The 72089-nt window shown below is 37.4% G+C and overlaps 1 protein-coding gene and 3 long non-coding RNA genes across 6 annotated transcripts; 2 read left to right on the forward strand and 2 right to left on the reverse strand.

The window, feature by feature from the left end:
* The first annotated feature begins 35365 nt into the window (after nucleotides 1–35365).
* Nucleotides 35366–37086, forward strand: LOC145125346 (protein TILLER ANGLE CONTROL 1-like). The gene is made up of 5 exons (XM_079060809.1): nucleotides 35366–35488; nucleotides 35609–35642; nucleotides 35719–36362; nucleotides 36460–36570; nucleotides 36853–37086. The coding sequence occupies exons 1-4, from the start codon at nucleotides 35483–35485 to the stop codon at nucleotides 36565–36567; spliced, it is 792 nt and encodes a 263-aa protein (XP_078916935.1). The 5' UTR covers nucleotides 35366–35482; the 3' UTR covers nucleotides 36568–36570; nucleotides 36853–37086.
* Nucleotides 37087–41233: 4147 nt separating this feature from the next.
* Nucleotides 41234–43911, reverse strand: LOC145125449 (uncharacterized). 2 transcript variants are annotated; one of them, XR_013716000.1, is made up of 5 exons: nucleotides 43803–43911; nucleotides 42830–42906; nucleotides 41987–42677; nucleotides 41404–41564; nucleotides 41234–41321 (listed from the first exon to the last, which is right to left on the reverse strand). It is a non-coding gene; the product is annotated as an uncharacterized LOC145125449 (long non-coding RNA). The 2 variants fall into 2 exon arrangements; XR_013715999.1 differs by having other exon boundaries at nucleotides 41987–42906.
* LOC145125448 (uncharacterized) lies at nucleotides 43831–45475 on the forward strand. Its single transcript, XR_013715998.1, has 3 exons — nucleotides 43831–43961; nucleotides 44485–44564; nucleotides 45251–45475. It is a non-coding gene; the product is annotated as an uncharacterized LOC145125448 (long non-coding RNA).
* A 6962-nt stretch (nucleotides 45476–52437) lies between these two features.
* On the reverse strand, nucleotides 52438–54594 carry LOC145125136 (uncharacterized). Of its 2 annotated transcripts, XR_013715830.1 has the most exons (5): nucleotides 54217–54594; nucleotides 53870–53960; nucleotides 53455–53540; nucleotides 53025–53386; nucleotides 52438–52738 (listed from the first exon to the last, which is right to left on the reverse strand). It is a non-coding gene; the product is annotated as an uncharacterized LOC145125136 (long non-coding RNA). The 2 variants fall into 2 exon arrangements; XR_013715829.1 differs by having other exon boundaries at nucleotides 53025–53540.
* Nucleotides 54595–72089: the final 17495 nt, after the last annotated feature.

Here is a 72089-nt window from a genome sequence, read left to right on the forward strand (position 1 = left end):
CGGAACTACCGGAGGTATTATTGACATGAACAACTTACCTGATGGAAGAGACCACGGGAGGAACAACGAAGACATCTTGGGACAATGATAGAAGATGGAAAAGAGGTGACCATGGGAGATGGAAGCGATAACGAAGAAAAGGCTGTAAAAACTAAACGGAAAACTAGGGTTAATGGAGGTTGAAGTTGAAGTAAGAAATGACTAGTACTAGAGCTTACTGTGGAGCTTTAGTTATCGGAATCCAAGTGTATGGCGGCTCCATCATCGAAGGATTTGAGAGGAAGAGGTAAATATGAAAGATTTCTTGAAGCTAATATCATTCATACGACTTCTTGATGCTTTCGCCTCCTTCTTCGATCTCTAGATCTCGTGACGCCATTGGAAAGATGAAGGAATATCATAGGTGTTCGATTATATTAAAGGTGCTAACCTTGCCGATTGCCTTAAAAACCCTAAGAACCCTAACTTCACCTTACTTTCTGATTGGATGTCGCGAATTCAGATTGCAGCTGATCTCACTCATGGCCTCGATTACATTCACAACTCTACAGGATTGGAGAGAAGAAGGCAAGTGAGGAAGGAAGGAAGGAGGGTCGATAACTAGGGCAAGGCGGCAGTCTAGGTCAAGAGGGAAACAAAAGTGGAGGATAAAAAAGAAGGCGGGGTCTTTAATTTTTTAGGGTTTCATTTCCCCCTAAACGTGCGTGCAATTAAAATTTAAAAAGCGACATCTTTAGACGACACGCATTTTATTATAGGTGCCCTCCGTGTTTTTTTTAGACACTAATTTTAGGGCACGCAAATATACGTGTCCTAAATCCTTTAAATTTTGGTAGAGATGACATTATTTTTTGGACACACACAGTTGCGTATCATAAATCACCGGGTGTCATGGTTTGCGCGTCGTAAAAGACTGTTTTTCTAGTAGTGTTCCTTAAACACCCCTTATAGACCAACTTCGTGAATGAGGCCTACTAACAGTAAGATTGACTTATCTTGTACATATATATATATATATATATATATATATATATATATATTAATCTTTTAATATTATAATAGTATAAGGGTTGTATTTTAAACTTTTAAAACACTAGGGTTTAGAATTTATTATTTCAAAATTAAAACTTTTAATCAAATTTTAAATTCCAAAACATGAGGGAAAAATTTGAAACTTTTCAAAACTTCTAGGGAATCAACTGTCGATTTTAGGAGCCTTGGGGTTCCTTTTATAATTGAGCTGCTCCTAGGGTTTTCAACTGGAAACCCTAATTGCCTTGCTTAGGCCCTAAGCAACCTATGGACTCCCCCATGGTAAGCCTTGGATGAAAACTCTATGGGCTTCCCATAGATTTTCGTCCATCCCTTATCAATAGGGTCCATTAGCCCAAACTATAACTATTACTGATTTACATAATCAGTCCCCGTTCATTTAATTAGTCTCTTTTGATCACTAAATTAATTCCAAATTAATTTCTAATCAATACTACTTAAATAATATAATTTCTCAATTAATATATTATTCTTATAATATATTAATAAGTTATCTATCAACCTCTTTCTCATAATTCATCCTGTCAACTTGCTATGGTGAAGGATACCCAAAAGTACCATGCTATTATCGGGTCAAGTACATACTAATTATAGTTATGGGGTTTGACACCTAATCCAACACCTTCACTGTCCCAAAAATCACTGGGGTAGCGTCAAGGATGCCCCTCGTAACCTCGGCTGCAATAATCTCGCGTAGCCTCTCATTAATGGGCGTTGTACCCTCGCCCGACCCGGATCCGGATCCTGATCCTGATCCTGATCCTGATCCCGCTGCTCCACGTTGTGTTACCACCATCCTGATAAGACAGAATGATCAAGATAATCAAAAAGGAGATCCTCCCACAACGATTCTCCTTAGAGCTTGCAGATCTAACATCAGTTCGGGTACAAGTCCTGTGCTTTCAGTAGTACGGGCCCAATACTACCTTCCACACATACCTGTGCCTTCCCCGAAGCTCTACCTGATAACTCTAATCCGTTCCAGGAATAAACATATATCACGGGCTACTGCATAACTTAAATCCTAGGCTATCCTAAGATTTGCTCAATCCCATCAAATCAGAACTCAAATTAATCATAACAGGTTGCCTTATGCATGAAAATTATACACAGAACAAGATCAAATAGACTTTCGAATAATAGACTCTACCCTAGGAGCACAACCAGACAAGGAACAGGAAATAAGGCCAAATCAATAATTCTAAGGCTATAAGATCCTAACCGTATACAATTTTTAAAGCATACACATAGCAAAATCCATCGGAATATCATAATCCAATATCAGTATAACATGGCTAACATATTACGGAACTACTTACTTGAGCTCGGCCGATCACACGCATTGCACTCTCCCCTTTTTCCATTTTAAGAAGTTTTTACTTTTGATTTTTGAAAACAATATTACCATTTCCTTAGTTTGAGTCCTGACACACCCGAGAGTGTGCCCGAATCCCTCAAACCAAGGCTCTGATACCAACTTGTAACATCCCAAATTTTCAAACAAAATTTTTCTTTTTTAAATAACCAAAACATTTTCATAAATATGAAATCTCAGAGACAATTGTTTTCCAAAATTCATAACATCAACATTTGTAACAACCCGTTATTTTCAAATCCCTAAAAGACAACAAAAGTCAAGCAAGGTCAACAAAAGTCAAGCAAGGTCAACAAAAGTCAAACATGTCAAATAAAAGATCAAATTTATTGTTTTATTAATTTACAAAAGTTAAATTAATAATTTTGGTATGTATAAATCTTTTATTATTCAAGTGTAGAAAAAGTTAAATTTTTCCCACTCAAACCGAAAACCCTCGCATGAAGTCATTCCCTCGGACCGCAAACGTGTGAAGCAACTCCTTTTCAGCCAAGAAGCGTCCGACCGAAAACGAGCCTTCGTCCGCAAATGCCTAGACCGCCTTCTGACCGCAAACGTCTTCGGACAGTAAACCCTCCTCGGTGGGTTTCCTTTTTCGGCCGAGAACACTTACCTTGGTTTGAGTTCCCAACCGAAAACTCATGGGTATATATATATATATATATATATATATATATATATATATATATATATATATATATGTTAGTCCGAAAATAACCATCATTCCTCCATCTCTTGGCCGAAAACCTTCCTATTTTCTCTCAACTACCATCAAGTTCATCATCCTCTTTCCTTCAAGTATTATTTGAAGACCTTGAAAATCTTGCCAAAATCTTTTATATATTCTTCAAGTATTACGTGAATCACCCTACAATCTTCTAAAATTCCAACCAAAAACACCCAATCTCCTTAGTTTCACCAAGAACACCAAGAACACAAAGAACACACTAAGAACACCAATAACACCTACAAACTATTCGCAACCAATTCATATCTAAACAAGAACACATACACAAGGTGAGTTCATACACCTACATTTTCACGATTTTTAATTGTTTTTTTTTTGGGGGGGGGGGGGATACAAGTAAAACACAAGAAATCTTGTGTTTAAAAAATATAAATTGTTTATTATATTTTCTTACCGTAATATACCGTTAAAACATGAAAGTTACTAAATATCCAAAATATTTTTACTATTGAATTTACAAATGAGTTATCAAAATATGTTAAGACGCAACAGTTTTCACAACAACATGGAAATAAACATACAAACTATAATAGGTGTGGTTTATGGAACAGAAATACTATTTTACAAAGTTCGGGTTACAAATAGCTTTCAGATAACAGATAAACACAAAGGGTTTTCGAATAACAGATAAACACAAAGGGTTTTCAGTTAACAGATAAATACAAAGGGTTTTCAGTTATTACTCGTAAAAACGTTGAAGCAATTTGTGAGAAGTTTTCGTGTGCTTATCTAAGTACTGTTAAAAGTCCTGATTTATAACCAGAGTCTCTTGTAGGGAGAGCGAGGTATTTGTATATAAATCTATTTGAGACTGACAATCCCACATCCCGACTATTAGCTACAGTTAGGTCGGCAGGCCTGGGATGACAAATGTCGTTAATGTTCCGACGCTTGAAAAAAAAACGTCGCAATCAGGCCGACTGGGTTAGTATGGTTATAAGAACTCACAAAGAGAAAACAACGACTTATTTACGAATAATATATATTCAAATAATTTTATTTGAATATTAACTTTTCATTCGGATTTCACAGCAAACATAACTTCAGCTACTTTTATTTATGAATAAAACTAGGTATCATTAGATTAAGTATGACAATTATAGTTATATTTTTCGGTCTTGGAACATTTAAAACTACAAAACCGGTTTTATGGAAAATACAGGGTTTTTGTAACGACGTGAATTTTCAAAACAATTTTTCATTTTTAAAACATACTTTCATTCATACGATAATCATAAAAACATAATGTGTCCACTGTAACATAACAAAACATGTCCCAAGATCTCATATACATAAATCCTCTCAGTGTGTACGGATCATGCCGGCGCCTTCCCGCGATCCTCGCTAGTACCTAAAACACATATCACAACATCTGTAAGCATAAATGCTTAGTGAGTTCCCCAAAATACCACATACCACACATACGCCTTTCCAGGCCATAACTCTATAGGATCTTCCGATCCATGTGTATCAGGGGACTTCCGTCCCAAATCCTGGTAGACCTTCCGGTCCTACCCGTATAGACCTTCCGGTCCGTACGCTCTTGACCTTCCGGTCCATATCATATTGACCTTCCGGTCCATACCATATCATAACATACATAGCACATACATATCACATATTCGCATATAGCACATACATCTCATAGCATACAAGACCTTCCGGTCACACATAGGTACCCTTCCAGGTACAGTATAGTGAGAAGACTCACCTCGTATGATGTCTAGTAACTCACGTCCTCGATATCCCTGAATCTTGAAATAACGACCTAGCCCCGCCTAATCACATAAAGTAATTATTTCAAATCATTAACGGCTCTCAAGGCTAGACTAAATCCCTTTCTACAATCCCACAGAAGGGTAAAAGACCATTTTACCCCTCCCTGACTCAAAAGTCCACATGTTGACCAAAACCCTAAAAGTCAACGAAAGTCAACAGCAAGTAGTACGCGGGGCGTACCAGCTCTCGTACGCGGGGCGTACTCAAGCGATCCAGAATCGGGGAACGCGACCCCCTACGCGGCGCGTACTGGGATTACGCCCAGTGTAAATCCCAGTTTTCTTCTTTCTTCATTTTTGGTCTTAAACGGTTAAGACATAAGCTCATATTTCAAATCTGGCCATTCTAATACCTCTTAATCCATAAAGTCGAAACCTTTAAGCCTTTGCATGGCTGTAAAGGTCACCAATCCCTCCAAACACCTTTCCTCTTTTCTCATTAAGCCCTAATCTCGTGCATGACTTAATCTCAACGTCCAAGATTGGATTTTTATGAACATACAACTCATAATACTCTGAAAATATGGCAGATCTAGGCCAATGGAGACTATTTGCTCATAAAGTCTCCACCTTGGGACCAAAAACCTTAAAAGTTGGTCCATGAAACATAAATCAAAAATAACAAGGAAAGCTTTGAGCTTTATACCTCTAAGTGAAGCTCCTCCCTCTGTAGAACTCAGATCCAAGCTTGCACTCCAACTTCTAGCCTCCACAATAACCTCCTCTTCTTCTTTACTAACACACAAAGACACTTTCTAGCTCAAAACACTCACACGCAAGCTTTAGGACGAAGGAAATGCTCTCTTAGGGTTTCTCTCTATGAAATGGTGGCTGAGGATGAGGCCATAGCATTCCTTATATAGTGCACAAGTCACAAAATTAGGGTTTGCATCTGGGCCGGTTACGCCCGGCGTAACCCTGGGTACGCCCAGCGTACCCGGGCGAGTCCGCGTCCAAATTAATCGCGCGAGTACGCGCAGCGTACTCCTCAGTACGCCCAGCGTACTCACAAGCCTAACATTTTTACTTTAAGGGACTTAACTTGACAACTTGGAAAAAGGAGAAGGGTTAAATTGTTGTAGCTGAATTTCGGGATGTTACAATTCTCCCCCACTAGAACCAGACTTCGCCCTCGAAGTCTCATGCCGAAAACAACTCCGGATGCTGCTCCCGCATCTCTGACTCTGTCTCCCATGTCAGCTCAGACCCCTTCCGATGTTGCCACTGAACCTGAACCAGGGGCACCTCCTTGTTCCTCAGAACCTTGATCTTTCGATCCACAATCGCGATTGGCCTCTCAGCATAATTCAGGCTCGCATCCACCTGAATATCCTCCAGTGGTACCACCGCCGACTCGTCGGCTATACACTTCCTCAACTTAGACACGTGGAAGGTATCATGAATCTGGCTCAACTCCGCAGGTAGCTCCAATCTATATGCTACTCTGCCTACCCTCGCAGTCACCCTGAACGGACCAATGTACTGGGGCCCCAGCTTGCCCCTCTTCCTGAATCGGATCACTCCTTTCCAAGCAGATACTTTCAGGAGTACGAAGTCTCCTACCTGGAACTCAAGCTCTGATCGTCGCCGATCCGCATAACTCTTCTGACGACTCTGAGCCGTCAGTAACCTCTGTCTAACCTGTTGTATCTGCTCTGTCGTCCGCAGCACTATCTCAGTGCTACCCATCACACGCTGCCCTACCTCTCCCTAACAAATGGGAGTCCGACACCTCCTCCCGTACAACAACTCGAAGGGAGGCATACCAATACTAGAATGGTGGCTGTTGTTGTAGGAAAACTCAGCCAACGGTAAGTACGTTTCCCAACTTCCTCCGAAGTCCAACACACATGCTCGAAGCATGTCCTCGAGCTTCTGAATCGTCCGCTCACTCTATCCATCCGTCTGGGGGTGGTAAGCGGTACTGAAGTGCAACCTCGTGCCCAACTCCTCGTGGAACTTCTTCCAGAACCTGGAAGTGAAACGTACATCTCGATCTGACACAATCGAGATCGGTACTCCATGACGCGATACCACCTCCCTCACATACAACTCTGCCAACCTCTCAGCAGAAGAGCTCTCACTGATAGCAAGAAAATGCGTGCTCTTCGTCAGCCGGTCGACGATCACCCAAATTGCATCGACACCCCTCGCGGTCCTCGGCAATTTGGTGATGAAATCCATGGAAATTTGTTCCCACTTCCACTGGGGAACCTCAAGCGGCTGCAACTTGCCATGCGGACTCTGGTGCTCGGCCTTAACCTTGCGACAGGTCAAGCACCTCTCGACAAACCACGCGACATCCCTCTTCATACAGGGCCACCAATAATCTTTCTTCAGGTCCAAGTACATCTTCGTGGCCCCGGGATGGATCGAGAACCTCGATCTATGCGCCTCCTCCATCAGAATGGTACGTGCCCCTCCTGTATGCGGCACCCAAATCCGACCCTGAAAGGTCATCAGCCCTCGACTATCGGTAACGAACTCGGACATCTGCCCGATCACCCGCTCCCTCTTGCGGTTCTCCGGTACCCCGAGAATCTCTCTCAGATGCTCCTCGTGCTGCTCTCTAGATCTCGAATACACCAATATATCGTCGATGAACACGATCACCGAACGATCCAACATCGGTCTACACACCCTGTTCATGAGATCCATGAACGTTGCTGGTGTATTGGTGAGCCCAAAAGGCATCACCACCAACTCGTAATGCCCATAACGAGTCTTGAACGCCGTCTTCTGGATATCCTCATCACGTACTCTCATCTGGTGATATCCAGACCTCAGATCAATCTTGGAGAACCAAGACGCTCCCTGCAACTGATCGAACAAATCATCGATCCTCGGTAATGGGTAACGGTTCTTGACCGTCAACTTGTTCAACTCCCGGTAATCAATACACATCCGGTGTGAACCATCCTTTTTCTTGACAAAAAGGATCGGCGTTCCCCATGGCGAGCTACTCGGTCGAACAAATCCCTTCCCCAGTAGCTCCTGAAGCTGGGAGGATAACTCCTGCATCTCTGGCGGCGCAAGGCGATAAGGCGCCTTGGCGATAGGCGCTGCCCCCGGAACCAAATCAATGCGGAACTCTACCTGCCTCTCGGGAGGCACTCCCAGCAACTCCTCGAGAAAAACATTCGGGAACTCACGCACTATCGGAACGTCATCCATCGAACTTGGCCTCCCAGCGGCCTCTCGTGTATCCATCACATAAGCTACAAACCCTTTGCAACCTTGCTGCAAACTCTGTCTCGCTCTGGCGGCTGAACAAAACGCCGACCCACATCGGGTACCCTCGCCGTACACCGTAAGTACTCCCCCACTGGGGTCTCGTATCGTCACCAACTGTCGCTCACAGTCTATCACAGCCCTAAATCGGCTCAACCAATCCATGCCCACGATAACACATACGTCCCCCATCGCAATCGGGACCAGATCTATCGGAAACTCGACACCGAAGATCTCGAGTACACATCCTCGTATCACATCCGTGGCATACACCGCTCGCTCGTCCACTATGGAAACCCGCAGAGGTCGACTCAACGCCTCTCGTCTGCTACTGATGTGCCGACTAAACGCTATCGACATAAATGATCGACTCGCACCCGAGTCAAATAGCACTAAGGCAGGTACAGAACTCACAAAAAAAGTACCTACGCATATTATCATATAAGCACAATATTTCATAACTCAGCATAAATAAATGAAAGAATACATACCAGCCACGACATCAGGCGCTGCGCGGACCTCCTCCGTAGTCAACTGGAAAGCTCTCCCGCGAGCCTTCGGTGCCTCGGCCTTCGCTGGCCGAACCTCGGTAACCCTAGCAGCAGGTGCAGATCCCTGTGCTGATCCCTGATGTAGCTGCGGGCACTCGGCCTTCCAATGGCCAGTCTGGTTGCAATGAAAGCAAACCATAAATCCCTTGGGGCAATCCTTGGCGATATGCCCCTCCTTGCCACACTTGTAGCAAGCACCCGATCGACAGACCCCATCATGTCCCTTGCCGCACTTCCCACAAGTGCGGCCCTTATGGCCTCCAGATCTTGTATCGGCGGACTTGGTCCACTTGGCTGCCGGCTGAGACTGTGCCGGCTGCCGATCCATCCTCTGGGACTCGGCCTCCTCCCTGGCCTGAGTCTCCAACTCAATCTCCCTCTTCCGGGCATTTGCCTGAAGCTCAGCAAATGTCCGGTAAGTCGAGTTCGACACGAACTCCCGTATATCCCTCCTCAACACGCCCAAATACCGGCTCATGCGTGCCTGCTCAGTAGACACCTGCTCAGGGCAAAACATCGCCCTCTCATGAAACTTCCTGGTAACCACAGTAACCGAATCAGTACCCTACTTGAGGGTCAAGAACTCCTGAACCAACCGTTCCCTCTCCACAGGGGGAACATACTCATCTCTGAACATGGTGGTGAACCTCTCCCAGGTCACCGCTGAAATCTCTGCAAGAGTGAAGCTCGCCGTCACGAACTTCCACCAATCCTTCGCTCCCAAGCGAAGCTGGTTCAATGCGAACCGTACCCTCAGATGCTCCAGACATGAACATGTGTAGAAGCATCCCTCGATATCAGAAATCCATCTCATCGTAGCGATCGGATCCTGCGTCCCATCAAACTCTGGTGGCTTCGTGTTGCTGAACTCCCGAAGCAACAACGAGTCACCTCCCTGAGGTCGGGCAGCAGCCACAGCTGTAGTAGCTGCATCAGCAGCAGCCTCAGTCACCGCGGCGTACCGCTCCTCGAAAGTCTCAATCAGTGTGGTCTTGATAGACCCGAACATCTCCGGAATCTCGGCCCGAATCGCCGCTGCCACCTCCTTGTGAATCAACCTACGGATCTCCTCATCACTGATACCACTGGTACCACTGCCTCCTGGGTGGTGGCGTGTCCCAACCGTGATGTCTCTGAAATACAACACAAAAGAAATCAGAGACTCGCTCGAGTATACTCACACTCGATACTCAATCCTACTTGCTCTTTAGTACCCTAAGGATTCTTACTTAGAGTGCGCACTGCTCCGGTGTCTTCAGTAGTACGGGCCCTATACTACCGTCCACACCGCATCAGTATTCACCCTAAGTCCTCCTCCTTGGATCCCAGATCGCAAGCACTCTATATCTCACTGGCATAGGCTACCCTTCGGTAGACCTCTCATCAGCTCCTCACTGCTACCTACTCGCTCTCAAGCATCACTTAGCAGCAAAATCCTTCCTAGGCTAAGGCATCATAAATCAGGCCACTCTAGTCCTAATATGAATACCTAGCCTACTATAGCATGCATATCATATCATAACATATCTCATAACACCTAATGTAAGGGTATTTTTGGGAAATCACTGTTCGGGCGCTGGCTGATCGTACACACTGCTTCCTTCTGCCTTTTTCAAAATCTTTTACTCTTTTAGAAAAATTGTTTACTTTATGAAAACTTTCTCAATTCCTCAGTTTGAGTTCAGATTCATCCGAAGATGCACCCGAATCCCTCAAACCAAGGCTCTGATACCAACTTGTAACGACGTGAATTTTCAAAACAATTTTTCATTTTTAAAACATACTTTCATTCATACGATAATCATAAAAACATAATGTGTCCACTGTAACATAACAAAACATGTCCCAAGATCTCATATACATAAATCCTCTCCGTGTGTACGGATCATGCCGGCGCCTTCCCGCGATCCTCGCTAGTACCTGAAACACATATCACAAAATCTGTAAGCATAAATGCTTAGTGAGTTCCCCAAAATACCACATACCACACATACGCCTTTCCAGGCCATAACTTTATAGGATCTTCCGATCCATGTGTATCAGGGGACTTCCGTCCCAAATCCTGGTAGACCTTCCGGTCCTACCCGTATCGACCTTCCGGTCCGTACCCTCTTGACCTTCCGGTCCATATCATCTTGACCTTCCGGTCCATACCATATCATAACATACATAGCACATACATATCACATATTCGCATATAGCACATACATCTCATAGCATACAAGACCTTCCGGTCACACATAGGTACCCTTCTAGGTACAGTATAGTGAGAAGACTCACCTCGTATGATGTCTAGTAACTCACGTGCTCGATATCCCTGAATCTCGAAATAACGACCTAGCCCCACCTAATCACATAAAGTAATTATTTCAAATCATTAACGGATCTCAAGGCTAGACTAAATCCCTTTCTACAATCCCACAGAAGGGTAAAAGACCATTTTACCCCTCCCTGACTCAAAAGTCCACATGTTGACCAAAACCCTAAAAGTCAACGAAAGTCAACAGCAAGCAGTACGCGGGGCGTACCAACTCTCGTACGCGGGGCATACTCCAGCGATCCAGAATCGGGGAACGCGACCCCCTACGCGGCGCGTACTGGGATTACGCCCAGCGTAAATCCCAGTTTTCTTCTTTCTTCATTTTTGGTCTTAAACGGTTAAGACATAAGCTCATATTTCAGATCTGGCCATTCTAATACCTCTTAATCCATAAAGTCAAAACCTTTAAGCCTTTGCATGGCTGTAAAGGTCACCAATCCCTCCAAACACCTTTCCTCTTTTCTCATTAAGCCCTAATCTCATGCATGACTTAATCTCAACGTCCAAGATTGGATTTTTATGAACATACAACTCATAATACTCTGAAATATGGCAGATCTAGGCCAATGGAGACTATTTGCTTATAAAGTCTCCACCTTGGGACCAAAAACCCTAAAAGTTGGTCCATGAAACATAAATCAAAAATAACAAGGAAAGCTTTGAGCTTTATACCTCTAAGTGAAGCTCCTCCCTCTATAGAACTCAGATCCAAGCTTGCACTCCAACTTCTAGCCTCCACAAGAACCTCCTCTTCTTCTTTACTAACACACAAAGACACTTTCTAGCTCAAAACACTCACACACAAGCTTTAGGACGAAGGAAATGCTCTCTTAGGGTTTCTTCACTGCGAAATGGTGGCTGAGGATGAGGCCATAGCATTCCTTATATAGTGCACAAGTCACAAAATTAGGGTTTGCATCTGGGCCGGTTACGCCCGGCGTAACCCTGGGTACGCCCAGCGTACCCGGGCGAGTCCGCGTCCAAATTAAGCGCGCGAGTACGCGCAACGTACTCCTCACTACGCCCAGCGTACTCACAAGCCTAACATTTTTACTTTAAGGGACTTAACTTGACAACTTGGAAAAAGGAGAAGGGTTAAATTGTTGTACCTGAATTTCGGGATGTTATAGTTTTCTAGGATAAATATCATTATTTTGCAAGTAAACAGTTTACAATATGATTTTCTGAAAAGCAAATATGGTTACTCATCGAAAACAATGTTTTACAATAGAACGAATGGAACTAGGAGCATTTTTCAAAAGATTCAGTACTTATTTACAAACTAGTATAACATAAAGGACCTCTAATTGTTAATTCTATGATTCTTTAGCGTATACACCATAGTTATATATATATATATATATATATATATATATATATATATATATATATATATATATATATATATATATAGATATATATATATATATATATATAATATCCGTTAGGTAGTGGAATGTGTAATTCTGCCTTACTTCCTGTTCCTTGTTTGGTTGTGGGCTTAGGGCAGAATCACCCAATCGACTGTCTGTTCGATATTATTCATATATAATTAGTATACATTAAATAATCATAGGAGGTAATAGTTCGATTCATACCAATCACATGAATCAGAACTTCGAATCACATGTTATAAACATAAGAAACTTATACTTTTTGGTCTCAAAGTACTAAGATTACGATTTATTTACTAAGAAAACATTGGATTTTCTGGAAGAAAATAGTAACATTTTCAATAACGAGAACATACATTTTCAAACAAAATACTTATGAACTCACCAACTTTAATGTTGACATTTTTTCAAACTACTTGTATTCTCAGGAAAGATAGTAGACAAGTATCCTTCTCAGGCGTTACGAAGACGGAGTTTATTAGCATTTCTTCTTATCTTTTGCTATAGTTTTAATGTTAAACAAGTAATGTTTTTGAACACAATGTAAATACTATGTTATTAATATAATGGTTGTTGTTGCTTTGATTACTATTATACAATTGTTGTGATACTGTACATGACGTCCTCCGCCCCAGAACGTTTCCGCCGTTCCGGTTTGGGGGTTTGACAGATTGGTATCAGAGCATTGTTTATAGTGAACTAAGTATATCAACCTATAATAGATATACAACTATAAACACAATGGGATAAAAACACTCTGACGAAGAATTATACTTTTAAAATATATTAATAAATTTATGGAAGTATACATATATGCATATATGTATATACTAGAACAAGTATCACAAGCAGAACAAAACAAAAGTATTTAGATGTTGGACACTAAAGTCAAATCTAGACAGTTATGTAATTATATCTGGGATAATTATAGCCTGATCAACTATATTTATTTGAGATATGATCAACATGTGTTTGGGAGTGATAGTGGTGTGGCAACAAGTCTAAAATTTACCAACCCTATATACAAAGGAATACTAGATCAAAACATAAAGTTTAAAATACTATAGGAATATTTTATAATACTATACAATAACAACAAGTCTAAGAACTTATCAACTTCGTATACCAAGAAGCTCTAGAATAAAACATAATAGGAGTACTTTAGGTACTGTAACTAACTTATGTGAAAACTAAAAGACCCTTTCTGGTAGGTCTATAATTACTGAGTGTATATGCTAAGGTTATATATAATTGAGATTTTATAGACTCAGAATTTGTGATTTTCACTCTACTTCCTGTTCCTTGTTTGGTTGTGGTCTTAGAGTAGAATCAGTTATTCGAAGGTCTATTTGATCTTGGTTATATATATAATTTGTATACACTACATGATTATAGAAAGACCCAGTAAGGATTATCCTTGTAAAAATTTATTTTAATAAAAATGTTTTATTAAGCTCGTAGATTCTTTAGACACTCCCATTTTCACACGAACAACATAGGTAGATGTAACCACTCCACTATAGTAGCCAACAGAGGAGTTGAGGAAGAACCAAAAGAAGGTTCATGGGGAGAATTCCGAGAAAGGACCAAACGAAGAGAAAGACACTAGAAAGATCGTTAATAAACCTTACCCTATCAAGAACAAACTAGAGAGCACTTTATGTGTCATACTAATAATTAACAAACAAACATAACTAGTGAGTTAGTAATTATACTACTCACACTATGTGTTAGACTTATCACTTCTTTCGTAGCAACAAATACTAGTACATTAAGTCACAGGATTTCGTATAAGGTGATAACTAGTAAAATTCATAAGTCTATTTTATATAGACCTCTGTTATTAATTGATTACAAGACCCTATAAAAGTAAGAACATGATAGACACATAACCGAGATAACATAGTTCAATCGACACACGACTTATAACCACTAATAAAAACTTATCACCTTTCATTCTTTTAAACCTTATGGTAGAAAGATGCTTTCCCGTAGACTTATAGGTTGCTATCGTACCAGCACTAATGCACCGGATCACATCATAACTCCACAAGTTAAGCATGCTTGGACGAGAGTAGTACTAGGATGAGTGAACTTAACCTTTGTACAATATCCATTTCTACTAACTACCATAAATACATCATAGGGATGTAGGTTGAAACATTGAGAATCGCACAATAAAATGAGAAATTTTATATGTATATATAAATAGGTAAAATACAACTAGCAACGACCATAATTACTTACGAACTCGTTTCACATCATGCAACAGAATCATGTCTTCACATAGAAATAACCGGCCAATCGACGAAACCTCGATTCTACATATAGACTCCGCTACATTCCAAGCCGTCGTAACAGCTGCTATGACAGCTGTCATGGTGCAATTCAACGCTAACAACACAAACGAAAATGGAAACAATTTCGACAATGCCAACCGTAGTAACAACCAAGGAAACCGAAAAGTGTCTACCTACAATGATACCCCAGTCCACAAACCTAAGAACAAGAAACGAAAGTTCTGGAACAAAAAGGAGCGCAAATTATCTCAAAGACTTGCCAAAAGACAGCAACCTGTGGCAGCCCCTGCAGCCACAACATCTGTCGCCCCTATAGCCACAACATCTGCCGCTCCGATACTAGCCAGTCGATATGCTGGAACACTACCGAAGTGGAACAAGTGCAGCTTCCATCATAAAGGAGTTTGTCGGGTGATGCACTGTAAAAACTGTAACAGGAATAGACATACTGCCCGCTTCTGTAGGACTCCGACCCAACACATTACTTCAACTACCAATGTCAAAGAAGTACCGGTGTGCCATACAGGCGGTGCAACGGGACATTTCAAGAGAGATTGTCCAACAGAGAGGAATGACGAAGGAGAGGGAGGAGTTTAATGATAGGACATAAAGGAGCAGTGAGGAACCTACTGAAATTTTTGGTACGTTTTTCCAAATAACAATAATTAAGCATCGAATTTTCACAAACGTTTTTGACAATTAAAATCAAAATCATAAATTAACGCATCAATTATATAAAAACTTAGGGATCCTTACAGGTGAGCTATGATGGCTTAGTGTAAAATTAGAGTCATATATAGTTAAGGTTATGCAGGCTTAGAGTGAGTGATTCTGCCTCATTTCCTGTTTCTTGTTTGATTGTGGATTTAGGCCAGAGTTACTCAGTCGAATGTCTTCTTAATCTTAACTATATACGATTTGTATACACTAAGAGATAATAGAGGGACTTTGTGGCGATCATATTACGAGATTTCATCAGTAATTATCAAAGTACTTTTACTTCCAATATTCGCTAAATGCGGTACAAATATTCACAGTAGTAATAACAAGGATAAAACAAAGAACACTAAAGACATAAACATAGAATGTACTACCACTATAAAAAAACACTTCTTCCTAATCGAATTAACAACTGTTACGATAAATATTTATGATGACATCATTAGAAATGGATTGACTTGGTCCTCACCATATCAAATCCATGTGATATGAAAAGACCCTTCGCCTTAATCGATCGTTTAACAAAAACGTTTCAACCTATAACGATAAACCCGACACAAACCTCCGTATTGTCTTTCGCTTAAAAACTCAGAAGTACCCATGCGAGAGGTACCACGCCTTCCTAGCTTATTCCGTAGACAAGAAACTTAAAGTGAAACACACTGAAGATGTCTGGAAATCCATAATCTTCACGAAGTATCTGTTGGATATAGTGTCTAAGTCCATAACTTTATTTGGTATGAACTTGACCCGACCCTGCATGGTCCATTTGGGTTGCATGGCATTGCAATACTTGGATAGACTAGATGAGAGAATAAGGCACTTATGATTATTAATATATTATAAGTTCTAATATATTAATAATAGTATTATTTAATTAGTATTGATCAAGTATTAATCTAGTATTAATTTGGAGATTAAAGTGAGACTAATTAAATATATAGGGTTGATTATGACAATCATCAATTCTTTTATGGTGGATTAATGATCCATGGTTTATGGGTTTGGTTATAACCATATGAAGCTCCATGGATAGTCCATGGGAGTTACAAACCCATGGGTCATGAGAAATCAAGAGTCATGACAATTAAGGGCATTCATGTGTAAACCCTAATTGTGACAACACTATAAAAGGAACCCTATGGCTAGCAAAATGGTGACCTAAGAGTGTTACTAGAGAGGGCATAACCGATTTTGAGTGCAAGAAGTATTCTCTCAAGTTATTCCAAGTTTTGTGGTGTTGTGTGAAGCATTTGAGGCACAACATTTGGGGTGCTAGGCTCACAAAGTCTTGAAGGAATCCAAGCAACAACAAGGTATGTATTTCTACTAGTTTTTATGTTTCATATATTCCCCATGCCATGCTAGTTAGGAAATAACCTTGAAATAGAAATTTGCATGTATATAGAGAAAACATAGATTCAAGGTTATTAGGGTTGCATGTACACTTAGGAAGTGTTAGAATGCTCAAAACCCATCAGTGGTATCAGAGCCTAGGATTGTTTTCTGTATACTTGATGCAAAACTGCTTAAAAATCGAAAATTCTGCACTCTGACGACTGGACTCGCCGAGTCCATGGGGAGGACTCGCCGAGTCCATGAACAAATTCATCCTACTCGACGAGTAGAATAATGCACTCGCCGAGTAGGATCGTGCTGGGCAGCTTTTCGTGTTTTGTTGCTGAAATGGATTAAAATCATTATCCTAATCTGTTTTGGACTTGTAAAATCTATTTTTCAAAATGATAATGATTATGTTAACCCATTTTTGCATGACTTTTATCAATTTTCAAGTATTGTATATAGTTATATGATTTCTTGAAATTGCATGACATGAATTTGTGTTCTTATGAGTTTTTAGAAGATCATAGGAATTATGTGTAACCTCCATGTGTGTTTAATTCATGATCTTAATGGCTATGATGGTGTCCATAACTTGTCCTCAAGTTATGGATAACCAAGAGTCACTTCTTTTAATTATGATTAAAGAACTAAAGAGGTTTCATAAAATGAAGAGTCTTCATTTTTATGAACCATTAAAACTCATAAGTTACAAATTGAAGAGACTTGGAATAGTTTCAAATCTTGCCCTCAAGTTTTGGAATTTGAAAAGTCTTACACTCTAATACTTTAATTCCAAATTAAACCTTAGATTTTTAAAAAGTTTAAAAATCAACACTTATACTATTATTATAATTTTATTATATAGATATGTATAAGAATATGTCATTCTTACCGTTAGCAGGCCTCATTCACGAAGCCGGTCTATAAGGGGGGTATAAGGTTGTTGCCTATAAAATGGTGACTTAATGGGTGTCCACTCTCACCCACCGCTTCCTTGATCGGTGGAGGGTCGTTAGCTGAACGGGTAGGATACGACTTTAAATACTCGTTAAAAGTATAATGAATTATAAAGTAACTATACATTATAAATTCCCAATCTTAGTTACTTTAGGAAAATGTGAAATTGGTGCTAGCCCATAAAATTACACTTTGTACCTTACCAAGTCGTTAGTGGAGTGTGTGTGGTTAACCGGCACACTAACATGGACTAGTAAGAGTGGCAAAGGGTAACTTGACCTTATTATAGATCGGTGGAGCGTGTGTGGTTAACCGGCACATCGATTAGGTAATATTGTTGAGGGTACCAAGTCAATTTGTATGGTTATTCACACCTTGTTTGTGATCCTCGGCATCCCAGTCACAAACTTGAGAGGGCACAATCGAGATTCAAACATGCCATTGAAAGTTCAATGTATCTCAAAAGATCTAGGAGTTTCAAATCCAATTAAAACTTAATTATATTTCGTTTTTCATGGTGGAAATTGGTAAATCGTCATTTACCTACCTTTAACTATTTTATAATTTGGATTACGGCATCCCTCTTCCAGTTATAAATAGGTTATTGGGTCCTAGCCTTAATATTTCATATTGGGTGTTATATTAAGGACTTTAAATCAACTAACTTGAATTTCTCCCATTATAGATGTCTAGTTTAGACAGCTATGGTCTTCCCAAATCTTTAGGAAGAAGTTTTCTAATGAAGATGATATCCCGAATGGCAATCAAGGTGAAAGATCAATCCCTTTGTTATGCATTAGTGGGACTGAAAATCATACTTCACTTCCTCCACCTACTCCAATAAATCTCCCTATCCCACAAGTTTCAAGACATGATAAGTTCTAAGTCACTCAATCCCTATTGGCAAACAAAGTCTATATGTGCTTAGGTCTTGGAGATTAAGTCACATATTGACAAGTCGGGAGAGTCGGGTGTCGAAGTCTCAAGGTAGCTGGCTGTTGACTTGGTCACTCCCTGATAACAGATCACGACATGACCCTTAATGATCTTACCTAGTTGCTTGATGATGTTGAATCAGCAATGATTTGGAGCATTGGTAAAGCAAAATTTGATTGGAAGATCAACTTCCCAAACTTCCATGGACATTGACAATGGTAACATTGGAAGTCCAGAAAAACTTTCTCTTTCCAATTGAAAGGGATTGGTCATAGTCAACTCGGTTGACCAAATGGTAAAGAGAAAGGCTAAGTCTGTGATAGTCCCGTGTACCGTTTCCAAAGAGTCCATATGTTTCTGTTGCCAAAGGAAGGGCATTGGTTGCGAAGCTGCCAAATTTACCTAAAAGTCCATCAGGATAGTAAAGTCAAATGTTTGACTCTACTTCAGGTAAAGTCCATTGTCTAACTCTATTAAGTTTCTATTCTGAGATTCTTATTGCATGATGTGACTGGGTCACATGTTGATGTTTTAAGAATCAAAGAAAAGTGAAGAAACTTAAAGAAAGTATACGCTGATTCTGATCGCGAAGAGGGATTTTGATCGCATGGTTCGGTGATCAAAATTTTGAGCTATTACTTAAGAGTTGAGACATATTGCTTAGGAATAGATAACAACAAGGTTTTCATATGAGTTGTAAGGATAAGTTTTTCGCAAAGTTTTAAAATAAAGAAAAGTTTTGATTTTATTTATTTTAAGTATCCTTACAATGGCATTTGTGAAAAATTGTTGATTATATGTTTCCATTAATAGCAATATTTGAAAATGGATTTGATTCTTTCATTTGTGGTAGTATCATAATTTACCAAATAAGGAAAGATTCTCATCGCCCAAGTTTCAGTTAGATAGAAACTTGGAATCATGCAACTTGTATTGTATGATGAATGAGAAGTTTTCGTCTTTGGGAAATTAAGACTAATTCCTTGTTCACATGAGTCAAGTGAAGGACTAAAAGATTGGGTACACTTGGTTGTGTGCTGGTCAGGTCCACCACAAAGGTAGATAAGATTATTCGTTATTATTTACTAAAGTTTAGTAAATATGGTTATGCTTACGAGTTTAAGTGTAATTCTGAAACATTGGAAAAGTTTCAATGTATGGCAGAATGAATAAGAAGAATCAAATAAGGCAGAAAGATAAAATTTTCTCCAATCTAAAGAGATGGGAGAGTACTTGTGTATTTTGTTTTATGATTATCTTAGTGATTATGGAACCATATCACAATTGATCCTCTAAGGACACCTTAGTGTGTTTGTTGCCTGAGGAGAGGAATCGTGAATTGTTGAAATGGTTAAATCAAAAGATAATTCATACTTCGTGCCAAAAACAAATCCTGGAGTTATACTCCAAGATTGTAACTTGAGTGACATAGTCTTTAGAAAGTTCATAACACTTGTCAAATGTAGAGTAAGATGTTTCCTATTCTTGTACATTTGAGATTGGTAAGTTGTGATGTTTTGGATAAAACAAAGACCAGCTAAGACCAATAGTGAGAAGTGTTTAACTTGATAAGAATCCGCACTAGATCTTGAATATTTGTTTTGTCAAGGAATGGTTCTTGACAAAGAGAAGTCTTATATGTCAAGAGGATAGTGGGAGTCTAAATGATTCTGAAATAGTTTCAAGAACTAAATCAAGAGTTTTGTTAATCACTAGCCCACGACTTGAGGTTTGTAACCTATCGTGTTGACATATTCTTGTTTCTGTGTCTATTCCAGTTGAAAGTTGATTATGCTTGTGAGTTCTATGAGTTCTCAATTGTTTGCATAACAACCCGGAAGCAATGGTGGGCATTGTGCTACCAGGTGGCAAGAAATTAAGATTGCACAAGTTCAGTCCCTATGAATTTGGAAGTGTCACTAACCTAGTCCTGTGATTATGGTTATGACAAATTCACATGGATAGGAACACATACACCATAAAATCTAAGTGTCATAAGGTTTCTCTTCGATTCATGAAAATGATGGTGAGGAAACGCTTCCACTAAGAAGATTTTAAGTAGATAGCGGTTGTGATATTTGCATTCTCATATAGTTAGTGGAGCTTGTGTGGTTAACCGGCACACTAACTAGTGAGAATTGCAAAAGGTCTAGACAAACATGTGAGCTATCTAAGGAAAGGTGTATGTTTTTGATAAAGTCTTATCAAAGCAATCTAGTATCAGAAATATGAACTTTGGTAAGAAAGTTAGTAAAGTATTGATTTCTAGAAGTCCAGTTGATTTCTGAGTACATGTCAAAGCTAGTGGGAGCATAAAGTGATATGCTGGTAATCATTATGCTAGTGGGAGCATGACGATTATGTTAAATATTGCAGGTTAGCAATGTTAATTATAGAAAACAAAAGTTTCAATTTGCTTTGAAAAGTTGTTTGCTATAATTAAAGGAGAGGATTTTATACTTCATTCCAATTCTACCAGCTTAGATTGAGTTTTATCAACTTTAGTCAAGGATATATGTGAATGTTATGTTGGAATTGTTCAACATAAGGAATTTCTATATATGTTGCGTTCTCAAAATTCGATTATGATTACGACATCCCTCTTCATAGTTCGAATTATGAAAACATGGCAAATAAAAAATTTTATAGCATAAATCATGTCCCATATGCTTTGGGTATAAGTTTGATTACATGTGCTATAATATTCATCCATTCTAAATTTTCCAAATGCCTAGGGCATTAAGATGGAAAAAAGGAATAGAACTGGAAATGACTAAAATGATTAAGCAAAATTGTCGAGGACAGTTTGAGGTTTACCAAAGATTGGTTACTCATGGACAATTGGGAGCTACTCTTTGAATCTGTGTAAGATTAGAGAACTTAATGCAAGAAGGAATATGGAATTGTTTCCATAGGTGGAAGTTACTTTTTGAATCTGTGTAAGATTAGAGAACTTAATGCAAGAAGGATGTTCAAAGGAATGTACTTTGAATTTGAGACTTCATGGAATTGCTTTCCATTGAAATATCCTGTAATGTCTGTTGTCAAGTCTTTGTGACTTCTGTGCATAGTCATTACAAAGGGATCATTGCATATAAGTTTAGAATCTAACAGATTACAGTAAATGGCAAGAGTTTGGTATTCTTTCATTTACAACAAGGATTGGAATTGTGAAATGTGCATCATTGGAATATTGTCAATTGATCTATTTCACAAAGAGAGGACCATATGTAAACATAGTATGCATACTTGGAGTATGGCATAATTGTTGTTTGGAAAACCATAGTGTACATGCTTGGAGCATGGGACAACTAATGTTTTAATTCAAGCATAAAGTTGATTAATCGAAACATAAATAATGAGTAATCAATATGGTGCTTAAATAAAAGGTGTTTTGTTTACACTCAAAGTGTTGGGGCCATATAAGATTAGTATTATTCTTGTGTTTCACTTTGCATGTTTTGACTTCCAGAATAATTATGTTATGGTATATATCATATTATTCAAACAATCCACAGTCAGTCATATGTTGGAAGTAGATATGAATCAAGACTGTCATGAATTTGGCTTGTATGATTTGTCTAAAGTGCTTTAGACAATGCAATGGTTGCTACAACATTCATGAGTACTCATAAGGGCTGAGTATTGGATCCAACCCACGCTCACTTGCATCACTTCATGGAATTTATCTCGAGTGATCGTGAGACGGTAATATCATATAAATCTTCAAACCTAGAGATATGAGTTGTTGACTATGAGTTGGTTATTCATTGATTGCATGAAAACGCATTGGTAACTCGATGTCATAAAACGTGCCTTTGTGAATAATTCAACAAGTAGTTAGTACAAGCATATCAGTCGAAGTTTATCTGTTCCTTCTAGAAATAGAAGCGATATCTGGGCCCCTCGATGATTTGGTTTTGACCTATGTATCGGGCCCGGTCAGAACCTAATTGATGTGTTCAATTTAGTTCTATGTCGAAACAAATCAGAGATCGAGAAACAAATGCTGGACAATAAGTAAGACCATGTTCCATGTGTTTGTCCGGCTGATATCATGAGAACAGAGGATTATATGATCACTTATCTTAAATGGCGTATCATCATCATCTCAGTTCCGAGAGACTTTGAAAGAGCTACGATTGCTAGTCGGATTTTGAAGTCATATTTGCAAATATAGTTATTAGACTTATCCAAGTGGGAGACTGTTGGATATAGTGTCTAAGTCCATAACTTTATTTGGTATGAACTTAACCCGACCCGGCATGGTCCATTTGGGTTGCATGGCATTGCAATACTTGGTTAGACTAGATGAGAGAATAAGGCACTTATGATTATTAATATATTATATGTTCTAATATATTAATAATAGTATTATTTAATTAGTATTGATCAAGTACTAATCTAGTATTAATTTGGTGATCAAAGTGAGACTAATTAAATATATAGGGTTGATTATGACAATCATCAATTCTTTTATGGTGGATTAATGATCCATGGTTTATGGGTTTGGTTATAACCATATGGAGCTCCATGGATAGTCCATGGGAGTTACAAACCCATGGGTCATGAGAAATCAAGAGTCATGACAATTAAGGGCATTCATGTGTAAACCCTAATTGTGACAACACTATAAAAGGAACCCTATGGCTAGCAAAATGGTGACCTAAGAGTGTTAGAGAGGGCATAACCGATTTTGAGTGCAAGAAGTATTCTCTCAAGTTATTCCAAGTTTTGTGGTGTTGTGTGAAGCATTTGAGGCACAACATTTGGGGTGCTAGGCTCACAAAGTCTTGAAGGAATCCAAGCAACAACAAGGTATGTATTTCTACTAGTTTTTATGTTTCATATATTCCCCATGCCATGCTAGTTAGGAAATAACCTTGAAATAGAAATTTGCATGTATATAGAGAAAACATAGATTCAAGGTTATTAGGGTTGCATGTACACTTAGGAAGTGTTAGAATGCTCAAAGCCCATCAGTATCCTCATCAGAACGCCCAGAAATATCATTCGTACAGCAAGTCAAGTTCGAGAATAGAGACTAAGGACCCATGCGGTTAATCTATCACTACTAAGGGTATACGCGAGAGTGGTATATAATTAAGATTCTACAAATTTAGGATGTGTGATTCCACCCTACCTCCTGTTCCTTGTCTGGTTGTGGACTTGGGGCAGAGCCACCCATCTGAACGTCTTTTCAATCTTAATTATTTACGACTTGTATACACGAGGTGATGGTAGATGAACCAAGTATGAGTCCTACCATGAATTTTTGGGCAAAGCTGCCCAAGACTATGAGGGGACATACTATTATTCAAGTAAAAGTAGACAAGTAAACCAAACCCACACATTCTCCCATCTTAAGTACAGCTTACCATTCCAACACAGAGAGTCAGATTAAAGAAAACAAAGTCACATACTAATAATAAAAGCTCATTCGAACGCTAAGCGAGAACTTGAATTCACTAGGGAACAGAAAAGTCTAATGAAACAAAAGTACCCGTATCTTTTCCTAGTTCAAAGAATAACCACACTAGAACGAATTTCGGGACAAAATTCCCTCTAACGGTGGGTTTCCTTTTTTGACCGAAAACACTTACCTTGGTTTGAGTTCCCAACCGAAAACTCATGGGTATATATATATATATATATATATATATATATATATATATATATATATATATATATATATGTTAGTCCGAAAATAACCATCATTCCTCCATCTCTTGGCCGAAAACCTTCCTATTTTCTCTCAACTATAATCTAGTTCATCATCCTCTTTCCGTCAAGTATTATTTGAAGACCTTGAAAATCTTGCCGAAATATTTTATATATTCTTCAAGTATTACGTAAATCACCCTACCATCTTCTAAAATTCCAACCAAAAACACCCAATCTCCTTAGTTTCACCAAGAACACCTACAAACTATTCTAAGGCTTATTGTAAGTTTTCTTACAATAATTAAGTGTTGTTTAACACTTTAACTAAGTATTTAAATTATTCTTATTTGATTTAAATGTGATATAGTGTGTAAAAATTATTAGTATATGGCTATATTCACGTATTCTATCCCGAGGATTATTCGCAACCAATTCATATCTAAACAAGACCACGCACACAAGGTGAGCTCATACCTACGTTTTCACGATTTTTAATTGTTTTTTTTTGGGGGGGGGGGGGGGGGAATACAAGTAAAACACAAGAAATATTGTGTTTTAAAAATATAAATTGTTTATTATAGTTTCTTACCGTAATATACCGTTAAAACATGAAATTTACTAAATATGCAAAATATTCTTACTATTGAATTTACAAATGATTTATCAAAATATGTTAATACGCAACGGTTTTCACACCAACACGGAAATAAACATATGAACTATAATAGGTATGGTTTTTGGAACAGAAATATTATTTTACAAAGTTTAAGTTACAACACGGCAACAAACATATAAACTATAATAGGTATAGTTTATGGAACAAATGATCTATTTTACAAAGTACAACTTAACATATAAACACAAAGAGTTTTCAAATAACAGATAAAAACAAAGGGTTTTCAGATAACACATAAACACAAAGGGTTTCCAGTTAACAAATAAATACAAAGGGTTTTCAGTTATTACTCGTAAAAACGTTGAAGCAATTTGTGAGAAGTTTTTGTGTGCTTATCTAAGTACTGGTAAAAGTCATGATTTATAACCAGAGTCTCTTGTAGGGAGAGCGAGATATTTGTATATAGATCTATTTGGGACTGACAATCCCACATCCCGATTGTTAGCTACAGTTAGGTCGGCAGGCCTGGGATGACAAATGTTGTTAACGTTTCGACGTTTGAAAAAAAAACGTCGCAATCAGGCCGACTGGGTTAGTATGGTTTTAAGAACTCACAAAGAGAAAACAACGATTTATTTACGAATAATATATATTCAAATAATGTCACACCCCAAAACCGCAACGGCGGAAACGTTCTGGGGCGGAGGACGTCATGTTTAGTATCATAAGACATGCATCATAGTAAGCAAGTAATAAACAACCATTTCATTAGAAAGAAAGTGTTTACAAAGTATGTGATTCACATAATATAGAATACATAGCAAATAACAAAAAGACATGAAGCTATACGGCTCCATCTTCTGAATCCCAGTGCGGGAACCTGTCTACTGGTCTCCTAAGAATACAAGTTATTTTGAAAGCGTAGATCAGCATTTAAGCTGGTGAGTTCATAAGATTTTAGTGATGTAGTAAGTAGTAAGAAAGTTTGTAGAAAGTTGTAGTAAGTTGTAGTAAGTTCTGTTTAGAAACGTTTGCCTGTTCCTCCAGAAAATCCTATATTTCCTGCTTTGATGAAATATAAGTGAAAATGACTCTACAGTCCTTTCTATGAGTATTAAATGGATACAAGTTATATAAAACCCAGAGTAAACAAACAATCGGTTGTGTGTATCTGCCCTAAGCCCACAACCAAACAAGGAACAGGAAATGAGGCGGAAGACACACATCCCATTGTTTGTTAGATCTTCGTTGTATATAACCCCTGCGTATTCACTCGGTACTCACGGAGTTAACTGTAATAGTTCCTTTATATTTGATGAAAAGATCCTCTAAGAAAACCTTAATTTCTTATAATAAAATGATAACCACAGTAGTTCCTTCTATAATCACTTAGTTTAAACTAGCTATATATAATCTAATATCGAACAGATAGTTAATTGTGTGAATCTGCCCTAAGCCCACACCCAAACAAGGAACAGGGAATGAGGCGGAAAGCACACATCCAACTACCTATCAGATATTAATTATATATAACCCTGGTGTATAAACTAAGGTATTATAGAATTAACCACCTAAGGTCCTTTAAGTTTTACTAGTTTAATAAAATGGATTAAACCCTTTACTGGTTAAGTTTCTAGTGTTGTATTCCAAAAGTTCTTCATTTGAAAAGTATGTTTTGTACTAGAAAACTGTGCATTGAATTAGTGTCCTATGACCTGACGCATACATGGTACCCCTTATGATTACTTGGTGTATACGGAACATATATATAGCTAAGCTCGGATAGATAATAGGCTGGGTGTATCTGCTCTAAGCCCACAACCAAACAAGGAACAGGAAATGAAGCGGAAAGCACACATCTTACTACCTGTCGGACCTGATTAATATATATCCCTGAATGCATACACTAAGGAATCATAAAGTTAGCCTTATAGGTCCCTTTCTACTGAATGTACTAGACCCGACTGTTCTGTGTTTCGTTTGTAAAATGTAAGTTTTCCCTAGTTTATAACTATCTTGACTCGAAAATAGTTTGTATTAGCTTTCAAGTGGAACTGTCACTTACTGAAAGTAATGGGAATTTATAAGTACACAGTTGTCTTTTGAATTGACATTCTGTAGTACTAATTACCTTAAAACATGTATGTTTTAGTAAGGTTATAATGTGAAGGCTAGTGCCCGTACTATACGTTCTCCCTGTCAAGAGATTCTGGGGACCAAACGCGACCTCTGCAAACAATTGCAAGCCGTGTAATTCACATTAAAGTTTTCTGATCATGTATACCCAATTTAACTATCACCTTTTGTTACAAACAATGAGTTAGTGATTCATTGGTATAATTAGATCTAGTATGTTCTCATGCTATAGCATCTTAGTATGTTCGTTCTGTTATAGTGTATAGTGTATAGTATGTCTCTCTGATGTATTGTATCTACCTCCTTGTTTCTCTTTATGTTATCGTGTATTGTATCTAGTATGAACTGAACCTCTAAACTATACCCCTTATAGTTTACTAGTATTTTATTTGAAATGTTATTGTAAAGACTCATTTTTCTACTAAGTTATGATGGTACTTTAAAAATGGAGTTTTGTTAAACTATAAAGTAACATAACTTTAAAAGAGTTTTTTTTAAATGTTTTGACTACTTATAAATGACATAAGTAATCTTTTGAAAATGTTTATAACAAACAATTACACAATTATCATTGTGTTCAACTTGTATTCCCCTCCCCCCCCCCCCCCCTTAAAACATTTAAAACAGTTTAAAAGATTAATTATGGGGTATGAACTCACCTTATGTGGGTGATTCAAACGAATAAGCGCGTAAGGATGAGAAGTTCCACGAATGAAGTCCCGAGACACAACAAGTCCTAAATGACATATAATGACATATATTGGCATGAATATAGTGTTTATAAGCAACTATATGAAAGGAAACACCTTCCGGGACTAGGAAACACTTTGACCAAGTGTTGGAATCACATGTGATTCATCTAAGGGATGTTTAAGGCCAAGGGTTTGTGTTCACGGCCATGTGTTTACGGCCAAGGGAGTTTACAGCTGTAAACTCATGGTCAAACATGCACAAGAGGGTGTTTGAAGGCTAGGGAAACTTGAGGGACCATTGCTCTACACAAGGATGAGAAAGACCAGCTTAATAGAGAGTGTTGAGGTGTTTACGGCCACACAATAAACCCTATGGCCATAAACTCACCAAATGGTGTCTTATTGGGTCTCAAAGGCAAGGAGTTTCAAAGGCTCAAGTGTTCCAATGGTTAGTAAAGGTCTAGATGTGTTTAAGGTCCAAATCATGACAACTACAAGGGTTTACGGCCAAGGTGTAAACTCCTGGCCGTAAACTCTCTTTGATGATGAGTTTGGTGATGATTCAAGGTCTTACTAAGCACAAGGGAGTGTTCTAGCCTCAAATCCAAGCCTTAGGAAGAGTTTAAGGCTCAAATGGCACCTTTATAGGGGTTTACGGCCAAGGGAGATGCTCTTGGCCGTAAACTCCTTTTGTTCTTGAGAATTGGATGATTTCAAAGTGTAGATCAAGTGTTTCTAGCATACAACTTAGTTAGGGGAAGAGTACCTTCTAACACTCATTCCTTAAGTGTACTAGGCTTAAAACTCCTTACAATGACCTTTTTCAAGGCTAGAAGGCAAAAATATTTTGGGTTGTTACAAATAATTTTATTTGGATATTCACTTTTCATTCAGATTTCAGAGCAAACACAACTTCAGCTAGGTTTCTTTATGAATAAAACTAGGTATCATTAAATTAATTATGGCAATTATACTTATATTTTTCGGTCTTGGAACATTTAAGACTACAAACCGGTTTTATGGAAAATACAGGGTTTTCTAGGATAAATATCATTATTTTGCAAGTAAACAGTTTACAATATGACTTTTTGAAAACAAATACGGTTACTCATCGAAAACAATGCTTTACAATAGAACGGGTGGAACTAGGAACATTTTTACAAAAGATTGAGTACTTATTTACAAACTAGTATAACATAAATGACCTCTAATTGTTAATTCTACGATTCTTTAGCGTATACTCCAGAGTTATATATAAATAGTATCTGATAGGCAGTGGAATGTGTAATTTCTGCCTTACTTCCTGTTCCTTGTTTGGTTGTGGGCTTAGGGCAGGATCACCCAATCGATTGTCAGTTCGATATTATTCATATATAATTAGTATACATTAAATAACCATAGGAGGTAATAGTTTGAGTCATACCAATCACATGAATCAGAATTTCGAATCACATGTTATAAACATAAGAAACTTATACTTTTTGGTTTCAAAGTACTAAGATTACGATTTATTTACTAAGAAAACATTGGATTTTCTGGAAGAAAATAGTAACATTTTCAATAACGAGAACATACCTTTTCAAACAAAATACTTATGAACTCACCAACTTTAATGTTGAAACTTTTTCAAACTACTTGTATTCTCAGGAATGATAGTAGACAGATATCCTTCTCAGGCGTTACGAAGACGGATTTTATTAGCATTTCGTCTTATCTTTTGCTATTGTTTTAATGTTAAACAAGTAATGTTTTTGAACACAATGTAAATACTATGTTATTAATACAATGGTGGTTGTTGCTTTGATTACTATTATACAATTGTTGTGATAATGTACATGACGTCCTCCGCCCTCGAACGTTTCCGCCGTACCGGTTTGGGGGTGTGACAACATTTTATTTCAAATATCAGAGTGTCCCCATATAAAATGTTGGAGAGTGCACACCGCGCCATCAAGCATTGCCATTGCCCTTAGGCTTAGAAGTACCTGAACCAAATCAACAAACTGTAAGCTAATGCTTAGTGAGTTCCCCAAAGCATACCCCACACAATCCATATAATCATATAATACATATTAGCTATAAAAGCTACATAAACCACATAAGCCATGCATACAACATATAGGGATGCTCTGGAAACCCTCCATGGTCTTACTCCGGGTGCCTCGGGAAACCCCCCGAGGTCTTAGCCCAAGGATGCCCTGGAAACCCTCCAGGGTCTAACTCCGGATGCCTCGGGAACCCCCCCCCCCCCCCCCCCGATGTCTTAGCCCAAGGATGCCCTAGAAACCCTCCAAGGTCTTATACCCAAGTGCCAAGGGAACCCCCGAGGTCTTTACTAAGGATTCCTTGGAAACCCTCCAAGGTCTTATACATAAGTTCCACGGGACCCCCCCCCCCCCCCCACGAGGTCTTTCTTGCAAGTATCACAAATAACTAGCATAACACATATCACATAACCAACTAGCATATCACATAACAAAAAATGGGTCGGCCTTGGTGCCTTAGACCCATTGGTATGGTGAGAAGACTCACATATCAAGAACTGATAAGATAAGATAAGTCCCAACCCGCAGCTCCAACTCCACTGCCTACAACCATCACGTGACTAACTTTGTCAAAATCCTGAAATACCAAAAATACCCCCAAAGTCAAACTTGGTCAACCCTGGTCAAAGTCAAGGTCAACAGTCCATGTTGACCCAACTCGTCAAGTGCATCTAGCAACTTGACGAGTTCCTTCAGGGTTCACAAAGTCGGGAAAAACCCTAACTAACTCGTCGAGTTATCTTATCAACTCGCCGAGTTTACTCTGCATACCGAAAACTGGAAAACCCGATCCAACTCGTCGAGTTGCCAGGGCAACTCGTTGAGTTTTTCCCTGTCTTAACATATTCAGTCCTTCCAGTCGAATCCAAAGCCCCGAACTACAGATCCAGCCCCTTAGGACTGAAATACCACATAAAGTTGCAAACTTTACATGCATGCAAGGCCTTAAAAGGCTAAAACACTAAAACTAAGTCTCATACAAGGTTTAGGGCATGGAGGATGGCCAAAGCTTGAATCTTTATACCCAAGGAGGCCTAAGGTGTCAAGATCTGAAGTCACAACTTCAAATCATGCTCAACTCCGAAAATGGTTCCAAAATGGGCTAAAAATGCACTAAACTTCCATTGCTAAACTTCCATGGGAGAAGATCTAAGAAACAAGAGGTCAAGGTAAAGATTTTTTTACCTCCAAATGGTTGTTAACACAAGGTAGATGTCGGATCTATAGCCTCTTCCTCACTTCAATCTATTCAATCTTCAAGTTTCCTTCCAAAGAGCACAAGAATTACTCTTTAAAGCTCACACACACTCAAGAAAGCACTAAAGCACGGCTAGGTTTTCTCTCTGGACAGTAAGGACGATGAAGGAGGCCACAAATGAGCCATAAATTCTTTAAATACGGTACAAACCCATGAAAACTAAGGTTTTCCTTTACAACATCTACTCGTTGAGTTGGGGCCTTCCAACTCGTTGAGTAGACCCTAAGTCTCGCGTCCAAAATGATCTCTACTCGACGAGTTGGAGCTCCCCAACTCATCGAGTTCCAATCTAAAACCCTAAAATCTTGAGAAATAAATGATACCTGAAACGAGCGTTACATTCTCGTGACATGTGTCTGTATCATGGGTAAATTTTTTAGCCTCTAGTGGTGTTTTGGTTTATTTGAACACTTGTGATATTTCTGATTGTAGTGGTTGCAAACTGGCAAAATTCTCTGTTTTACCTTTCAGTAAAAGTATGTCTTGTTCTATTGCTCCTTTTGATATTATTCATTCTGATGTGTGGGGCCCTGCACCACTATCCACAAAGGATGGGTCGACCGATTATGTATCTTTTAAAGATGATTATACTCGATATACCTGGGTTTATCTTACGAAACACATATATGATTTTATTAGCATTTACAACTATTTTAGAGCTCTTGTTAAAACTTAACATTCTGTTGTGATAAAGTGCTTTAGGTGTGACTTAGGGGGTGAATATACCTATAATGATTTTACTCAATTACTTGCTTCTGATGGTACCATACACCGGTCATCGTGCACTGATACTCCTTAACAAAACGGTGTGGGAGAACAAAAACACCATCATATTGTTGAAACAGCCCCCTCATTCCTAGTGCCTTTTGGGGAGAATCAGTCTTAACTGCTCTTTATGTGATTAATCGTATCCCTGTTGCATTAAATTCAGGAATGTCTCTTTTTGAGAAGCTATATGGTCACCTAGAAGACTACTCTGCTCTACGAGTCTTTAGATAGTTGTTTTGTTCTTTGTCCTCATGTTAAGAGGAACAAGTTGGGACCGAAATCTGATATTTATGTATTCTTGGGGTATGTTGTTGGACATAAACAATATCATTGTTATGATCCTGTTAATCAGAAGCTATATGTTTTCCAGTATGTCACTTTTTGGAACATATTTCTTTCTACTCGATTCCTGCTACAACCCACAATGTAACGAAGTCGGATCTTCTTCATATTGATCCTTTTGATGAGGATATAGAGGCTCGAGACTCATCTATGCCGTTGAGATAGATGACCCACGTCCACCACCCCTAAGGAGATCTACTCGTCCTATCAAGTCCGCAAAGCTTCCAGATTTTGCTTAGTATACATACTCAGGACCATTTGCTTCATTTATAGCGAACATTCATCATCTGTCTGAACCTGAGTCGTATAGAGAAGTTGCATTAGATCCTTTTTGGTAGAATGTTATGGCTGAGGAACTCACTGCTCTTCATCAGACTCATACATGGGATTTGGTTCCCTTCCTCCTGGGAAACATGTGATTTGTTGTCGTTGGGTGTACACGATATAAACAAAAGTTGATGGGTCTGTAGAGCGGTACAAGGCCATACTTGTAGCAAAATGTTCCTAACGGTACGGTTTTGACTATGAGGAGACCTTTGCCCTAGTGGCAAAGATGAGGACAGTCCATACTATGATTGCGGTTGCATCCGTTCGACAGTGGAAGATCTTTCAAATGGATGTCAAGAATGATTTTTTGAATGGTGACCTCCACGAAGAGGTTTATATATCTCCTCCCCCAGGAATTTAGCACCATCCGAGTGAGGTTTGTCACCAAGCACCTCGTGCTTGGTTTGAGAAATTCTCCACAATGATTACCTCTCTTGGATTTGTCCAGAGTAATAATGATTCGACTTTGTTCAATACATGTTTGAGTGCAGGATGAATTCCTTTGTCCCTATATGTGGATGACATGATTATTACTGGTGATGACCATCGTGGTATTGAGTCTTTGAAGCATGATCTAGCTCATTGATTTGCTGTGAAGGATTTGGGCTTGTTGTATTATTTATTGGGTATTGAAGTAGCTCAGTCTAAGAAAGAGTATCTTTATTTTCAGACTAAATATGACTTGTTTACATGGACGGGCCTCTCTAACAATCGGACTGTTGATACTCCTCTTGAAACCAATGCACGGTACTCTCCTACTGATGGTGTTCCTTTTTTCGATCCGAATCTTTATCGTACCATTGTGGGAAGTTTGGTTTATCTCACAGTTACTCTTCCAGATATTGCTCATGTTGTTCATGTTGTCAGTCAATTTGTTACGGCTCCTACCTCTGTTCATTGGGGAGCTATACTCTGTATTCTGAGATATCTTCGTGGCACTCAGTTTCAAACCCTTTTGTTTCCCTCGACGTCTTCTCTTGAGTTACGTGCCTATAGTGACGCTAATTGGGATGGCGATCGTCATGATCGTAAATCCACCACCAGATTTTGCGTATTTCTTGAAGAGTCTCTCATATCCAGGAAGAGCAAAAAACAGGACGTTGTCTCTAGATCTTCCACGGAGGCTGAGTATCGTGTTATGGCTGTAACTACATGTGAGATTATCTGGTCACGGTGGCTTCTTGCGGATATAGGAGTTCACATTTCTTCACCTACTCCCCTGCATTGTGATAGCAAAAGTGTGATACAAATTGCGAAGAATCTTGTTTTCCATGAGCGGACGAAACACATTGAGATTGATTGTCACTTCACCCGTCATCACTTACAGCTCGGAACCATATCACTTCCGTTTGTTTCATCAAAACCTTCCAACTTGCCGATATTTTTTATGAAATCTCTATCGGCATCTCGATTTTGTTTCTTGTGTGACAAATTCTCAATGCTTATTGGTGTGACATTGTGAGTTTGAGGGTGGATGTTAGCCTATATGTTGTTAGCCCACATGTTTATGGGCCTTTAGGATTTAGCCCATTAGGGTTTGGTCTTAGCTAATATTTATTCTTCAATTTCTTCTTTGAAGTCTTTATGTTTTTTATCGACAACCTTGAAATTTCTCTTTTCAATAATTATAGGGCAATATTATCAATAAAAACTAAATTTAAGAGCGTGAATTGTTACACGAAAAACAAAAGTAAATAAATTAAAAAGGTACATATGGAAATCTATAAAAGTTTAGTAATAAAGTAAACGTTGTAAAGGGGGGTTGACTGTGAAATATGTGCTATCTATAAAAGTTTAGTAATAAAGTAAACGTTGTAAAGGGGGGTTGACTGTGAAATATGTGCATAAAGTGATGGCTAAAACCATAACATGAATGAAAAACATAAATCTGAGCTAGTCAACTTATATGTTCAATTGAGCTACGTACTCAACTTATATATATGTACAATTTTGAATAAACTCATATATATATATATATATATATATATATATATATATATATATATATATATATATATCAACTATATAACTTGATTAAAACTCTAGCCTATGCACCCCTTAATTAGGGCCGGCTGTTCGATTAATAAGTCGTTGGGACGTAGCTAATTTCAGTTGCTAAAGGCTAATTGTTGCAGGGAATGCTACTTAGCTTAAAGATATACCACGGTTGTATACAGTCAATCGTATCTTATCTTTGTTGCATCATGACTTTCATTTTTCTATAATAAAAGACATGGCACTAGCAGTCAAATGTACAGCACAAGTATATGCATGTAATGGTCCACAAAGGTCAAGGATCAAGAGGGGTCTTTCCCTATCTTTCTCTTCAGCCTGAACAACTCTTTCTGTTTGTTGATGCATGCATAATGTCGCTTCTTATTCTATCCTATATATCAAAACAATTATAAATCTCCAACATGCATGTCCATAGTTTATATGGCAGGTAACATGTGTGCTTCATTTTATAATCTAATTCAACTCTTCTTTTTCAAGGGTTAATTTGCATTAGATCCACATTTTGAGATGGGAAATCATTGAGTGTCACTCTATTAATCCATTTGCTTTGTGCATGATGATTACCCAGTTTCGAACAAAGTTTGACCGGATAATTAAATAGTCAAAGATATTGATTTAACATGAAGCGTTCTAGTTGCAACTAAGATCCAAATTGAACATCAAATAATGTTTTGTATTATGAAGGGAGAAAAAGAAAAGGCAAACATACCTTATGTTGACGGGCCCTTTGGATTGTGATACGTGTTGCCATATGAACCCCCCGCAATGTTAGCCCCCCCTCCTGCCCTCTCACTTTCGTCTATATTTTCCTCTTCTATACTCATTGACTATAATCTTTACGTTCACCCTCATATGCATAAAACTAGTTGTGTGCGCTATTTATCAACTCCATCCACTTGAGAAACAAGGAAATGAAGGTATATATTTTGATGGTTAGATACCATGGAGTTTTTAAAAAAAAAAAATAAAACGTCATGAATATCTTATATATCTCTGTCACCTTTTAAATAACATGATTTTGTCAATATTTTACACAGATCTTCAACTGGGTTCGTCGGTTTAATCACAAAGGTGACATTCCTGCTTCAATTATGCGTTTTTTTCTATAATATATTTCTAAATGTTGTTCATAATTATATTTTGATAGATGAAGCTGGCCATGGTGCCACAAATGAGGTTACTCAAAATGGGAAGGACGGCAAGCCCGTGCTGCTTGAACATGTAGCCTTTGATAGTGTGTTTGATGGTTGGAAAGAAGGCATACTTGCTATTGGAACATTAGGATTTGATCCTGCATTATTGAAAGGTTCAGAGCCCAAAGAAGACACGTATTTGTGTGAAATCAGTCGTAAAGAGTTATTTGTTGCTGACAATGGTGATGAGGACGACAACGGAGAGCAGGAACTAGAAATGGAATTTCCATTGGTGTTAAAAGCTTGTAAGCATGGGTTCTTTCATGATCAGAAAGATGATCACCTACAATGTGATGAAGTTTCTAAAACAGATGATCGTAAAGATGTGGAGGATCCGGAAGGTGTAGATGTTGATGAGGTTAAAAGGGTAAGGAAGACTGGACAAAGAACCACTCTAGCCGATCTATTTTCGGCTGATTCAGAAACGAACTTGTTGAAAAACAAGAGGTTGGCTAATGAAGATCATGTCAAAGGTCACTTCCATACTACTGAATCCAACAAAAAGCATGCTTCAAATGATGATAGGGTGGCCTTAATCTCTAATACGAAGCTCACTACTAAAGACAATACAACTCACATCATCAAGAAAATAAACAGAGTGAGCCTCTATCTCTATCCCGGTGTATCTAATTATCTATGTACCTACCCATCTATCTATCTATCTATGTCTCTAATTTATCCCAATGTTGTGAAAGATGATGAAAAAGATTTTAAAGAAGAAGATACATCCAGACGTTGAGAATCAAAATGTGGTTGCATGTGTGAAGCCTATGCGCCTACCTGGATCAGTAAAGACCGCATAGTAGGTATGTATTGATGTATTCATATCTCTCGGTCTTTTACCAAATCTTAATCTCTTCTAGTAGAAAAAAACATAACTAATTTTCTAAAAGATAAGAACTCAAACATCAATGCTGAGAGATTGACCATTTTTTTTTGGTTCTTGGCTCCATCAAACTTGCGTTCACAATATGCCACATCCAGAAAACCGGCAATGAAATATCTAAAATAAGTTTAAATCTACTAGTGGTTAGCTGTGTTTACAAGAAAATGTCATAGAGTATGTTCTGTTTTGCTTTTGTTTGCAGTGGACATGGAGGAAAGCGCTTGCCATTATGTGTTGCAGAAAGTTATTGATTTGGTTGCTTGGTTAATTTATGATTGGTTTTCCTGTTCAGATTGTGTTCTATGTTGCTTTCATGTTCTTGTTCATCTATTTCTTTGTCATTAATTTCTTTAAATCCATGGAGTGAACAGTTGTATGTCATGGACTTATTATTTTTCCTGTTTACTTATTTAATGCATCTTCATGCTTCCTACAATTATAGAATTAACCAATGGTCATGGTCACACCTGAGTAGTTAAGTTTCACCTACTAAATTTTTATTACTACACTTTGTAAGAAGACTTGGGTAGCCCCACAATTGAAACCTGGTGGTAAGTTTAAAATTCCACATAAAAGGTCCAGAGTTCAGACTATCACAGACTCAAAAATATTGATATTGTTTTAGGATTAACCTCCCATGTAAGCCGTATATCAGGTTAATGACCCCTCAAATGAGATTTGGTTTATCGTTTTTTTTAAACACTTCGTAGCTTTCTAATTTTTATGATTAAAAATGTTAAAATAAAACTGACTTATACGAAAACCTTAAAACCATTGTTCATGAGATCTATTGTCCACAAAAAATGATGTCATTTAAAGGTTAAAATCATTTTCTGTTAACAAGCTATGTTCTTTGTCCAATATCCCAAATCACTATGGGTATTCATTCACTCGGATCTCACTACAAAAAACATATCTTCATCCACGCCAATATATGTAGATAATGGTCTTTACCCACAAATTTTCCAAGAAACAAGACTCCTGGGTAATTTTTTTCCCATAGATTACCCTCGAAATTACCCACCGATTTACCATGGTTTTTTATCCACATATTATCTATGACCACGTTATCCACACCTTATCCACAAATAGCTGGATTACCAACGAAATATCCATAGACTTGTTCCCCACGACTTTTCCAGGACTCTATTACCTATGGTTTATACATAGATTTTTACCCACGGATTATCCACGTATATTTTTTTTTTGGAATGATTATGTGGGTTACGTAACAGATTTAAAAGTTTATACTTTTACAATTTACAGAAAATTCAAATTTTTTATAACTAATTAAAAAATGTAATATGAACAAAACAAATTTCAGTAGAATCCATAAAATTAATCTAGACAGGTTCGAATACCAAATCTACAAAATTTTCAAATACCAAATCTATAAAGTTAATATATAAAGTTTCAAATTCCAAATATACAAAAGTTTCAAATAACAAATTCATAAACCTAATCTAGAAAGTTTCAAATACAAAATAATTACAAACATAAAACTAATTGTTTGTACCGCCTTTGCATATATTTACTCCAAAGTTCTTCCATACGTTTTTGCATAGTTACTTAAGGTGCTCAGATTCCTCATGTTCTTTATGAATAATTTTTTCTGATATGGCGGGCTTCAAAAATATAGAACAAACAATACCATTAGTAAATAATATAAAAACAAAAACAAGAACGTACTTTACTAATTTTAGAGTAAATTACTGAAATCGTCCCTGTGGTTTGGTCAAAATTGCACGTTTGGTCCCTAACTTTTTTTTTGCACTCGGGTCGTCCCTGTGGTTTGATTTTGTTGTGTTTTTCGTCCCTATGGTTTGGTAAAAGTTGCATGTTTGGTCCCTAACTTTATGTATGTAAGGGACGAAAAATGCAACAAAATCAAACCACATGGACGAAAAATGCAACAAAATCAAACCACAGGGACGATCCGAGTGCAAAAAAAAAGTTAGGGACCAAACGTGCAATTTTGACCAAACCACAGGGACGATTTCAGTAATTTACTCCTAATTTTACCACAAAAACTGATAAATCAAACAAGATTAGCAAATATGTATTCGTTACACCAAACAAATGTTAAATCAAACAATAATATTAGACAAAATAAAAAATAAATAAATAAATAAATAAAAACTCAAAAAAATCATCTATATATATATATATATATATATATATATATATATATATATATATATATATATATATATATATATATACTAGTCGTTACCCGCGCAAAGCAGCGGCGGCGAATAATTTGTTGTGTCACTTATGTCCATTCAAAAACATGTTATATTTCAAGGAATCAAAATTTCTTTTCGACGAATCATTTGCGTTGGGTGTTTATTTGTCATTCGAAAATATTCATTTAAAAGTATGTTGCTGTTTTGGATTAAAAATAGAAGTATGTTGATGTTTTTTTTTTGTTAAATATTAATATCAAGTATAACAACTAATATCACAGTATTATTAAATTTGAGTAAAAAATTAAAATAAAATTTGTTTCTTATAGCTTAAAACGAAAACCGGTCTTTAAAAAACCGATTTACCTGTACGACCAATTATGCTTTCCAATGCAAAGAAAACGCCCAAAATTGATCTAATATTATCTATTTTGTGTGTTAATGCTTAATAAGATTATTAATGTTATCATGGCTAGAACTTACGGGACAAAATGAAGACATGTTCTATACTTTTATGATAAAGTACATCAAAAGTCCATATATAATTTTCAAAATCTACAGTTATCCCATATTAAATGAGGAGGTTTTATGAACATTTTAAATAATGAGGATGAATAAGTTAAATTCAAAAAAAAAAAAAACTATTGCAAAAGCTTAACCATTGGACGACTCATTTAATTAGAAGTTAAAAATATTAGAATAATGAGTTGACAAGAATATTAAGTGATGATCGTTTGTCATTGCAGATACTCTCAGTGCGATAAAGTTGACGCGGTAAAAGAAAATTATACATTCTTTTAAAGAATTATCGACATAATATTTGTACGCAAAATTTCTTTTAATGTGAGATTAACTTTATAAATTCTCTTTAAGTTCCATTTCTGATTACCGAGTGTATAAGTTAATCATAATAGACATTAGCCCACAATCATAAAGGTCACACACACGCAACATACGAAAATAACACATATACAATATACACACAAAAAAATAAAAAAAATAAAAAAATAAAAAAATAAAAAATCAAGTGTTACTAATTTATGAGCTTCAAAATGGTCATAAAACATATGACCTTTCAATCTTTCCACAAAAGTAATAACTGCAAGTTTAGTATTTGAGATTTAGCAACCATCAAAGTTAAATGATTTTTTTTGTAAATGCTAGAAAATTTTATGAAAAAGAAACACCATTAAGGTATTGAAAAAATCACATGAACGATAAACAAACCACCATTAACATTTTTTAATTGCTTTGTTTGTTACCTTTCATCTTTATTAAATAAGTTTAGATTTATAGAATAGCAATACATTTCAATTTTTTTAAGAACAACTTACACACACTATACTCTTAAATCTACACCTTTTATCCACCTTTGTTATTGTATTACATTTTTTTATACTTTTTATTATATTAATGTGTTAAAACAAATTAATATATTTGTTAGAATACATCCAAAGAAAGTATCAAACACTCGTACTTACATGGAAATGACAAAAACATGAAAGCAAAATCATCAATATTAATGTGTATTATCATTGCTCATTTATATTTGAATCATAAAATAACCTTTTTATGACTAATTTCTATGTCTATATAAATAGAAATTTTAGTATTTTTGAGTTTTAAAATCATGGTATCTTCATACATATGTTGCATCAGTACACTCTTGTAAGAAAGAAAATATTTAAGTAACTCCCATCTTATTCAAAGTATAAGAGGATTTCATTACAAAACACATAAAAGTAAATGGTAGCATTAGAATTAGGTAGCAAAAAAATGCAAAGCCCCAAATTTACTAAAGCTATCTCCAACTTTGGCCTTTTGACATTAAACAACTTTGGCCTTTTGGGCTTTGGCAGCTAATAGCCCAAAACAAAAAAAATGAAAAATATAGCAACATACTTCCATATCTTTGTGTTTTATAACACCCTACTATCATTTCTTTCCATGCAACATTGTAATTAAAACAGTTTTCTTCATAATGGATTGTACTTTAGCAGATCTTCATAATGCGATGGGAGGAGAATAGTTTAATTATCCGAAATCTCTGTAAGTAATTAAAAAATCAAAAGTAAAGTCTTGACAATAAAATATAGTACAACAAGTTTTTTGGTTAAATTTATATAAACTCAAAGTAGGATGTTGTAATATGAACTTAAATGAAAGTAGGATGCTGGAATTGGTAAATTTTCAAAATACATTGCTTTAAAATAAACTACAATGAAAGTAGGATGTTATAATTGGTAGATTTTCAAAGTATAGTGCTTTAAAATGACATAAATTAAAAGTAGGATGTTATAATTTGTACATTTTTAAAGTACAATGCTTATATGAACTAAAATGAAAGTAGGATGCTGCAAGTGATAGATGTTCAAAGTAAATTTCTCTATCTAAACTATAATATTCTAAAAATCCTTATTACAGCAAAACGCTTTGCAACCTTAATACATCTATCAAGCCACTCTTACCTAAACTCCATGTAGTCCTGCATTTTGAAAGAAAGTATAAAAAGGATAAGAAATAAACATCACTATATAATCATCTTGGCATAATGAAAATTATCTCACCTTGGCATAATGAAAATTAGTTTGACATCACTATATAATCATCTTCTCCTTCTCTATTTCTTGATTTCATGGGTCTTTTATATTTTGTAATGAGAAAGAAACAAATGATAACTAATGTCAAGATCCAAACAACATAGAAAACTCCCCAGTTGATTAAACCCCTGTAAATAAAAGGGAGATTAATTTCAATTTTTCTTTTCTTATATGAAGTTCATGGAGGGGATAATGATGGTCATGTAACATCTAACAATAAAGGAGCCCAAAGAAATACAAAACCTGATTCATTTTCAGCTTCATTGGTGGCTAAGTCGAAGCATAACACAAGATTCCAAACTTTAGGACATAATTTTCATAAAAATAGATATGTATAAAATATGAGATGAAAATATGTCAATTTCTTAATTGCAAGGAAAAATAAGTTAAATACCAAAATGAGAAACCAAGGAGGTGTGCAAGAAGAAGAAATGCTTTAATTTTTTGTATTTTACATCAATTCTACATTCTAATTTCTACACACTTAGTGTAGTTTAAGGCATTAATCAAAGGAATTCACCAAATTTGAAAAAATAAATAGGGAATATACCAGAAACCAGAAGATAATTTATCACCACCAAGATCAACATCTTCAAGGGCTTTTCCCAGCAACAATGCAATATCACCATTCTTTAACACATCAATATCAATCTCAGTCTGGTCAGTTGTTAGTAGCTCCACCTGAATTCCATCAAATTACCCTCTCTCCATGGCCTTCTCTTTATCTTGCTTGATATTTATTTTCTTTCCCCTTTTATATTCAGTCCCCACACTTAAATATACCATGACATTATGGAATTTCCAACTTACAAAATCATTAAAATCATTAAAAAGAAAAACAAAAATATCATGTCAGTAAGCATGCGAACTTTTGTAATATACCTTCATAAGTGGGATACGAACTATTGGATTTTCATCATCTTTATCTCCTAGTGTTTTGATGGTAGTTTGTGAGCTAAGAACAACAATAACCCAAAAAATGAAACGGTTTTGAGTGTCTGTTTTGTTCTTACAAATTAAATTCTTACATCTAGCCCTGCAGACCAATTAAAGAATACCAAAGAATGATAGTATACAATTGTGATATCAGGACATCCATTAATTTACTTCATATAAAGGAGGTTGAACCCTTCCTCACAAAAATGTTAGTAAAAAAGGAATAAGACTCACTTTTACCTGGAAAAATTAAGATGAAGGGATGTTGGCATTGTGAATCCTTTCTGAATCATTCAATCATCGTACTAAAGGGTTGTTGGATAAGAAGCACAAAATCCATGTAAAAGGATAAGAGAGATGAAAATTAAAACAGTTATAAATGCAACAGCACATAGTAAAAACAAATAAAAACCCTGGATTAAGAACTAAGAAGGGATAAATAAATCCATTGACTAACCCCTTAAAGTTTACATCTCCTCTCGATTTCTCCTGGCCTAGTCTCGTCTTATGTTTCCCGGTCTTCTTGGGTGATTTCTATTCAAAAAATCAAAAAACATAAACTCATGCATCTCTTTTGCATATACATATGGTAAATAACAAAAACTTAACCGAACCTAGTAATCACAAAGAAAACCCAACGGAAGGCATATAGAAATGATGGCATTGAAGCTTAATTACATAGATGATGGTGAAGGAAGCAACATGTTGTCTGTGAGTAAAGAAGCAGACCCCGACGTCTACATTTTCTAGAGGGGGAATATTTTAAAACTTGAATTCACATAAGAGAATGAGGGGAGGTGTTCATAGGCAGCCTCTTCGTTTCTGGATAGGGTTTTGAGAAAGTGAGAAGCAATGGTTATCGAGATAAATCGAGAGAGAGATATGAAGGATACGAGACTGGCATTGAGCTTTTGAACTTGTAGTTAAGCGAATTAAATGGGATTACATATGATTCTTCAATTACCAGGTCAAAATAAGGAGAAAATAAGGAGAGATAAGAGGAAAAGATAATGATCGGGTCAAAATAAAAATAAAATATTTTATATAATGCTATTATACTTGTACTATTTGTTTAATAGTTTGGACATCTTAAATCTATTTTTAGAAATAATAAGGTTTGTATAATAATATAGTAAGATATATATATATATATATATATATATATATATATATATATATATATATATATATATATATATATATATATATATAGAATTAGGTTCTTTGGAAAATAGAAAACTAGGGCATCAAGTAAGGACCAATTAACAATTGACACATGTAATTAATTAATTGAATTATAAATAATGGATTAAACGGGTATTAAAGTAAACTGATGGTTAGAGACGGTAAACCCTACAACATTATACCGCACGATTTGCATTCTGAAGCGGGATCGGTTATGATTTTTTGGGGGATCGGTTGTTTCTTACATGTGTAATCGTCGATTGAGTTCAATAGGCGGCAAACACCATCTCTCCTCCTCCGGACGACCCCCACAGCACCATCTCTCCCCATCCCGACGTTCACCGGACCACCCCTCTTTTGCACAGGTGTTTCGCAATTGCTGAACCATGAATAGCTTCTTAAAGGTATTTTATTCATCTACTCTTAATCGATTCTCACTTTTTTGCTGTTAACCGATTCTCAGTTTTTATTATCAATTTATACTTTATAGTCCAGTTTGCTCTTAAATCGATTCTCATCTTTATGCTTTTAATTGATTCTCAACTAGTATGCTATCTAATTATTTTATTTTGTGTATTTTGTGAAAGTTGTCGTTTATCATTCTTAGATTCTGATTTTTATTATCTGTTCTTATCCTTTCATTAACGGTCGTTTATCATTCTTAGATTCTAATTTTTTTTATCTGTTCTCAACTAGTATGCTATCTGATTCGCAGTTTTTATTATCACTTTATACTTTATAGTCCAGTTTGCTCAAAAATCGATTCTCATCTTTATGCTTTTAATTGATTCTCAACTAGTATGCTATCTGATTATTTTATTTTGTGTATTTTGTGAAATTTGTCGTTTATCATTCTTAGATTCTGATTTTTATTATCTGTTCTTAGCCTTTCATTAACGGTAGTTTAAATTTTGTAAATCTTCTTAGATTCTGATTTTTATTATCGATGGATAGTAGACAGTCTTCGATATCTACTCAGAGGGATGCTATTGTCAAAGGATTAGACGGTATGTCTTTTATAATCGGTCATTTGATTTCATATGATTAACAAATTGTCAGATATATCCACATCATTATCTACAAATTGTCCATTTTTAAATAACATGGAATGTGTAATTGAAATTGATGAGTATACTACAATAAACTCTAATATTTTCATTTTTTCATTGAATTATTCTTATAAATTGATTGATGTAGGTGAAGATGATCAATCGTGTGATTATAATCACATCATCACACCAAAACCTTCAGAAAAAAGTGAAAAATTGTCTGCAATTGTATTTTCACCTTCATATAGTTTCTTTAGCCCATGAGTATTAAAGGAAATAGATCAAATCATATACAGCAATACCAAAAAGAAACTCCAATTCATGGATGAAAATTCTACACGAACAGTAATTCATACTGATATAGATGAAGATGATGTTGGCTTTCTTATATCTGATGTGCAAGATGTTGATTGTGACACAAGTTTGAATAACACATTGGAAATTGATATTTGCAGTTCAGCTTCAACTTTTTATTCTCTGTATATGAATAGCATAGTTTCAATTAGAAACAACATTACTGATATGGAAATTGATATTTGCAAGTCGATATTATGTTCAGATAGAAATGTTCGGTAATGCAACTTTTATAATTTCATCATAATTTTTTTTATATTACCTGATATTTATCTTTAATATTTTTACAGTGATACCATATGTAATTGAAAAGAAGTGGGACTGTGGTATATATCTAATGAGGCACGTTAGAATTTGTATTTTTTTTATGAAATTTTTGTGTATATGGACCATTTATGTCATTTCATTCGTGTAAATTACTTAATAGTGACCATTTATGTAATTTCATATACATGGACCATTTATATAATTTCATATAATGGTTAACTTTAATGTTAATTTTTGTAAATAAAATTATGCTACAACAATTGATTTTTTTTTGTTTGTGTTGATGTATTTTTGTATAAGGACCATTTTTGTATGTCTTTGTGTAATTAGTTATATTATTCTACTATTCAGTTTTTCCTTCTTTAAAACTTATTTTTTTATTTGTGTTTGAGGAAAAACGAAAATGCCACTTCACTGTCATATTAAAAAAACCACTTGACACTTATTTTATTTACCGGAATATATGACCAAAATGAAAATAAAATGACCAAATTTTATCTAAAAAACTAAGAAAAAACCAAAAAAAATAGCAACGTACTTTGAAAGAAATGTCAAAACAGGTTATTTGGAGATTTTTTCAAAGTAGGTTGCTATTTTTATAGATTTCTGAAGTTGGGTATTCTATTAAAATAGCAACCTACTTTGAGATTTTCAACATTCACATATTTTTACCATCCTCAAATTTTACGTGGTTTTACCCGTGGGAAGGTGTTGCCTTAAAAAATGATTCTTATGATTGCTCATGATATAGCAAAAAGGTTAACTTGCAAGATTATATATTGTTTTTAATATTTTGTAGTATGGTTCGTTGTGATGGAATTAGGTTTGATCAACACCATTAATAAGCTACTCAATGAAGTTAATTTTTTTTTTTTGTAAAATCTAGAATTTTTTATGTAGTGGTGAAGTTAAAGGAAACGTTCCAAGAATTTACAATCTAATTATTATTTGTTTATTGTTTACTTAGTGTTTTTTTTTATTTGTATACATAAATTTAAATTTTGTTGTTTATTTTTCCATACCAAGTCATTTAGTATAATATTATTTGTTATTTTAAGTTGTCAATCCGTATATTACACGGATTTTAACCTAGTAAGATGCTAATATAAACAAATAAATAGATGTACGAGTTGTTATTTTTTGCATTTAATCCAATCTTTTATTTTTTTATAGTATTGTACTTTCATTTCTTCTTATTGAATCATTGTTCTTTCAAATTATATTTACCAGTTGTGTACTTGTGGGACACAACTTTTGGGGATGGGGTAATATGCTATTTTAGGTGTTTGTATTGCAAAATTTGATCTTTTTTTTAACATTTTATCCTTTCTTTTTTTAACAACATAATCGCACCAATTTCTTTTATTCTCACCATAAAAAATTATTTTTTGTTGGGTCAAAAATATGGTTTATACTTTGCTTTTCTAAGCATTTATTGTTTTTATTATTTGGGCCGAAAATAGTATAGGATTAATTGTAGCTTGGACCGAAAACCCATGTGTTTTCGGTCTAGCATTGGATTATTTGTATATTGGGCTTGGCCTTAGGTTCATATATATATATAGGGTGAGGAGTACATGTGAGGGTAAGAGCCAAGGAGCTTAAGTGTGTGTATTCTAAGTTGTGAGAGAAACAAGAGAGAAAAGTGTGTGTGAACTATGTGTATGGAGCATCAATCATTTCATTAATACATCATAGATTCATCTTCTTCTTCTTCTTCTTCTCTTCTATTTTGATCTGACATCATCCAATTGATTGGGATTCCGCACCATCAATTGGATCTGATTGATACACAAGCAGATTTGGGGACTTACAAGTGGTATCAGAGCTTGGATTGTATCAATCAATTTTTTCAGATTTGGAGCTTATTTGATCTTATTTTGAAGAGATTTTTGCGTTTTTGGATAGATCTTGGCAAAATAAGGGGGGTTTGTTCTTCGCGTTTTTCATAAAAACGAGTTTTTGATCGAGTTTTGGAGCAAAAAGGAGCAAAAAACGTTGTTTTTCGTCGTAACCAGCGATTTCCGAGGAGCTTTCGGTCGGAATCGGAGTATTCGGTCCGAGGTTCTCGGTCACGTGTTCGGTCCGACGTTTTCGATCCAAGCTTTCGGTCCGAGGTCCGCACGTGTTCGGTCTGGTGGGTTTGCGGGGCACGTGTTCGGTTCACACACGTTTTCGGTCTCGCCTCGGGCTCACGGCTCAGCAGCTTCGCTCTCGGCTCAGCAGCAGCGTTTCCGGCTTCGCACCTTCGTCCTCGCGTCAGCTTCATATAAAAAAAGGGAAAGCAGAATTGGAGGGTGCCGGGGATCGAACCCGGGACCTCTAGTTCATCAACCCCACGCCTTACCCAACTCGACTAGCCGATACTTTGTGACAATCCCTCGAAATTTAATTCAAAACACCTCCTTCTCGGTTCCAACTTTCGAATTTTGACACTTTTAACCCCAAAAATCAATTTCTTTTATTTTTAAACTTCATTTTCACCCAAAAAATTTAGTTTTTAATTTTAGACTTTATTTTTAACTTTTGACCTTAAAATTTTGTTTTTGACTTTCAAGTTTGACCTTTGACTTTAAACTTTGACTTTTTCGTTTAATTTTCAAATTTTCAAATTTAGCTTTTCGATTTGACTTTTAAGTTTGACTTTTTGAGTTTGACTTTTAAGTTTGATTTTTAAGTTTGACTTTTTAAATTTGACTTTTAAGGTTGACTTTTTCGGTTTTTAAGTCAAAGGGCAATTAAAATAAAAAAAATGATTTCCGCATCCATTCCGGTAAATGAAGTTTCATGTACTCCATCTTGTGAAACTACTATTAAATTTCTCCGAGATCAAATCGATTTATTAAAAAGAGAAAATTATGACCTTAAATACGAAGGCTATACTCTTAGGAAAGGTCAGGAACCATTAAAAGCACAATTAGAAGCCAAAATCAAGGATTTTCGAAAGCTCCAAGAAGATTACAGCAACAAGTGTGAAAATTACGATTACATTAAGAAACAACTTGCTGCTGTAACTGAAGAACTTGACGCTTTGAAAATTAAGTGTGGAAAAACAGATGTTAGTTTCAAAAATTATACTGCGTCAAGTAAGACAGTCGAGTCCTTATTTGAAAACCAATTAAAATTCAAAGATAATCAAAACAAAGGTCTAGGGTATGATAGTGTTCCTCCCCCTTTCAATCATAACTATACATCCATCCCTATAACACAGGAAGAAATTAACAGGGAGGCACATCTTCAATATGGGAAACCTGTTGTGGTTGTGCCAGAAAAGGTTGAGGTGAACGTTTCTAATGATTCTGTTACATGTGCAGGTAAAGTAGTAGAAGATGAGAACAAGGAGAAAACAATTGAACAATTCAATGACTCCTTGAACTCTGAATCTGTTGCTTCGAACTCAGTTGCTTCTGATCAACCTGCTGTTGAGAAATACAGGCCACCAAAATAAGCGAAACCAACGGCTTGTTGCAAGTGTGCATGTGGGAACAACCAGAGACAAGGCAAGGACACACCACCATGGGCAGGAAGAAACAACTTCACAGTGAAGAAAAAGACATGTTTTCACTGTGGAACACCTGGTCATATTGCTAGAAATTGTCCAAGTCGCGCATATGTTCCCTACTACGCACAAGGCTGGCAGAACGCGCAAAGTGGGAGATTCTACAAAGGAAATCATTCAAGGTCACAATCGAGGAATGGTGATTGGAATGCGCTGAAAGCCAAGAATCAAACCCACAATGCCAAGAATCCAACTCCCAAGGTCAAGAAGGGAATGTCGGCCAAAAAGTCTAATCCAAAATCAAAGTCATCTCGGCAATCGGCTTCAAGTTCAAAATCAAGTGCCGAGGCACCCATCGGAGCGAGCAAGAAATGGGTTAAACCCAACTACAAATGGGTACCAAAGGTTCAATCTCCTAAATCTTCTAACGATTCTAATATTTCGTCACCTTCTGTTTGTGATAAGCAGGATATGTCGTGGGAGAGAGTTCCTTGCAAAGATGACAAAGGTCGACCCAATTTCAAAATGGATTGGGTTCCAAAGACCAACTGATCCCAATCTGTGTCGGAGCAGCTATGGAGGCATATCATCAGACTTTGGTTTGTTGATAGTGGCTGCTCCTGGCACATGATAGGGGACATCTCTCAACTGTACAACATTCAGAACTTTGTTTGAGAGCATGTGTCCTTTGTGGGAAAGGAAGAAAGGAAGGGATCACACATAGGGTTTGTGCTTAACGACGTGAAGAATTTTCGGATCTGTTCTGAGATTATGTGTGTTGTTCTTAGACCTTCTGGATGCAAATTCAATCCGTGAATTACGGTTTGAGTTTTCTTCTCTATACTCCTGATTTTATCTTACACTGATTCGTTTTGAAGACAATCTTTTATTTTCTTATATGCCTTTCTTTAGTATGTATTATTGGGAAGTGATATCAACAAGTGATAACAGACAATCTGAGTCTGTGTAAAGTACCAAAGCTGAATTGTCTAGGCTCTGTGCTCGATGCGCTGGTAGGCACGAAAGATTTAAATGGACTTGACTAGGTACATATGAACTTAAGGAATCTAGAGACTTGACAAATCTTGACCTAGATAGTTCCATTTAGCCTGACAATACGACGCTCGGGTAGGTTGAGTAGGGAGATATATATGAGAATCTACCGGTTACATTAAAGAACCCGTATCTAGAACTGTGGTTTAACTTTTCCTCGATGTATGGATTTTGTCCTTAATTCCGGTATTGACGGAGCGACTGGGGAATTCCGATAAAGTAGGTCTGTAGAAAATTATTTTCTTTCTCTCTTACTGTTAGTCATATGTTGCCTCCTCTGTGTGATTGAAAGATCCGACCTGGACTGCAGCATATGCAACTCTATCGCTCTGCATCTTCTATCTATGCAATTCTTCCTATCTGTTAGTCATATGCTATCTCCTTTGCGTGATTAACAATCCGACCTGGTACACAGCATATGCAACCTTCTACTTCTCAATCCCTCTGAAATTCAAGTCAGTCATATGTTTCACTCTCTGCGTGATTGAAAGATCCGACCTGAGTGTACAACATATGTAATCTAAATCTATCCTTTCTATGAATAATCATCTGCTCACCTAAAGTAAGGAGTATCTCGGAAGTCCTTGATTATTGGGGTATATCAGGAAGTGGGAAACACGTTCTAGTACAACTAAAATTGAACAATTATAGGTTGTCTGTAGATCTCGCTGCTCAATTTAGGTGGACAACAATATTTTTGGTCGTCGTCAGCTAAATGGTCCTTAGGAAGTTTATCTAGGAATATAGGATCAAAATGTCTTGTCACTGATAGCATGTCCAAAATCTGTCACAATTTTTCGTGCTTAAGTGGACCACAATACCGGCGATCGACCAGATCTATTCATGAAAGGGGAGGTACTGATAAACGGATTAAGGCTGTCTAACAACTTTGATCCCAAATATTTTTGTTTTTGTTAAATTTGTTCATAGTTTTCCTCTATGCACAAATTTAGGGGGAGAATTAAAAAAAATCAAACAAAAATCAGAAAATTAAAAATCAAACAAAAAATCAGAAAATTAAAAATCAAACAAAAATCAGAAAAATCAAAAACCCAAAAATATTTTAGTTTCTGTTTTAATTTGTGTGCTAAGTTTTCTTTTAGTTTTGTTTTGTCTTGAAAAGTGAATCCAGGTGTAGATGAGACTCATGGAGACTGTATTGAAAATTTCTGAGCCGAGGCTTCATCCGTGAGCATCGAAGAATTCTCATTCGAAGGAGCAAGAAATGAAGATTATTCTTTCGACATTCAATGTTTCAACCCCAGAAGCAAGGTGAAGCTGCACTTGAAGATTATGTGACAGATTGCATTGGAGCCTCCTCAATCAATTTGTTGCTATCTATGTACCTGCTGAAGTGATCCAGAAGATTCGTTCTCTCTGATGTTCTCTCTGAAGATTCTCAAGCTGAAAGCGCTATCTTTCAAGAATCTTTTCAAGAAGCCTCCTCACCCAATGCGCGTTCAAAGTCAAATTTTGAAGATAAGCCCAACTGCTCCAGATGAAGTCATTCATTGAAGATTCATCAAGATCATCTTGAAGTTGTGAAGAATTTGAAGATAAATGCTGAAGTCAAGCTCACAATGAAGATTAACAAGAAAAGCCAGCTACCTTTTTAGGGGGAGCTTGTTGGGTCATTTAGAAAAGAAAGCTATAAACCAAGGGGGAGATTGAGCATGCTGCAAAGGAGTTCACTTCGATGGTGGCAGAAATCATCCAAAAGGGAATGTGGAGTGGATCGATGGAGGGGACCGATGTGATGCTGGTTGATAAAGACTAATTCATGCTAGCCGCAAACCAAGGGGGAGATTGAAAGGTCTAATTATATGGTTTGGGCTAGGCATCAAATGTATAGATGAGTTAGGGCATTTGTCATTTTATTTTGGAGTCTTTTGTGTATTTTTGGTGTTTTCGGTCTAGATCACTTTCGATTAGAAGTGACCGAAAACAGGCTTTCGGTCAACCTGACCGAAACCTGTTTTCGGTCCATATTGGTATATATAGGTGGTTAGGTTGTCACTTGTAGGTTGTTGATCTACAGTTGTTTACTGTGTGGTTTTCGGTCCATTGAGTTGTATCAGACGGTTTATAGCTATAATCGTATGCAAGTTCAATTTCAATCATCCTTCTACTCATCTTTTTCTTTATTTCATTTGCTTGATTGATCATTGGTATAGATCCTCCATCAAAAGGACCTTACAATTTTCAAGCCATCTGAATGACCTAAACTGAAAACACCATAGCAATTCAATTTCAAGTTCCATCGCATCTCAAATTTCTTTAATAATATTAGATTTCAAATTTATGTCTTAAAATTACTATATTTTTTAAAATTTTACCTTTTATTTTTTTTCCTTATAGCAATGAGAAGCAACAAAAAATTGTTTGGGCTCTTGTTGTGATTTGATTGTTTTTTAAAGTATAATATGAAAAATAAAAAATTAAATAAAATCTAACATTTTTGTTGTTATTATGGAACCTAGTAAAAAACTTGTGCTTTGCAACGGGATTGAATTTTTTTTCTTTTTTCTTTTTTTGCATTGTTTTTTTAGTAGATGAAGTGGGAGATTTTACAGAGACCAGGTCACATAAACACAACCATTGCATGACAACTTAGATCTGCAGAGCAAATATGTCAACTTGACAGTGCAGGGGAAAATATGGCAAAAAAAAATTTACTGTAACGATAACCACAGTCTATAATGGCAACAAACTTTCAATACTTGCTCTAGAATAGCAATGTACTTCTAAGTCAGAAGTACATTACATACAGTGTTCTATTATACCATCTTTGCTAAATTTTGTATCTTATTTGTATCTCTTGTACATCATCTCTTTCTCTTTGACTTTTTGGTCATATTCTGCTTTATTCATATTCACAGGTTGGTGTTGCACGTGTAATTTGAACTATTGAACCTCGGCTAGAGGTCTATGGATTTGCTCAGGTACTAGAATTAGATCCCTGAAAATCAGACCAAGTTAGAATTTTTTAAAGAAAAGTTTATGGCTAGACAACAGCGTACTTTCATTTATAAATATACAGCAAGATGAAATAAAAATGTTGTAAATATAATAAATGAAAAGTACATTGCTATTTCTTTTACTCAACCATTTTTTTTTCTTATTGTTTCAAGATTGGCATAGGGACACATCAACGCCTTTCCATTTATTTTTAGTGTTTCAAGATTTTTTAAAATGCAATACTGTTGTAATTGAAAAATAAAAGTAAAATATGTAAATGAAAGTACTTTGTTCTTTATGGCCTTTATTTTTTCTCTTATTCTTTTAAGATTGCTTGAGCTTTGAACAATCTCCTCTTAGCCTCTTCCTCTTCTGGATTCTTTCTTTCTTCCGTCTCCCTTTGCATTTCCTCTTCATGTATGACCACGCTCTTAACCGAAATGGATGACAATGGCTAATCAACATCATGATTATCATTACCATTATTTTGGTGCTCTCTTTCTTCTTCTTCCATTGTTATATCTTTTCTTTTTGATTTCCCTTCTTTCTTATATTCTTCTTATTATTATACTCCATCAAGTCTACCTGTACGTCTTCAACCTCAATATAAGCCTTCTTAGAATAAGCCATTGGTTTCCTTCCTTTTCCACTATTATCAACATTAACATTTTGGTAACTGATGTGGAAAATCTAATAACATATTGGTTTAGATGATACCAAATCATAGACGGATTGCATCAAAATTTTTGTTGTAATCTATGTAATCCTACCTTCTTTCAGCATCAGCCAACCCAATAAGTATCCTGCATACGTAACATGTAACATAAATATGGAACCTGATAAGAAAAGTCAAAATTGTTTTTTTCTTGGACCAAGTACAATGTTGATTGTAAGTTATTATATTTCACCTTCCAATTGTAATTAAAAAATCTAACTTTCAACTATTATGTCATTTGAAATATGCAAATGGTTTACATATTTGGTGTTAAATTCAATCAACCAAATTTGATAAAGACGAAACCATTGTTACATAAAATTTGCTCAGAAGATTTCCGAAAGATTGAACTCTTTGAAAACGAAGAAAACATGTTGAATGAAATCTATAATAATCAAATTTGAGGCTCAAACTTACATAAATAGTGAGTCGACACTGCCTTGTTTGTCGATGAATTCAGAGCTTTTAGTTTCGTTGGACCGGATATTTCAAAGTCTATTGTCGATACCTGCAATTACAGAAAACCCAGATGTAAAATTCTTCAATAGAACATGAATGTGTTTTAAGCCATTCATAATGAATGTTTGTAAGGATAAGGGAAACTGGCCAATTGATAGTATTTCTTCTGTTCAAGGTAGACGGACAATCAATTACAGATTTGTGGGGGTGGTGGTAGGCAGAAATACGATCACGTGAGAAAATCAAACAACAATAACAAAAACGAAATTGAAGAAAAGAAATGAAATTGAAGAAACGAAATTTACCTGATGCGTGTGTGAGTGTGTGCGACACCGGGAAAAACACCGATTGGAAGCAGCGAGTGGAAGTAGTGATCGGAAGTATCAGTGAAGCCCGATCGTGATTTTGGGATATGGGGGAAAACATGATTTTGGTAAATTTCGTAAATTTGTCATAAGTAAATTTGAAGATAATTCTCCACTTTTTGTAGCATCGTTCAAATATCTCTGAAGAATTTGTGATTTTTGAAGCAGAAATCAGTAAAAATTGAAATAATTCAAAGATGTCAATCGGAATACGTATTCAAATTTCGAATTTGAAAATCCTTGAAATTTAAAATGATTTTCAATTTGAAATTCAAAACTCAAAATTTAAATTTCTTCAGGGTTGAATCGATTGTGACTTCGAATTTCAAAAGTGTTAATAGTAACTGATTGCAACAAAGGCTTTACTAATATACCCTTTTTCCAAATAACCCTTCCCTATATATATATATATATATATATATATATATATATATATATATATATATATATATATATATATATATATATATATATATATATATATATATATATATATATATATATATATATATATATATATATATATATATATAGATATATATATATATATATATATATATATATATATAACATCCCAAAATTCGAGGCCAAAAATTTCATTTTTAATTAAGTGATTTATAAAATAGTTTATCAAATCATTGCCAAAATCATGTCAATACATAGAACCATAATACCAAGTCTCAACCCCAAACATCTGAAGTATCAAATATCAGAGTACAATCCCAGAAAACTCTAAGCGGAAATCATAGGTGTGGCGCCGGCTCCTTCCCCTTAGACGAAGAGGTACCTGAAACCAAAACTGAAACTGTAAGCACAAAGCTTAGTGAGTTCCCCCATCATACCACATACCATACAACCTCATAGCATACATACTGCCGGGCAATTCTGGGGCGCCCGTCCTACCCATGTCAAGCCATTCTGGGGTGCTGACCTACCCATGTCGAGCCATTCTGGGGTGCTGACCTACCCATGTCAAGCCATTCTGGGGTGCTGACCTACCCTCCGGTCTATCTCAACCGAACACGGGGACTATTTCACCCCCTACTACTAACATATAATATCATATCACAATCATGATGTCAGACATATCTGGGGTGTCCGACCTACCCATTGGTCCTAACGACCGAATCGGGGACTAGTCCCCTCCTACTGATACTATCTCACATAACAAAGCAACTAGCATACTTCCATACCAAGCAATCTAGCATACTCACATATCCATCCATAACAGACCAGACAATTATCACAAAGATAATCATCCCAACTAAACAATCACTAGTGGGCCGACCTTGGTGCCTTAGACCCACTCCTACTGGAAGGTAACTCACCTCGATGTCGTGTAGTGTCTGAACTGTCCTCGGCGTGAAGGTCGGCTCTCCTCGACTCCTCAATCCCTACACGACAACCCTTAAGTCATCAAACAGAACAAACAACCCTAACCAGGGTCAATACCAAAACCAAGCAAGGTCAATATTGGTCAAAGTCAACACCCAGTTGACCTGACTCGCCGAGTTGGTCTACCAACTCGTCGATTCCATACTCCACTAACCCAATCCAACCCCGACTCCACTCGTCGAGTCGAGCAAGAACTCGACGGGTTCTCCTTCATTCAAAACATCGGGACCATCCTCATCCGACTCGTCGATTCCATCCTTGAGCAATACTATACAGTCGATTTCAATGGGTCTGACCACATCAAAACCATAGATCTGGCCCCCTAATGTCCATTTCATGCGTAAAGTTCCAAACTTGGTACACATGCAAGGGGTCTTTGGCCCAAAAAGCCATAAAAGATGGCCTCCATGGTGCATGGGGTGTTCATGGCAACAAAATGGGCACCTTCGTGCCATAAAACCCCCCAATAGACCTGGATCTAAAGCATACACTGACTTCCAACACTAAATCCCGAATACCACCTCTCTAGGGCTTAGAAAGATGAAGGAAAAGGCCCAAAAATCAAGATCTATAGACAAAGGTTCAACTTCATACCTCCAATAAGCTGAAAATGAGCTCCAAACTCCGGATCTTCTTGTTTCCCCTTGGTCTCACAAGCTTCTTTCCTCTTCTCAAGCTTCACAACCCACCAAAAAGCACCAAAATGGCCTTAGAACACACAAAACGGCTAGGGTTTCGATATGATGTCTTCTGGGAGTATAAGGGACGATGGAGGCTGAGATAAGGTGTTTAAATAGGGTGCAAACCCTCAATTTAGGGTTTACCCAAACAGCTGCTACTCACCGAGTTGGTATACTGACTCGCCGACTAGGTCACTTAACTCCCGCGTCCACGGCCGATCCTACTCGACGAGTTGGTCCTTCAACTCGTCGAGTCCCTTTGCTAAAACGATAAATCTTCATTTTAAGAATGCTTATCAGGAACTGGGTGTTACAAATCTCCCCCACTTATTTTAGTCTTCGTCCTCGAAGTCTACTACGGTGAACAATTTTGGAATGGTATCGCTTCTCGGCCTCCGACCCCCAAGTCAACTCGGATTCCCTTCGACGTTCCCATTACACCCTTTCCTAAGGTATTATATGGCTATGTAGAATCTTCGTCTTCCCTATCGCAACAACTATTGGTCTCCCACGTAGTTCAGGCACTCTCCGCCCTGATTATCATGCAGCGAGACAGCCGCCTTCTCATCCAAGATGCAAAATGTACTGCGATTCTAACTAGGTTTCCCCACGGAAAATCTAACGGATGTGTCAACTGGCCAATTTCAACAACAATCCTGATGATCCAAGGTATCGGGGTCTCTACTCCTCTTTCCTTGAAATGAATCCTTTTGTGCTGACAGCATCCTGCATCATTCTGCCCCCGAAACTGTTGGATTAGGTGTCTAAGCCCATAACTATAATTGGTATGTACTTGAATTGATAGCAGCACAGTCCTTTTGGGTTGCCCTCAAACCTAACAACTAGACAAGGAAATTATGAAAGGAGAGATATTAATTTATAAGATTAATAAATTAATATAAATGATTTATTAATATGTTAAAAGATTAATATATTAATTAGAAATCATTATGTTTAATTAATACTTAGCCAGAAATTACTCAGAATTAATTTTGGGGTTAAAAGTATTAATTATAAAGTGCAAGGACTAGTTTGCAATTATCTAATACTTGAGTGGAAGGCTCCAGAACCTCCTTGGAAGGAGGTGGACGAAATCTATAGGGGAAACCCTAAGGATTTCGTCCAAGGGGCTTTGGATAAGGCCTTTGGGTTAGCTTAGGCCCTAAGCAAAGGAGTATTAGGGTTTTCCCTAAACCCTAGATCCCTCAGCTATATAAGGAGCCTCCCAGCTCCTAAAATCGGCCACTCCTACCTTGGAAGAAACCCTAGGCCGATTTTGCATACCCTACCCTCTCTCCTTCAAGTTTCCTTCTTGCTAGTTCTTGGGTGTGATTCCATTAGAGGCATTACATTTGTGATGCTAGGCTTCCAAGAAGATCAAGTTCAAGAGGATTAACAATTGTTTGCTATAACAATTGAAAGGTATGTAATTCTGAAATCCTAGTTCCAAAATTTTCATTTTTAGGGTTTTTGGTTCAAAGGGTTTTTCGAAAAACCCTAGCCTCCATGAACACTAATCGAAATTAGGGTAACGGTTTTGGAAAACCCTAGCCTCCTCCCTTGAATTTCGAAATTTGCTTGTTATTTTAGGGTTTTATCTTATTTTGGATAATTATTGCCTAATTGGATAATTGAGAAAAATAAGGAAATTATCCTTTACCCTAATTTTCGAAATCTAGAGGGATAAGGATTAGGATTAAATTAATTGTTTAATTTGATTAGATAATCCTTACAAGATTTAATAGATAATTATTAAATCTAGTTATTTGGTTTATTTTAAATTTAAATTAATAGTTTAATTTTTCGAAATTTATATATAAACCTTAAAGTTTTAAAAAGTTTAAAACACACCTTATATATGTATTATAATTAAAAGTTTAATACTATATATGTATAAGAATATGGTCAGTCAAATCGCTAGTATGCCTCATTCACGAAGCTAGTCTATAAGGGGGGTATAAGGAAACTGCCTATAAAATGGTAGTTGAATGGGTGTCCACTCTCACCCACCGCTTCCTTGATTAGTGGAGGGTCGTTAGCAGAACGGGTTTGATAGGAAAACTACATCTCATTAAAAGTATAATGTTATTAAAGAAAGTACTAGAACATTATTTTACAAAATCCCAACTCTAGTTACTTTAGGAAAAATGTGAAAAGTATGCTAATCCATGAAATTGCACATTATGCTTTATTGGTCGTTAGTGGAGCGTGTGTGGTTAACCAGCACACTAAAAGGCACTAATAAAGAGTAGTAATGGGTATCTCATAATTGTCATTTTGATGGAGCGTGTGTGGTTTACCAGCACATCAATAGTTAATGATAAAGACAATGAGGTTACCAAGCACATTTGCATGGTTATTCACGTCTTGTTTGTGATCCTCGGCATCCCAGTCACAAATAGAAGAGCATAATATGAGATTAAAACATGTCATTGAATAGTTTCAATGTATCTCAAAAGAATTAGGAATTTCACTTCGTTTATTTCGTCTAATGGTGGAATTGGTGAATCGTCATTCACCTACCTTTATGAAATTTACACTTGGATCTCGGCATCCCATTTCTAAGTTGTGAATATTCATAGTTGGATCCTAACCTTAATATTATATCTTTGGGTTATTATATTGAGGTATCTTGAGATCTAACTAAAACTTTCTTTCTTTTCAGATGTCTACTCCTGGAAACACTTCTGCTTCATCATCCTCCAACCACAACTTCTCTTTGCTCAACATTTGCTCCAAAGTCGTTATGGATGGCTCTAACTATAACGATTGGATGCGCAACATCAAGATGGCGCTTCGTTTTGAGGACAAAGAATATGTCCTTGAAAAGGAGCTCAAAGAGCTTGATGAGTCTAAAGCTACTCCTGAAGAATATGCTGCCTACAAGAAACATTATGATGATGCTACCAAAGTGGCATGCATCATGGTCGCGACCATGTCCCCAGAACTGCAGAGGTACTATGAGGACTACTGGCCCTTTGAGATGAACAAGGACCTTATGGAAAAGTACCATAAGCGAGCTCGTCAAGAAAATTTTGAAGTAGTCAAGTCACTCATGGCTTGCAAGATGAAAGAAGGGGAGTCGGTTGTGTCTCATGTGCAAAGAATGCAATGCTACATAGAGCGTTTGGTCAAGCTCAACATTCACTTTGATGAGGAATTGGCCATTGACATGGTCTTGAACTCATTACCTGATTGTTATGGTCAGTTTATTCTAACTTACCATTTGAACAACACTGAGCAGACATTGGCCCAATTGCACAACTTGTTGCAGACAGCTGAAGCAGAGATGAAGGGTAAAAGTATAGCCTCCACTCCTGCAAGTGCCTCTGTCTTGGCTATTGGACAGGGAAAGGGGAAAAAGAGGAAAGGTCCTCCTAAGCAAAACTGGAAGAACAAGGCTCAAGCTGGGTCATCTAGTAATGGCCCAAAGGCTAAGCCTAATGCTACCATTCCCCATGTTTCTGATCCAAAAGATGCAGATTGCTTTTATTGCAATGACAAAGGGCACTAGAAGAGAAGTTGCCCAAAATATCTGCAGGATATCAAAGATGGCAAAGTGAAGCCATCTTCAGTAGGTATTTACACTATTTCTTCTAATAACTCATTATCTTCTCGTTCATGGGTCCTTGATACAGGATGTGGTTTTCACATCTGTTCTGATTTACAGGGGCTAAAAGAAAGTGAGGAGATAGAGCGAGGAAGGATAAACTTGATCATGGGAAACAAGAAGTCTTCACCAGTGACCAAGATCGGAGTTTATCAACTTTTGCTTAGTAATGATGTTAGATTAGATTTATTAAATTATTGTTATTCGTCTGAGATGACGAGAAACATTATTTCATTTCATGCATTGTTCAGACAAGGTTTTAAATATTCTTTTAATGATTTGAATGGTTCAATTTCTGTTTATAAGAATGGTGTTTTTGTATTTGAAGCTTTACCTTGTGATGGTGTGTATGAAACAGTGACTTGTGTTGATAGCTTAGGAAATAGCGTATTTAATATTGACTTGTCTAATAGTGTAGACAAGGCATGCTTGTGGCATTGTCGTCTTGGACACATTAACAAGAAACGTATAGCCCAACTCCAAAAGGATGGAGTGTTGGAATCATTTGACCTAAAATCAGATGATATGTGTGAATCTTGTCTTTTGGGAAAGATGACAAAATCACCATTCACAGGGTCTTGTGAAAGAGGTGAAGGTCTGTTGGATCTCATACACACAGATGTGTGTGGGCCCTTCAGATCAACTACAAGGGATGCTAATCGATTCTATGTGACTTTCACTGATGATTATAGCAGATATGGCTATATCTACTTAATCAAACATAAGTCAGAAACCTTTGAAAAGTTCAAAGAGTTTAAGCATGAGGTCGAAAATCAATTGGGCAGGAAGATAAAGGTACTTAGATCCGATAGAGGCAGGGAGTATCTTAGTATCGAGTTCAATGACTATCTGAAAGAATGTGGGATAGTCTCACAATTAACTCCTCCTAGGACACCACAGTTAAATGGTGTAGCTGAGAGGCGTAATCGAACCTTGTTAGACATGGTTCGTTCTATGATGAGTCGTGCTTCGCTTCCTATTCACTTCTGGGGGTATGCATTAGAGACAGCCGCCCACATCCTCAATCTTGTCCCTACAAAGAAGGTTGCCAAAACACCTCATGAAATGTGGACGGGGAAAGTTCCCTCGTTAGCACATATTAAAGTCTGGGGTTGTGAAGCTTTCGTAAGACGGGAGACTCACGACAAGCTAGCAGCTAGAAGTGAGAAATGTGTTTTCATTGGTCACCCAAAGCAGTCTTTTGGATATTTGTTCTACATACCTAGTGAAAACGTGGTCTTTGTAGCACGAAGAGGAGTCTTTCTAGAAAGAGAGCTCATATTCAAAGAGGACAGTGGGAGCACCATAGACCTTGAAGAAATTCAAGAGTTGGCCAATGAAGGAACCTTAGATGACACTAGCACTCAACCAGAGGAAACAGTTCCTGTTGAACCAGTTGATAACTCATTACCTCTTCGAAGATCCACTAGGGTGAGTGTGCCACCTGAGTTGTATGGTTTTCATATTACTTCAGATGGTGACATAGTCATCAGTGATAGGACACTGGTAAATTTAGATGAACCATTTACTTATAAGGAAGCAATGGCAGGCCCAGAGGCTTCCAAGTGGAAAGAGGCAATGGAAAGCGAGATTAAGTCCATTTATGACAACCAAGTTTGGAATTTGGTTGAAAGTGCACCAGGTCGTAAGACAGTTGGGTGCAAATGGATCTTCAAGAAGAAGACAGACATGGATGGAAATGTGCACACATTCAAGGCTTTACTGGTTGCAAAAGGTTTCACTCAAACCCTAGGGGATGACTATGATGAGACCTTTTCGCCAGTAGCCAAGATTAAATCCATTAGGATATTGCTCGCCATAGCTGCCTTTCATGACAATGAAATCTGGCAGATGGATGTCAAGACTGCTTTCCTTAATGAGAAGTTGGCTGAGGATGTTTACATGAATCAACCAGAGGGTTTTGTTGATGCAAAGTTTCCCAATAGAGTGTGCAAGCTTGAGAAATCCATTTATGGATTGAAACAAGCATCTCGCAGCTGGAATCTTTGCTTCCATGAGAAAGTCAAAGAGTTTGGTTTCTCTAGAAGTGAAGATGAGTTTTGTGTGTGAAAGGCTGTACTTTTGTGGTTTGGGCTAGGCATTCTAATGTATAGGTCTTGGTAGGATGTTAGAGTGGATTGTGGTGGTTGTAATGTGTTTGTGGGTGTGTGCTGCCGTACACGTGTGTGCGGCTGCACACTTGTGTGCTACTTCATGTGGTATAAATAGTCTGAGTCTGTGTCAGTATTAGGGACAGATGTGAGTGACGTATGTGTGTGTGTTTCCCAAGGTGTACCTAACATTTATACGTAATAGATGTGTGCATGCTTGGTTTGATTTACCTTCTACTCCTTCTACACTCTGTTTGATTGTTTGCAATTCATTGATTACTGATTTGGATCTATAGATCGGGACTTACAATTGGTATCAGAGCCAATTCAGTGTCAATTTGAAGAATAATAAGAGTGTGCGGTTGAAGTTAGTTGTGGTTTTTGAGGTGCATTTATAATTTTTATTGAGAAACTGCTTCTAATCATTATTTTTACTAAGTTTGGAACCAAAATTCATTCAAATATCCAGTATTTTTGGGTGTGCGGTTGAAACTTTGAAGGAGTACGGTTGAACGAGTGCTGCCAAGTGTACGGTTGGCGTGTACGGTTGTTGTGTACGGTTGGCGTGTGCGGTTGAGTGAGCGATTGCATGTACGGTTGAGTATACTGTTGAGTGTGCGGTTGGAGTGTACTGTTGAGTGTGCTGTTAGAGTGTGCGGTTGAGTATACTGTAAGGGTGTACGGTTGGAGTGTGCGGCCACACTTATATTAATTAAAGAAATTTTTGTTGTTCAAAAATGGAATCTCAAAGCATGTCTGCTCATCATGAATTGGATGCTATTATGGGTACCACTTCTCGCATTCCCCGGTTGTTGTCGGCAGAAGGATTTCCTGAATGGAAATATCGGATTGAGAAGTATATCAAAATGAAAGATTTCAAGATATGGCGCAATATTCTAAGAGGTCCAATTCGCATCACAATTACACTGGAAGATGGAACCATAACTGACAAGCGGATTGAAAATTACACGGACGATGATTTTGAGAGAGTCGAGGAGCAGGAAAAGGCTCTTGCTACACTTACCATGGCATTATCTCCGGAAATTGCTCAAGGTTTCCGTGAATATACGTCAGCAAAGGCTTTATGGGAAGCACCGATTGAAGTCTATGAAGGCAATGAAGACATGAAACAGAGTCGCCAAGACATGTTGCGACAGAAGTTCAATATGTTTAACCATGTCTTGGGAGAAACAATTGAAAATCAGTTGCAAAGGTTTATCACACTTACCACAGAAATGCGCTCTGCTGGTGTTATGGTTACACGATCTGAGATCAACAAGAAATTGCTGAATTCTTTACCAAAGTCCTGGGATATGAATGTCTCAGTGATCAAAAAGACCAAAGATTTGAACCGTTTAAGTTTGGCTGAAACAATGGCAATCATTAAGGCTTGTGATCTCGATGATAAGCAAAGGGAAATTAATCATGTTAATTCATATTCCACAGCAAATCTTGGGATCCAAACCACCAACAACACTGCTTTTTCAAGCTTTACTACCTCTCAAGTTCCTCCAGTTTCTCATGTTCCACAAGTTCAACCCTATGTGACTCATCAACCTACCTCCTACGTGATCCCTCAAATGCAACATATTCAAGTTTATCAACCTCAAACTTTATCTCAACAAGTTGGTTCTATTGTTGGTTCATCCACAGCTGCACCTAGTCAATCTCAAGGGTTCAGTTCTCAAGAAAAAGAAGAAAATCTGGCCCTCGCCACTGGTCTGGTGAACTGTTACAACGCTTTTGTGGCTGGAGAGCTTTCCCCACAATTATCTTTTGATGACCTAGACCAGATCCATCCTGAGGATGTGGAGGAGATGGACATCACTTGGCAAATGGCCATGGCTGTCTTTAGAGCAAAGCAGTTCTCCAAGAAGACAGGGAAAAACAACTGGAGTGTAAATTCTGACAAGAAAGTAGGGTTTAACAAAGGGAAGCTGAGATGCTAAAATTGCCATGAGCCTGGTCATTTTGCAAGGGAGTGTCCAAGGCCAGACCGAAGAGAGAACTCTGAAAGAACCATGGTACCGGTGACCTATGTCAACAAGGGATCCTCTTCAAGCAATCATACTGCCAACTTGGCGATGGTAGCCCAATCCTTTGATTGGGAAGATCAAATTCAGGCTCTGAATATTTCAGGACCTGAAAATGCGCATCTTGCTCAGATCAAGGATGGTGTGGAGGAAGAAGCAGAAAAAGACCCGGAAGAGGAAATGATGAATCTTCAGTTTGCGTTCATGGTGCAAACTTCTTCCGAGCTAGTTAAACCCGAGGTCAGTGAATTTGGCTGCTCTCAATCTTGTATAAAAACTGTTAAATTCTTACGTGAGCAAATTGAATTAATCAAGAGAGAGAACGAGGACCTTAAGTATGAGGGTTACACACTTAGGAAAAATCAAAAGCCTTTAAAAACACAATTAGAGAATAAAATAAAGGACTTTAAGAAACTACAAGAAGATTACAACAACAAATGCGAAAACTATGATCATATCAAAAGAAAATTTGCTGCTGTGACCGCTGAACTTGACTCATTGAAAAATCGTCTTGAAAATACTGAATTTATTTTTAACAAGTTCGATGGGTCAAGTGAAGTAGTTGCAAAAATGATTGAGAAACAAATGCAGTGGAAGGACATTACCTGTGGAAACCAAAAGAAAGTAGGATTAGGTCTTGAGAATGTCCCTCCTCCATTCAATCATACTTACAATGTTATTCCTCTATCTCAAGAAGAAATTGATAGAGAACCTTTCATGATTTATGGAAAGCCTGCTGCTGAACAAGCAACATGCTCTACTGATAAAATTTTGGATACTAACATTTCTACCTTAAGTGCAGATGTGTCAATAGTTCAGGGGGAGCATGAAGCTAAAAAGTCTGAATCAAATAACTCTGTGTCTAAATTTGGTGTTGAGTTTTGTGATGAGTCTGTCTTAAATTCTAAAACTGATGTGTTTATTTCTGGTGGCGTGTTATTTCAGAATGATAAGATTGAAAATAATGATGTTGTTTCTGATTATGTTGCTAAATCTGATTCGAGTGCCTCTACCTCTTCCACGTTTGCAACACAACCTAGTGCTTGTTCTTGCAAATGTGCTAATGCTAGAAAAGATAAGAAAAACCAGAAATCTGACAAGAGCAGTACCACTTCAAATGATAATAAACAAATCTGTTTCAACTGTGGTACTGCTGGTCATATTGCCAGAAATTGCCCAAACCGGATGTTTGTGCATCACATTTCTAAAAGAGGAGAGAATGAGTCTAGAGGACGATCTTTAATTAGAAGATCCTCCAGAACTTGCTCTCGAGATGATGACTGGAAAACAAATCAAAACAAGAAAATGGCAAGTTTTCAAAAGAACAAACAGGTTTTCAATAAATTCACAAACAGTTTGCCAAAATCGAACCAAGCTAAGCCAAAGTCGATTTCGTCAAAGAGTAGGTCTGGATCTTCAAACTATTCGAGTAGAAAATCCACCGGCTCAAAGCAAACTGAGAAGAAAGCTATTTCAAAACCTAATTTTCAATGGTTGCCAAAAATAAAATCTGATCAGTCATCATCCTCCTCTGTATCTGTTGAAAAAGAAAAATCAAAGGAAAAATTGAAAAATGAATTTGTGAAAGTTAAGGGTCAACCCAGGACTGTAATGACCTGGGTCCCCAAATCTAAATGATTCCGCTCATTGTGCAGGGACAGTTGCGGAGGAATGTCGTCAGACCCTAGTATGTCGACGGCGGCTGCTCCCGGCACATGACTGGAGATATCTCCCAACTACACGACATTCAGACATTTAATGGGGGATATGTCTCATTCGCGGGCGGAGAAGGCGGAAAGATAACGCAAAAAGGAACGGTGACGAACGGAGTGCTTAGTTTTGAGAATGTCAACTATGCTCCTGAGCTAAAGCACAGTCTGCTGAGCGTTTCTCAAATCTGTGACAAGGGTTTCTCAACACACTTCACCGATAAAGAATGTCTAATCTTAAAGCCAGGCATTGTCATTTCGGAGGAGTGGATTCTCGTCAAATCTAAGCGTGATGGGAATGCCTATATTATCGACATGAATAGTAATGTGCCCGATGAAGTCACTTGTCTCTTTTCAAGAGTCTCAGAACAAAACGCAATGTTGTGGCATCGTCGACTTGGCCATGCAAATGCAAAGAACCTAAACCGGCTTGCTAAGAACGAAATGGTCCGCGGTCTGCCTGTCAGAGATTTTATTACTTTTGAAAATTGTGTTTCCTGTGCTCAAGGCAAACACCATCGGAAACCACATCTACCAAAGCAGGTCAACTCCATCAATCTGGTGCTCCAGTTGTTGCACATGGACTTGTTTGGTCTGGTCAACGTTCTCAGCATCAACCAAAATTCGTATTGTCTCGTTGTGATAGATGATTTTTCTCGTTTCACGTGGGTCTTCTTTCTGTCCAACAAAGCTGGGATCGCTGACCTCATCAAGAGGTTCATTGTAATGATCGAGAACCAAACCAACCACCGAGTGAAAGCGCTACGCACAGATAACGGAACAGAGTTCAAGAACGCTGTTCTTGATCATTTTTGCGCTGAGAAGGGTATTGTGCGTCAGTATAGTTCTGTTCGAACACCACAACAAAATGGTGTTGCTGAGCGGAGGAATTGGATGCTACAAGACGCAGCAAGGACGATGCTCTGTGATTCTAAACTTCCAGTTTTCTTTTGGGCGGAGGCGATCAACACTGCGTGCTACGTTCAAAATCGTGTCCTGATCAACAAAGCCCAGATGAAAACACCGTATGAGATTCTCTATGGACACAAGCCATCTGTCAGCCACTTCCGAGTATTTGGCTGCCCTTGCACCCTTCTCCACTTGGAATCCAACCCAAAATTCAACGCAAAAGCCGATGATTGTTACTTTGTCGGTTATGCTGCTCATACTGCTTACCGGGTATACAACAAGAAGACGAAACAAATAGTGGAGTCTTTCGATGTTCGCTGGCTTGAAGAGAATGAAACGGACGCTAGGGTGGGTCCGGATTGGCTATTTGACTACACATCGCTATTCAAATCCTTTAGTGTGTCGTCTAATACCCAAGCTGGGTCTACCTCTTGCTCGAAGACTATTATTGAAGACGAAGATGAAGAAGTTGTCTACAGACCACCATTGGTTTCTGCTACTAATCCTCTAGTGGAGTCTACTATTCCAATCGCTTCTCCTGAGTCCTCAACACAACAATCTGCTCCAGATGATGATGCTACTCCTCTAACTCCGGTCGAAAGAGAATTCATGAACCAAGATGCTTCCGCTGTAACTGAGAATCTAATGGACCTTCTCTTTCCCGATCAAATTGCTGATGAGTTTGTAGCAAATCCACCAAACGAAGCTGGTACATCTACCGTGGATTCTTCAGCACATGAAGGAGCTGTTAATATTCATACTCTTCCCGTTTCACTCAATGACATCAGTCACAAAATCCCCTCTCGCATACAGCGCGATCACCCGATAGAGAACGTTATTGGCCAGCTGGGCGACGGAGTTCAAACTAGAAGTCAGAGTGGAGACGTCAACACATGTCTTTATTCTTGCTTCATTTCTCAAATAGAGCCCAAAAACGTCGAAATGGCTTTGAATGAGCCCAGCTGGGTAGATGCCATGCATGACGAGCTCAATCAATTCGAGAAGCTCGGGGTTTAGAAGTTGGTGGAGCTGCCTAGAGGCAAGAAATCTCTCGACACCAGATGGGTGTTTCGTAACAAGCAAGACGATTTGGGTGTCATTGTCCGTAATAAGGCAAGATTGGTAGTTCGTGGGTTCAGGAAAATTGAGGGTCTTGATTATACAGAAGTCTATGCTCCGGTGGTGCGCTTGGAGGCTATCCGTATCTTCCTCGCCTATGCTTCCTACATGAACTTCACCGTATACCAAATGGACGTCAAGACGGATTTCTTGTACGGCAAGGTGAAGGAGGAGATTTATGTTGACCAACCTCCTGGGTTTGTTAACTCAAAACGTCCCAACCATGTCTACAAGTTAGACAAGGCTTTGTATGAGCTGCATCAAGCTCCTAGGGCCTGGTATGCTACCCTAGCACAGCACTTGATCAATCATGGCTACTCACACGGCACTATTGATCAGACCCTATTCATCATGCATGTCGGTCTAGATCAAATTCTTGTTCAAATCTATGTGGACGACATCATTTTCGGGTCGACGAGTCCTCAGCTATGCACGGAGTTCGAGGACGTCATGAAAAGGCGATTCGAGATGAGTTCATTGGGGGAGATGACCACGTTTTTGGGGCTTCAGGTCAAACAATCTTCAGCCGGAATCCTGATTCATCAAGCCAAATATGTGGATGCTATGATCAAGAAGTTCGGGTTGAGAGACGCCAAACCTGCTTTGACGCCCATGGCTGAGAGACCACTGTTGACTCCTGATCTTGAAGGCGAATCCGTAAATCAAACATACTACAGATCGATGATCGGATCGCTGATGTATCTGACTGCCAGTCGCCCATACATTATGTTTGCGGTCTGTCAATGCTCGCGCTACCAGGCTAATCCTAAACTGTCTCATCTTATTGATGTTAAAAGGATTTTTTGGTACCTCAAAGGCAGCCCAAAATTGGGTCTTTGGTATCCGAAAAATTCCGAATTTGATCTTTATGCTTTTGCAGACAGCAATTACGGAGGCTGCGAGCTTGACAGGAAATCGACTTCAGGCGGATGTCAATATCTTGGAGATAGGCTGGTGTCTTGGCAATGCAGGAAGCAGCATACTGTCTCGACCTCAACAGCAGAAGCAGAATACGTAGCTGCGTCTGCCTGTTGTTCTCAAGTCATATGGATCCAACATCAGCTGTTGGATTACGGTTTGAACTTTCAAGAAACCCCTATATTCTGTGATAATGAGGCTGCGATTCAAATTGCTAAAAATTCGGTCCAGCACTCAAAAACCAAGCACATCGACATCAAAGTTCATTTTATCATAGATTGTTATGAGCGCTCGCTCATTCGGCTAGAACAGGTTCCCACTGCTAATAATGTGGCAGATCTGTTCACCAAGCCGTTTAACAAAGCTCGATTCGATGTGCTGGTAAACTTTTTGAAAATGATTCGCTTTGAGGATTAATTTTTGTTTAGGTTAGTTTAAATTTGCGCATTTCAATTTCATTCTCATCCATGCACAAATTTAGGGGGAGAAATAAACTAAAACCAAACAAAAATTAGAATATCAGAAAATCCAAAAACAATAGAAAATCAGAAAATCCAAAAACATTAGAAAACAGAAAAATCAAAAAAATATTATTGTGAAGTGATGTGCTGGGAAGTGATATCAGATTGTGATAACAGACAATCTGAGTCTGTGTAAAGTACCAAAGCTAAATTGTCTAGGCTCTGTGCTCGATGCGCCGGTAGGCACGAAAAATTTAATGGACTTGACTAGGTGCAGACGAACTTAAGGAATCTAGAGATTTGATAAATTCTGACCTAGGTAGTTCCATTTAGCCTGACACTACGACGCTCGAATAGGTTGAGCAGGGAGATATACATGAGAATCCACCAGTCACATTAAAGAACCCGTATCTAGAACTGTGGTTTAACTTTTCCTCGATGTACGAATTTTGTCCTTAATTCCGGTATTGATGGGGCGACTGGGGAATTCCGATAAATTAGGTCTGTAGGAAATTATTTTCTTTCTTTTCTACTGTTAGACATATGTTGCCTCCTCTGTGTGATCGAAAGATCCGACCTGGACTGCAGCATATGCAACTCCATTTCTTTGCATCTTCTATCTATGTAATTTTTTCTATCTGTTAGCCATATGCTGTCTCCTTTGTGTGACTAACAATCCGACCTTACACAGCATATGCAACTTTCTAATTCTCAATCCCTCTGAAATTCTAGTCAGTCATATGTTTCACTCTCTGCGTGATTGAAAGATCCGACCTGAGTGTACAGCATATGAATTCTAAATCAATCCTTTCTATGAATAATAGCCTGCTCACCTAAAGTAAGGAGTATCTCGGAAGTTCTTGATTATTGGGGTATGTCAGGAAGCGGGAAACATGTTCTAGTACACTTAAAATTGAACAATTCTAGATTGTCTGTAGATCTCGCTGCTCAATTTAGGTGGACAACAATATCCTTGGTTGTCGTCAGATGAATGGCCCTTAGGTATTTTTATCTAGTAACTTAGGATCAATCTGTCCTGTCACTGATAGAATTCCTAAATCTTGTCACAAATTTTTCGTGCTTAAGTGGACCACAATACTGGCGATCGACCAGATCTATTTATGAAAGGAGAGGGACTGATAAACGGATAATAATTGTCTAACAACTTTGATCCCATATCACATCAGGTTAATCAATTTCAATATAGCTGATTAAGTTTAGGTTGAATAAAGCTTTATTTTATTTTTATTTTTAATTTTTATCTTTATTTTAATTTTTAGGATTGGTAAAATCTTAGAATCTATTTTATTTTTATTTTTATTTTTTTATTTTTATTTTATTTTTATTTTTTTATTTTATTTTAATTAATCCTCAAAATGTCTCTTTTTTTTTTTTTTTTTTTTAATATTTTGGGTTTTGGGTCTTTATTGTCAAAAGATAAAAAGATGAAGGGGGGGGCGCACCCTTGTTGGGAAGTATATAAAGGGGAATGTGCAGTCAAAATCCACTTCTTCACTTTTACCTCGACCGCACACTCCTCTGTTTTTCTCTCTCTCTAAAACTTCAAGAACGCATCTCATTTTTCGTGAAATTTAAGCATAATATTCGTAAGTATCATGAAATCGACTCCCATAATACAGTTTTTGAGCAAAATCGACATTGAATCGATGGTCATTTACATGAAATGGACTTCTCAGGGCTTGATAATGTTGCCATTCCCCTCAACTTCAATTTTGAACATGAAGTTGAACTTGACACAGGTCTGGATCTCTCCGACAGGTTCTTCGAAAAGGTCGATGAAGTTGCTCAAACTGCAACTGAGACTAGGGCTGCAGAGAAGACTCTTAAAACTATGCCTCCTTCGTCCACTCAAATGGAAGAAAATTTAAGTCAACAGGGTACAAATTCAAGGATTCCTCCCCTAGATTCTGCTACTCCTACATCAATTCCTTTTTCAAGTATCTCGACACAAACGCAGACTTCTCTGCCTCCCGTACAAGGAAGACATCAAAATTTGAGGCAGGGTGTGTTCACTCAAAGCCAGTAACCACCTGTTTCAGCCACTGTTATCACCACTACTATTGCAACACCACCCCTCCAATCCCATGAAGGTCCAAGTACCTTACTTGAGACAGGAGGACCATCTAATGTTCCAGCATATTCCCCAACAAGACCGTCGCTAGATGAGGCTTCTATCAGACTCGCTATGCACTTGTCTCAATACCCAAAATCTTCCTCCCGTGGAAAGGGAATATCTTTCGAGGAAGGTCGCTCAGGGGATGGAAATGTTGTTGTGTCCAAACTTCAAGAAGAAATTGGCATTCTGAAGCAACAAAACATTGAAAAGGACATCTTGATGGAACAACATGGCAACCTTATCGCTGAGCTTCAGGCAGAGAATGCCTCAAAGTCAAAACAGATTACTGACCTGCAAACCAATCTTGGGTCAGTAACTGCCTTTTACTTTGACTTGAAGAACAAGCTTTTTGACGCTTTTGGGGATAAGCTTAAATCTCTATTTCAACAGCCTCATGGTATTGAAGATCCTCCCACTGCTTCCTCTCAACCTTCAGAAAGCGACTTTTCTGTTAATCCACCTCCTCCAAGAACTACAACCGTCGTTGATCGATTTGAAAAAGAACCTGAAGGTGCCAGACCTCGGATCACGATCAAACATGGGAAGAGGACCGTCACTGCTAATAGAAATGAAGGATTACTTTTTATGAAGAACTCGAACGAAAATCACAAAGCAAAAGATCATGTATTGACAGTGAAGGATCTTAAAAAGCGAAAGTTTGGTGACGAGTATGGTGATCGCTCCGGGATCAGAATGTGGGGTTATGATCCTGAGTCTAAATTATGGGTGGT

The sequence above is a fragment of the Lactuca virosa genome, chromosome 7, assembly GCF_052849685.1.
Source record: "Lactuca virosa cultivar CGN04683 chromosome 7, Lactuca_virosa_CGN04683_v6, whole genome shotgun sequence".
Classification (NCBI taxonomy): domain Eukaryota; kingdom Viridiplantae; phylum Streptophyta; class Magnoliopsida; order Asterales; family Asteraceae; genus Lactuca; species Lactuca virosa.

Bases quoted from the DNA above. Each gene is read 5' to 3' on its own strand.
- LOC145125346 (XM_079060809.1), top strand. The intron at 35,643-35,718 runs GTGACATTCCTG...ATATTTTGATAG, and splicing joins TCGTCGGTTTAATCACAAAG to ATGAAGCTGGCCATGGTGCC. The intron at 36,363-36,459 runs GTGAGCCTCTAT...ATGTTGTGAAAG, and splicing joins TCATCAAGAAAATAAACAGA to ATGATGAAAAAGATTTTAAA.